General features: G+C 36.6%; 2 protein-coding genes and 3 pseudogenes across 2 annotated transcripts; 4 read left to right on the top strand and 1 right to left on the bottom strand.

Annotated features, from left to right (window-relative positions):
• Positions 1-10,767: 10,767 nt before the first annotated feature.
• On the bottom strand, positions 10,768-11,696 carry LOC147372195 (olfactory receptor 6C74-like; annotated as a pseudogene).
• A 16,481-nt stretch (positions 11,697-28,177) lies between these two features.
• Positions 28,178-29,119, top strand: LOC147372194 (olfactory receptor 6C76-like). The gene has a single exon (XM_086403626.1). The coding sequence runs from the start codon at positions 28,178-28,180 to the stop codon at positions 29,117-29,119; it is 942 nt and encodes a 313-aa protein (XP_086259752.1).
• A 15,117-nt stretch (positions 29,120-44,236) lies between these two features.
• Positions 44,237-45,195, top strand: LOC147372193 (olfactory receptor 6C74-like; annotated as a pseudogene).
• Positions 45,196-58,622: 13,427 nt separating this feature from the next.
• On the top strand, positions 58,623-59,564 carry LOC147372192 (olfactory receptor 6C74-like). Its single transcript, XM_086403977.1, has one exon. It carries the CDS (start codon positions 58,626-58,628, stop codon positions 59,562-59,564), a length of 939 nt encoding a protein of 312 aa, XP_086260103.1. The 5' UTR covers positions 58,623-58,625.
• A 10,561-nt stretch (positions 59,565-70,125) lies between these two features.
• On the top strand, positions 70,126-71,075 carry LOC147372191 (olfactory receptor 6C74-like; annotated as a pseudogene).
• The last annotated feature ends 1,014 nt before the right edge of the window (positions 71,076-72,089 follow it).

Below are 72,089 nucleotides of genomic sequence, written 5' to 3'. Positions count from 1 at the left end.
TTGTACACAAACTCTTTGAATAAACCCATGAAAGAGGTAGAAGGATATTTCCAATTTAAGCTAATCAGAAATGTCTTTATAGCAAATTTCATATAATTTAGTGTCCTGATAGTTATTGTTCTGGTTCTCATTTACAAGAATATAAACTATGTTAACATTGTCTATGATATTAGTGATTTTATAGTCTTATCTCATACTCTTTCAAAATTGCATGCTGCTGCTGTTGCTGCTAAGTCGCTTCAGTCGTGTCCGACTCTGTGTGATGCCATAGACAGCAGCCCACCAGGCTCCCCTGTCCCTGGGATTCTCCAGGCAAGAACACTGGAATGGGTTGACATTTCCTTCTCCAATGCATGAAAGTGAAAAGTGAAAGTGAAGTCGCTTGGTCCTGTCTGACTCTTAGCGACCCCATGGACTGCAGCCTACCAGGCTCCTCCATCCATGGGATTTTCCAGGCAAGAGTACTGGAGTGGGGTGCCATTGCCTTTTCCATCTAAATTGCATACTAAACTATAAATCTTGATAATCTGATATCCTTAGGCAAAGTCTCCACAAGTAAAAACTGACATTTTCTGATCACTTCTTGACCATGTTAACTTTTCAGAATGCATAGACCAGATTCATAGCATGAGTAATTTTGAAATTTAATGAAACTCCAAATACTTCTATTATAATCCCTGTAATATACAGGTGAAAAAATTGAGTCTGAGAAATATTAACAAACTTTTACTGAAGTACATAGTTACTAGTGCCAATTTTGTACTCTTGAATTCCTTATTTATCCATTTAATAATGATGAAACTACCCAGTAGGAGAGATACTAAAAGAGTGCCTTGGGAAATGATGATAGAGAAAAATGATTGAAAATGTAGAATTTGTGTTTTTATACACTTTGTCATGATTACATCAAAACGCCTAAATATCAAACACACAATTGATGTTAAGTTAGTTAGCTTTTTTCATTAGTTATTTAGATCAACAGATAATTGACTCATTAGCTGACTCATTTGTTGATTTAAACATCATCAGCAGTACATTAATCATAGTCATTCAGTATATTTGCTTACCCTGTGGTGGTTGCTTGTTTTCAGACATATATATAATGATTTGTAGCTAAACTTAGATTGACAGAGATAATTTCTTTTCAACCATGCAAATACAGACATAGATGCAAAATTTAAATAGACAATTCAGAAACCCAGCCTGGATTTTTTTTCTGGAAAAAAATTGGTAACTAACAAAAATTGCACAAAACGTGAATTAGCAAAGCAATATATCAACCTGAAATCTCTCTGAATCAAAGATTTTTAGTCTAAAAACCAGTAATATAAGTGATATTCAAAATTATATGCATATAAAATTCCAGAAAAATATAAGAATACTTATTAGAGGCTTAATGTTTAGTATATCATTTTTGCTTCTTCATGGATCACAGCTTGTCATGACAAAGGGGCTTGCGTAACTCAATGAAGCTATGAACCATGACATGCAGAACCACCCAAGACAGATGGGTCATAATGGAGAGTTCTGACAAAACATGGGCCACTGGAGGAGGGAATGGCAAGCTACTCTGGTATCCTTGCCATGAGAACCCCATAAACGGTATGAAAAGGCAAAAATACGTGACACCAGAATATGAGCCCCCTAGTCGGAAGGTGTCCAATATGCTACTGGGAAAGAGTATAGGGCAATTACTTGTAGCTCCAGAAAGAATGAAGTGGCTGGGCCAAAGCAGAAATGCCACTCAGTTGTGGATGTGGCTGGTGTTGAAAGTAACGTCCAATGCTGTAAAGAACAATATTGCAAGGAACCTGAAATGTTAGGTCCATGTATCAAGGTAAATTAGATGTGGTCAAGCAGGAGATGGTAAGACTGAACATTGACATCTTAGGAATCAGTAAACTAAAATACACTGTTCATAGAAAACACCCTTTTTCAATAATTCAAGAGATGACTTTACATGGGCATCACCAAATAGTCAATAATGAAATCAGATTGATTATATTTCTGTTCAGTCAAAGATGGAGAAGCTCTATACAAGTGCAAGTTGCTCAGTCGTGTCTGATTCTTTGGGACCCCCTGAACTATACAGTCCATGGAATTCTCCAGGCCAGAATACTGGAGAAGCTCATACAGTCAGCAAAAACAAGACGTGGAGCTGACTGTGGCTCAGATCACCAACTCCTTGTATCAAAATTCAGGCTTAAAATAAAGTGGGGAAAACCAATAGACCAGCCAGGTATGACCTAAATCAAGTCCCTTACTATTATACAGTGGAAGTGACAAATCAATTCAAGGGATTAGATCTAATAGAGTGCAGAAGAACAATGGATGGAGGTGCATAACATTGTACAGGAGGCAGTGATCAAAACCATCCCAAAGAAAAAGAAATGCAAGAAGGCAAAACAGTTGTCTGAGGAGGCCTTACAAATAGCTGATAAAAAAAAAAAAAAAAAAGAAGAAGCAAAAGACAAAGGAGAAAGGAAAAGATATACCCAACTGAATGCAGAGTTCCAAAGAATAGCAAGGAGACATAAGAAAGCTTTCTTAAGTGAACAATGAAAACAAATAGAGGAAAACAATAGAATGGGAAAGACTAGAGATTTCTTCAAGAAAATACAATATGTAAAGATATTAGCCTTCAATTAAAATAAATAAATTTATATTAAAAAATAAAGTGGAGGGGGGAAAACTGGAAATACCAAGGAAACATTTTGTGCAAAGATAGGCACAATAAAGAATAGAAACACTATGGACCTAGCAGAAGAGATTAAGAAGAGGTGGCAAGAATACCCAGAAGAACTGTACAAAAAAGCTCTTAATGACTCAGATAACCACGATGGTGTGGTCTCTAACCTAAAGCCAGACATCCTAGCCTGCGAAGTCAAGTGGGCCTTAGGAAGTAGTACTGCTAATAAAGCTACTGAAGGTGTTGGAATTCCAGCAGAACTATTTAAAATCCTAAAAGATGATGCTGTTAAAGTGCTGCACTCAATACGTCAGCAAATTTGGAAAACCCAGCAGTAGTCAAAGGACTGGGAAAGGTAAATCTTCATCCCAGTTCCCAAGAAGGGCAGTACTAAAGAATGTTCAAACTACTGGACAATGCACTCACTTCCCATGCTAGTAAGGTTATGCTCAAAATCCTTCAAGCAAAGCTTCAGCAGTAGTTGAATCAAGAATTTCCAGATGTATAAGCTCAGTTTAGAAAAGGCAAAGGAACCAGAGATCAAATTGCCAACATTCAGTGGATCATAGCAAAAGCAACAGAATTCCAGAAAAACATTTTCTTCTGTTTCAATGACTATGCTAAAGCCTTTTACTGCATGAATCATAACAAACTGTGGCTGCTGCTGCTGCACCGTTTCAGTCGTGTCTGACTCTGTGGAACCCCATAGACGGCAGCCCACCAGGCTCCCCCATCCCTGGGATTCTCCAGGCAAGAACACTGGAGTGGGTTGCCATTTCCTTCTCCAATGAATGAAAGTGAAAAGTGAAAGTGAAGTCGCTCAGTCATGTCGGACTCTAGCGACCCCATGGACTGCACCCTACCAGGCTCCTCCGTCCATGGGATTTTCTAGGCAAAAGTATTGGAGTGGGGTGCCATTGCCTTCTCCAAACAAACTGTGGAAAACTCTTAAAGATACAGAAATAAGAGATCATCTTCCCTGTCTCCTGAGAAACCTGTATGCAGGTCAAGAGGCAACAATTAGAACCTTATATGGAACAGCTGGCTGGTTAAAAATTGAGAATGGAGTGTGACAAGGCTTTATATTGCTACCCTCTTTATTTAATTTATATGGAGAGAGCATCATGAGAAATGTCAGGCTGGATGAGTTCCAAGCTGGAATCAAGGTTACTGGGAGAAATATCCACAACCTCAGATGAGCAGATGATGCCTCTCTAATGGAAGAAAGTGGAGAGGAACTAGAGAGCCTCTTGATGAGAGTGAAAGAGAATAAAAAAGCTGGATTAAAACTCAGTATTAAAAAACTAAGATCATGGCATCCAGTCCCATCACTTCATAACAAATAGAAGGGGAAAAGGTGAAAGAAGTGACAGACTTCCTCTTCTTGGGCTCTAAAGTCACTGTGGATAGTGATTGTAGCCATGAAATTAGAAGACAATTGCTTCTTGGAAGGATAGCTATGAGAAACCTATACAGAGTGTTAAAAAGCAAAGGCATCACTTTTCCAACAAAGGTCCATATATAGTCAAGGCTATTCGGAGAAGGCAATGGCACCCCACTCCAGTACTTTTGCCTGGAAAATCCCATGGATGGAGGAGCCTGGTAGGCTGCAGTCCATGGGGTCGCTAGAGTTGGACACGACTGAGTGACTTCACTTTCACTTTTCACTTTCATGCATGGGAGAAAGAAATGGCAACCCACTCCAATGTTCTTGCCTGGAGAATCCCAGGGAAGGGGAAACCTGATGGGCTGCCGTCTATGGGGTTGCACAGAGTCAGACACTACTGAAGCAACTTAGCAGTAGCAGCATGGTCTTTTCAGTAGTCAGTTACGAATATGAGAGCTGGACCAAAAAGAAGGCAGAGTGCCAAAGAATTGATGCTTTCAAACTATGGTGCTGAAGAAGACTCTTGAGAATTCCCTGGACAGAAGGGAGATCAAAGCAGTCAGTCCTAAAGGAAATCAACCCTGAATATTCATTGGAAGGACTGATGCTGTAGCTGAAGTTCCAATACTTTGGCCACCTTATGGGAAGAGCCAATTCATTGGAAAAGACCCTGATGCTGGGATATTTTGAGGGTAGGAGGAGAAGGGGACAACAGAGGATGAGATGATTGGATAACTCAATGGACATGAGTTTGAGCAAACTCCAGGAAACAGTGAAGGACAGGGAATCCTGACGTGCTGCGGTCTGTGGGGTTGCAAAGATATGGCTTGGTCGGATATGACTTGGAGATTGAACAAAAACAACCACAAAAGTGAAACATTCTATGAAGAAGTCAATAAAAGAGGATTTTAGCATCCCTCAACCAGTAATATTTTATCAGTTGACAAATATTTAAAATATTTGCCTGTAAAATAGCAGCATGTGTTAGTCACTCTGCTGCTGCTGCTGCTGCTAAGTTGCTTCAGTCGTGTCCAACTCTGTGCAACCCCATAGACGGCAGCCCACAGGTTTCCCTGTCCCTGAGATCCTCCAGGCAAGAGTACTGGAGTGGGTTACCATTTCCTTCTCACTCAGTCATGTCCAACTCTTTGCGACCCCATGGACTGTAGCCCACCAGTCTCCCCTGTCCATGGAATTCTCTAGGCAAGAATACTAGAGTGTGTTACCATTCCTTCTGCAGGGGATCTTCCTGACCCAGTGACTGAAACTGAGTCTCAGCATTGCAGGCAGATTCTGGAATATTATCTGTCTGTCTGTGCTTAGCTGTTCAGTCGTCTCTGACTCTTTACGACCTCCTGGACTGTAGCCTGCCAGACTCCTCTGTCCATGGAATTTTCCAGGCAAGAATACTGGAGTAGGTTGCCATTTCCCAGTTCAGGGGATCTTGCTGACCTAGGGATAGAACCCACGTGTCTCATGTCTCCTGACTTGGCAAGCGGGTTCTTTACCACTGTACCACGTGGGAATGGAATATTACTCAGTCATATAATAGAAAAAAACCTTTCCATTTGCGACAACATGGATGAACCTAGAGGGTATTACGTTATGTTAAATAAATCAAACAGAAAAGTGCATATGATTTTACGTATATTTGAAAATCCTTAAAATAATGAGCAAATGTAACTAAACATAAAGAATCATAGATACAAGTTGCTAGAGGAGAGCAGATAGAAGGAGCTCATTAATAAAATTAAAAGTGATCAGAATTTGAGAGCCTTAGGCTTTACTTGTATTATATTGTCTCAGCATATATCTAGCTAGCTAGATAGATATGAAAGAGTTAGTTGCTTAGAGGTGTCTGACATTTGCCACCCATGGACTGTAGTTGCCAGGCTCTTCTGTCTATGGAATTCTCCAGGCAAGAATACTGGAGTGGGTAGACATTCCCTCCTCCAGGGAATCTTCCTGACCCAGGGATCAAATTCGGGTCTCCTGCATTGCAGGCAGATTTTTTACCATCTTAGCCACCAGGGATATACATACATACATATATGGACTTCCTTGGTTATGCAGCAGTAAGTAATTTGCCTGCCAACTCAGAAAACACAAGAGATGTGAGTTTGATCCCTGGGTCAGAAAAATCCCCTGGAGAAGGAAATGGCAAACCACTCCAATATTCTTCCATGGAAAATCACATGGACAGTGGAGGCTGGCGGGCTACATAGAGTCTGTGGGGTCAAAAACAGTCGGACATGACTGAGCACACATGCACACATGCATATACATGTATATGTATGTGTGTGTATATGTGTGTGTGTGTGTGTATGCATGTGCTGTGCCTCATCTCTCAGTCGTGTCCGACTCTTTGCAACCCCATGGACTATAGCCCACCTGGCTCCTCTGTCCATGGGGATTCTCCAGACAAGAATACTGGAGTGGGCTGCCATGTCCTCCTCCAGGGGATTTTCCCAACCCAGGGATTGATCCCAAGTCTCCTGCATTGCAGCTGAACCACCAGGGAAGCCCCATATATATATACATATATATGGCTCTAGTGGTAAAGAACCTGCCTGCCAGTACAGGAGACAAAAGAGATGCAGGTTTGATCCCTGGGTCAGGAAGATCCCCTGGAGGAGGACATGGCAACCCACTCCAGTATTCTTGCCTGAAGAATCCTGTGGACAGAGAAGCCTGGTGGGTGACAGTCCATAGGGTCACAAAGAGTTGAACATGACTGAAGCAACTTAGCAGCAGCAGCAACATATGCGTGTGCAGCTAGAACAACTTAGCTGCTGCTAAGTTGTGTATAATATATATATAAAGTTCTGTACTTTAAAGATTTCTGAAAGCTAGATAATGCTTCAGGATCACTTTCTGATAATGGGGAAAAACACCTAAATTATCAGGAAAAAAAGTAATAAGTTGTTTAAATAACCATTTTTTTCTAAAATCATATTTATGAACCAAATTTGAGATACAGTAAATTCTACAAATTGTACAGGAACATGTAAAATTGTCCAATAAATTATATATTACATGTTTCTTCCTGCCTATATTTTATTCTGCTTCTTTAGATAGTTTTTTTAAAATGTACTTTATCCTAAATATTGAGTTACTATTGAAAGTAGTAAAACAGTCATATATTTTAAATAGACAGAGATTTCAAAGATATGCATCAACATTGATACTAATCTCTAAAATTTTCTTTTAATTACTTTGAGTATAATATGCCCCCAAAATTGGTAGTATGACAAATAATATAAATTAATATTAGTTTTAAGTATATTGTCACTGACCACAAATAGAATATTAACCTCTGGATTGTATGCTACTTTTGCATTCCAGTCCCCTATAGTGAAAAGGACATCTTTTTTGGGTTTTAGTTCTAAAAGGTCTTGTAGGTCTTCATAGAACCATTCAACTTCAGTTTCTTCAGCATTACTGGTTGGGGCATAGACTTGGATTACTGTGATATTGAATGGTTTGCCTTGGAAAAGAATAGAGATCATACTGTTGTTTTTGAGATTGCATTCAAGTACTGCATTACTGATTCTTTTGTGGACCATGATGGCTACTCCATTTCTTATGAGGGATTCCTGTCCGCAGTAGTAGATATAATGGTCATCTGAGTTAAATTCACCCATTCCAATCTATTTGATATCGCTAATTCCTTTTAGAACTAACACCCAAAAAAGATGTCCTTTGCATTATTGGGGACTGGAATGCAAAAGTAAGAAGTCAAGAAACACCTGGAGTAACAGGCAAATTTGGCCTTGGAATACGGAATGAAGCAGGACAAAGACTAATCGAGTTTTGCCAAGAAAATGCACTGGTCATACCAAACACCCTCTTTCAACAACACAAGAGAAGACTCTACACATGGACATCACCAGATGGTCAACAATGAAATCAGATTGATTAAGTTCTTTGCAGCCGCATATGGAGAAGCTCTATACAGTCAACAAAAACAAGACTGGGAGCTGACTGTGGCTCAGATCATGAACTCCTTATTACCAAATTCAGACTTAAATTGAAGAAAGTAGGGAAAATCACTAGACCATTCAGGTATGACCTAAATCAAATCCCTTATGATTATACAGTGGAAGTGAGAAATAGATTTAAGGGCCTAGATCTGATAGACAGAGTGCCTGATGAACTATGGAATGAGGTTCGTGACACTGTACAAGAGACTAGAATCAAGACCATACCCATGGAAAAGAAATGCAGAAAAGCAAAATGGCTGTCTGGGGAGGCCTTACAAATAACCATGAAAAGAAGAGTAGTGAAAATCAAAGGAGAAAAGGAAAGATATAAGCATCTGAATGCAGAGTTCCAAAGAATAGCAAGAAGGGATAAGAAAGCCTTCCTCAGCGATCAATGCAAAGAAATAGAGGAAAACAACAGAATGGGAAAGACTAGAGATCCTTTCAATAAAATTAGAGATACCAAGGGAATATTTCATGCAAAGATGGGCTCGATAAAGGACAGAAATGGTATGGACCTAACAGAAGCAGAAGATATCAAGAAGAGGTGGCAAGAATACACAGAAGAACTGTACAAAAAAGATCTTCACGACCCAGATCATCACGATGGTGTGATCACTGACCTAGAGCCAGACATCCTGGAATGTGAAGTCAAGTGGGCCTTAGAAGCATCACTATGAACAAAGCTAGTGGAGGTGATAGAACTCCAGTTAAGCTATTTCAAATCCTGAAAGATGATGCTGGGAAAGTGCTGCACTCAATATGCCAGCAAATTTGGAAAACTCAGCAGTGGCCACAGGACTGGAAAAGGTCAGTTTTCATTCCAATCCCAAAGAAAGGCAATGCCAAAGAATGCTCAAACAACCTCACAATTGCACTCATCTCACAAGCTAGTAAAGTAATGCTCAAAATTCTCCAAGCCAGGCTTCAGCAATATGTGAACCGTGAACTTCCTGATGCTCAGGCTGGTTTTAGAAAAGCCAGAGGAAACAGAGATCAAATTGCCAGCATCCTCTGGATCATGGAAAAAGCAAGAGAGTTTCAGAAAAACATCTATTTCTGCTTTATTGACTTATGCCAAAGCCTTTGTCTGTGTGGACCACAATAAACTGTGGGAAATTCTTCAAGAGATGGGAATACCAGACGACCTGACCTGCCTCTTGAGAAATCTGTATGCAGGTCAGGAAGCAACAGTTAGAACTGGACATGGAACAACAGACTGATTCCAAATAGGAAAAGGAGTTCATCAAGGCTGTATATTGTCACCCTGTTTATTTAACTTATATGCAGAGTACATCATGAGAAACGCTGGACTGGAAGAAGCACAAGGTGGAATCAAGATTGCCAGGAGAAATATCAGTAACCTCAGATATGCAGATGACACCACCCTTATGGCAGAAAGTGAAGAAGAACTCAAAAGCCTCTTGATGAAAGTGAAAGTGGAGAGTGAAAAAGTTGGCTTAAGCTCAACATTCATAAAACGAAGATCATGGCATCTGGTTCCATCACTTCATGGCAAATAGATGGAGAAACAGCAGAAACAGTGTCAGACTTTATTTTTGGGGGGGCTCCAAAATCACTGCAGATCATGAGTGCAGTCATGAAATTAAAAGACGCTTACTCTTTGGAAGGAAAGTTTTGACCAACCTAGATTGCATATTCAAAAGCAGAAACATTACTTTGCCAACAAAAGTCCACCTAGTCAAGACCATGGTTTTTCCTGTGGTCATGTATGGATGTGAAAGTTGGACTGTGAAGAAGGCTGAGCACTGAAGAATTGATGCTTTTGAACTGTGGTGTTGGAGAAGACTCTTGAGAGTCCCTTGGCCTGCAAGGAGATCCAACCAGTCCATTCTGAAGGAGGTCAGCCCTGGGATTTCTTTGGAAGGAATGAGCTAAAGCTGAAACTCCAGTACTTTGGCCACCTCATGCGAAGAGTTGACTCATTGGAAAAGACTCTGATGCTTGGAGGGATTGGGGGCAGGAGGAGAAGGGGACGACAGAGGATGACATAGCTGGATGGCATCACTGACTCGATGGACGTGAGTCTGAGTGAAGTCTGGGAGTCGGTGATGGACAGGGAGGCTTGGTGTGCTGCGATTCATGGGGTCGCAAAGTGTCGGACAGGACTGAGCGACTGAACTGAACTGAACTGAACGTGTATGCTACATTAAATGTAATTAAGTTAAACAATATTTTGTAGACTTGATTAATTAAAAATCAAAGATAAAAGATTGAAAAATTAGTGCAATTTGTTTTATATATTAAGAGGAAAAGGAAATGAGGTGAGGGGAAAGTCTATTGAAAAATATAAAGAAAACTAACTTCACAGAGCAAAGAGTTTTGTTAATGAGGCATGGAGGAAGTTAAGATGACTATAATAGAAATTAAAGGGGAAAATTGAGGGTAACTATGGATAGGGAGGGCTTCCCTTGTGGCTCAGCTGGTAAAGAATCTGCTTGCAATGCAGGAGACCTGAGTTCAATCCCTGGGCTGGGAAGATGCCCTGGAGAAGGGAAAGGCTACTCACTCCAATATTCTGGTCTAGAGAATTCCATGGAGTCACAGAGTCAGACAGGATTGAAGGACTTTCACTTTCACTTCAGGGATAGGGAAGCTACTATTGAAAACACTGTTATTATTGAGACACTTGTTGCTTTTCTTTATGTATAATGCAGTATACATAACTTCACTTCTTTGAGAAATATTCACTTCTTTGAGAAAGAAAGAATCCTGTGTATCATATTCACAAAGGTGTTTTTCACTTGTTAGTTCTGTAAAGTGTAGATAAAAAGGCTCAAAAGTGGTGCAACAGAGATATTGAGCACTGCAATTCCCTTGGAAAAAGATACTCTTTGCTTGACTGATGGTTTAGCATACATGAAGATGCAGCTGCCATAGTATAGAGTTATCACAACCATGTGAGAAGAACATGTTGAAAAAGCTTTTTTCCTCTGATTAGTGGGAGGGATTTTTAGAATTGTTTTTGTGATATAGGTATATGATATCATCAGTGTGACCACAAGTGTCACCAAAGCTGAGATGTATCCCATCATCTCAAAGATCTCTGTGTCTGAGCAGAAGATCTGCAGGAAGGGAGTTGTGTCACATTAGAGATGGTCAACAGTGTTGGAAGCACAGAAATCAAGATTTAGGCCTAAGAAGAGTGGTGGAAAGATGACAAAGAATCTGGCAAGCCAGCTACAGAAGACAAATTGAATGCAGATTTTATTGTTCATGATGGTTGTGTAATGCAGGTGCTTACAGATGGCACATAGTGGTCATAGGACATAGCTGCCAGCAAGTAAAACTCAGATGCTCCAATAAGGAAAGCAAAGAACACTTGAGCTGCACAGCCATTATAGTAAATGGTTTTGTCCCCACTTGCCATGGTAGCCAGCAATGTAGGGATGCATGTAGTAGTATAGGAGACTTCTAAGAAAGAAAAATTCTGGAGGAATAAATACATTGGGGTCTTGAGGTGAGGATCCACCAGGGTAAGTGTGATGATGATCAAATTGCCAGTGATACTTGGTAAGTAAGTGAGAAGTAAAAAGATGAACAATACAATTTTCAATCGTGGGTCATCAGTCAAACCTGCTAGAATAAACACTGGCACTGGTGTATGGTTTCCCATTGTTGTCCTGTACTTTTCCAGGTCTTCATAGTATAAAAGAAAGAAAGAAAATCATGATCCCAATGGAAAAGTAACAGTGATAATTAGTGTTTAAGGTAAAGTTAAGCGAAATGATGTTTCAGCTAGAAGAACACTATGCTCATTTTTGTTTTAAAGATGGTTGCATCAGGAAGAAAAACAGTTTGCATTTCCAGAGTACCTGGACAGAGAATTCAATCTTTAATTTGCAGTTCTGCTAAAAATAATCTATACAATAATTGTAATTGTTGATTTTTATGTGAAAAAATTAGAGGGATATTAGACTTTAAATCCATGGAAAAACATTTCTCTCTTGATAATCTACCAGAGTATTGATGACTTTCTTTTCTTGTTCAATTAAAGAAATATGCATACTAGAACCAAAATTTAATTTCTATGAAAAGTATATCACCTCCTTCTCAAACTCTTCCAAAAGATTGAAAAGGAAAGAAGACTCCCAGAGTCATACTATAAAGCCACCATCACCCTGATACCAAAATCAAACAAAAACACTACCAAAAAGAAATATCTTTGATGAATATAGATGCAAAAATTCTCAACAAAATATTATCAAAATGAATCCAACAACACATAAAAAGGAGTTGAGTTCATCCCTAGGTATCAAGGATGGCTCAACATATACAAATCAATCAATGTGATACATCATGTTAACAAAAGAAATAATAAAAACCACATGATCATTTTAGTAAATGCAGAGGAAACATTTGATAAAATTCAATGCCCATTTGTGATAGAAACTTGTACCAAAGTGAGTATTGAGGGTACATATCTCAACATAATAAATGCTATTTATGACAAACCTACAGCCAATACACTATAATATTGAATAGTGAAAATTTGAAAGCCTTCCTGTTAAAATTTGGAAGAAAACAAGGATGCCTACTCTCATCACTTCTATTCATTGTAGTATTGGAAGCCCAGCCAGAACACTCAGACAAGAAAAAGAAGTAACAATTATCCAAATTTGAAGGGAATGGGTAAAACTGTCATTAGATGCAGATGACATGATACTGTATACAGAAAACCCTAAACTATTAGAACTGAAGGACTTCCCTGGTAGCTCAGCAGGTAAAGAATCCGCCTGCAGTGCAGGAGACCCCATTTCAGGGGTTGGGAAGGTCCCCTGAGAAGTGGTAAGCTTTCCACTTCAGTACTCTTGGGCTTCCCTGGTGGCCCACATGGTAAAGAATCCACCTGCAATGAGGGAGACCTGGGTTTGTTCCCTGGGTTGGGAAGAGCCCTTGTAGAAGGGAATGATGATCCACTCCATTATTCTTGCCTGGAGAATCCCCATGAACAGACGGGCTACAGTCCATGGAGTTGCAGAGTCAGACATGACTGAGCAACTAAGCCCTGCACAGCATCACAGAAACTATTAGAACTGAAAAACTATTAGAACTGAAAAATGAATTCGGCAAGGTAGCAGGATACAAGATTAACATACAGAAATCAGTTGCATTTCTTTATGCCGACAGTGAAATATCAGAGAGTGTAAAAATCAATCCTTTTTAAGAAAAAGGGAGGAGGGAGGAGGGTTCAGGATGGGGAACACATGTATACCTCAGTCGGATTCATGTTGATATATGGCAAAACCAATACAATATTGTAAAGTTAAAAAATAAAATGAAAAAAATAAATAAATAAAATACATGTAAATAAAAAAATAAATAAAATGACAATTAAAAAGAAAGTGAAGATACTCAGTCATGTCCAACTTTGGCATCAGGTGGCCAAAGACCTTATAGGCTTTTGTACAGCAAAGGAGAACTCAAACAAAATGAAAAGACAACCTATTGACTGGAAGGAAATATCTGCAAATGGTGTGACTTACAAATACTTAATTACCAAAATATACAAATAGCTCATACAACTAAACAACAATAAAAAGTAACCCAATTGAAAAATAGGCAGAAGTCCTTAATAGACATTTCTGCAAGGTAGTTATACAGAGGGCCAACAGACATGAAAAGATGCTCAATATCACTAATCACCAGAGAAATGCAAATTAAAACTATAATGAGGTACCATCTCACACAGGTCTGAGTGGCCTTCATTGAAATATCCACAAATAACAAATGCTGGAGAGGATGTGGAGAAAATGGAACCCTTCTACACTGTTAGTGGGGATGTAAATTGGTACAGCCCATATGGAAAACAGTATGAATATTCCTCAGAAAACTAACATTGCCATATAATCTGGCAATCTCACTCCTGAGCATATAGATTAGCTGGGGAAAATGAAAATTCTAATTAGGGAAGATACATGCACCCTAATGTTCATAGTAGCACTGTTTGCAATAGTCAAGACATGGAAATAACCCAGGTGACAATCAACAGATGAATGGATAAAGAAGATGTAATATATATATACACACACACACATATATATAATGGAATAGTACTCAGTCATAAAAAAGAAGGAAATATTGTCATTTGCAGCAACATGATGGACCTAGAGATGATCATACTTAAATGAAATGTCAGAAATAGAAAGACAAATACCATATGGTGTCACTTATATGTGGAGTCTAAAATATGTTACTAATGAACTTATTTCCAACAGACATAGAGAACAGATTTGGGGTTGCCAAGAGTGAGAGGAAGTGAGGGTGGGATGAATCAGAAATTTGAGATTAGCAGATGCAAACTAATATACAACATACAATAAACAAGATCCTACTGTATTACACAGAGAACTGTTTTCAATATCTTGTGATAAACTATAATGGGAAATAAAAAGAATGTATATATATATTAAAATATACATTAAATTATATATATTTTATACATTCAGTTATATAACTGAATCAGTTTGCAGTACAGTGAAAATTAACATGTAACTCAACTATACTTCAATAAAATAAAATTTAAAACTAGACCTACCATAATGATCCTCAAGTCCCACTTCTGGACATATATCTGGAGAAAAATCTAATTCAAAAAGATACATGATGAACTTCAGTATTCATCACAGTGCTACTTATAATAGCCAAGACGTGGTTGTTCAGGCTTTGACAGCTAGAAAATTGGAAATCAGTATTAAGTTTGAAAACCTGTATTTTCCAAAGTTTTTCTCTTAAAAGTACAACATCTTATACAAGTAATTATAGGACAAATTATAGTGTATTTCTTTTACAAAATAAAAGATTAATGGTATCTCTAAAAACAATTTCCTGTCTCAATATGTTCACCATCAAACACATAAAATGATTAAGGTTTGTTGATGGTCACTAGATTAAGGCTTTTCTGTATTGAGGATGTCAAAGTTATTATTTCCAACCTCTAAAACACACATTATTATTTAAAAAGCATGTCTATAGATAAAAATATCATAAAAAGACAAATAAAAGCTATTTCCAATAGTAGCTAAAGGAGTTTGTGGGAAGAGTCTATAATAAAAAATATGACATGCTGCCAAAATCATGTTAATAATGTAGATTCTGCTGCTAAGTTGCTTCAGTTGTGTCCGACTCTGTGCGACCCCATAGACGGCAGCCCAACAGGCTCCCCCGTCCCTGGGATTCTCCAGGCAAGAACACTGGAATGGGTTGACATTTCCTTCTCCAATGCATGAAAGTGAAAAGTGAAAGTGAAAGTGAAGTCGTGTCCAACTCTTAGCGACCCCATGGACTGCAGGCTACCAGGCTCCTCCATCCATGGGATTTTCCAGGCAAGAATACTGGAGTGGGGTGCCATTGCCTTCTCCGAATAATGTAGATAGATATGGGTAAAAAAGATATGATTTTTTTCATAGACATTCTTTTTATATTCACGTAATTATAGAGCAAGCTACTATAAAGTTTTCTTCATTTTCAGACACAATTCAGTGGAAACAATTGTAGGCATATGTATATATAAAACACTTAACTCAGAATTTTACTGTGTCAAATCATTTCTTGTTTGAACTTCAATAATCACACACACCAACTAATCCCAATACACAGTGTAAAAGAATTACAAGGCTCACATTACAAAACCATTAGATGCTGGCCCTATGAATGCAATGATGTCTAGTTGTGTTAGATATTGTGAAGATCAGATAAATTTTAAAGGAAACATTTTTTAGTAGTAAATTACCAATACAGTGTTGTAAAGTTGCTGCTGCTGCTGCTAAATCACTTCAGTCATGTCCGACTCTGTGTGACCCCTGAGACGGCAGCCCACCAGGCTCCCCGGTCTCTGGGATTCTCCAGGCAAGAACACTGGAGTGGGTTGCCGTTTCCTTCTCCAATGCATTAAGGTGAAAAGTGAAAGTGAAGTCGCTCAGGCGTGTCTGACTCTGCACGACCCCATGGACTGCAGCCCACCAGGCTCTTCCATCCATGGGATTTTCCAGGCAAGAGTAATGGAGTGGGGTGCCATTGTCTTCTCCGATTGTAAAGTTAAAAAATAAAATTAAAAAAAAAATTACCACTCTATTCCATATGTTTTCTTTTACCATTTTCCCTAAATCAAACTGTAAGAGGTTTAGAAAAAGAAGTTAATACTTATGGCAAAAACAGACCAAAAGTAGGTTAAAATGTATCTGAAAGAAAATATAGTTTTAAAATTTTATTTGTGTGCTCAGGCGCTCAGCCATGTCCAACTCTGTGGCCTGATGAACTGTATCCCTCCACACTCCTGTCCATGGAGTTTTCCAGGCAAGAATACTGGAGCAGGTTGCCAGTTCCTACTCCAGGGGATCTTCCTGATCCACGGATCAAGCCTGCATCTCTTGCATCTCCTGCATTGGTACGTGGATTCTTTATCTCTAGTGTCACCTTTTCGGAGAAGGCAATGGCACCCCACTCCAGTACTCTTTCTTGCCTGGAAAATCCCATGGACGTAGGAGCCTGGTAGGGTGCAGTCCATGGGGTCGCTAAGAGTCGGACACGGCTGAGCGACTTCACTTTCACTTTTCACTTTCATGCATTGGAGAAGGAAATGGCAACCCACTCCAGTGTTCTTACCTGGAGAATCCCAGGGACGGGGTAGTCTGGTGGGCTGCTGTCTATGGGGTCGCACAGAGTTGGACACGACTGAAGCGACTTAGGAGCAACAGCAGCAGCAGCAGTGCCACCTTTTAGACATATCAATTCTTTTCATCTGTTTGGACTCAAGTAGTCTGCCAAAAACACTTAAAAACTCAAATATTTTTTCAGAGAAGATATATACACAGATTTATTCAGAAAAAGTCATCTCTACCTCAATATTTAATTTTTTTATCATCATACTCAACAGAGCATGCTGATATTTTATTCTTCTCTGAATCTCACTCCAGCCCTCAGTGAATGATTGTTTTTTTATAATCTATTTTTGGCAAATTTGTAAATGTAAATACTTTGTAATTAAAGCTTATTTTCAGATTTTTTGACTAGTGTATTGCATTTGCCCGTTTCAATTTGCTTATATATGCATCGAATATATTTCTAAGTATTACCTACTATGCCATATAAAATTATTCAACACTTGATCCCATGGAGTATTTATACTCCTGTGTCCCAAAGGAAAATAACTAATAATTATGAAGAAATCTTATGAGGATATGAAATCTAAGAAACCCATTCCCAAAGGATCACAAATTTATATGTTATACAAGAGTTCTCTCTATGCACTAAATATTTGAAAAGATATAATTATATATATATATATATATATATTCTTTTTTTATGTTACTTTAAACTATATCTCCAGAGAATTCAGTTTTGATTCCTCTAATATGTTTGCCCTCCCACACATTCATGTTTTGAAATCCTAAATACATAGATAATGTTTTGGAAACAGAAAAAGGAAAAAAAGAATCATTCTTATTGGTAGTAAAAAGTGACCATGTAAGTCAGTGTAAGAATGTAGCCTGTCATGGAAAAGAGTTGTGCCTCATACTGAATGAACCATTATTAATTCTCTAGACATTTCATGTTCTGTATGCAATTCCATTTCTATTCTAAAAGCTTCCTTTCATTAGTGTTTGTGTTATTTTTTATTGGGTCTTAAATTGATATTTCCTAATAAGTAAACATTCTCCACTTCTTCTGTGTTAATGAAATATTTATTTATGTCTCTCATCAGACTTTCTTGCAACTTGTGGCCCAGTGAATAAATTCTGTTCGAAGAATGTAAATCAAGATACTTTGTGCAAATTCCAGGAATTATTCTTTGATAAACAGTGTTCTCCCTTTTCCTCCACTCTAGCCTATCTCACTATTGTTATGCAGATGTGATGGCTAGCTATTTGGCACATTGCTGATGAGTAATTACAGTAGGAATGGTGAATAAACAAGATATTAATAGAACTCATCCAGCTTCCTGACAGCATTGCAGGGATATTAGCTTAAAACCTCTAAGTCTTCATTGAATATTTTCATCCTACCAGTCTGAACATTTCAAAGGAACAAAAATAAATTTTTTTGTTTGTTTAAACTGCTGTAATATTTGTCATTCTCATACCCTGCCAAGTCTCTGTTACACACTTCAGTTCTAAACCAATTTGGCATCTGTTGAAAATTCCCATACATAATTTATACTGTTGACAGCTTCTTGGAGAGCAAATGTGTTAATGGAAAATACTCTTAATTTTATTTTATCTGAAAATATCTTTATTTCTCCTTCATTTTTGAAGGGTAGTTTCACTGTACAGAATTCTGGGTTGACAATTGTTTTTTTCTTTCAGAACACTATAAAGATTGCCTTTTGTTTTCTGGCCTCCAGTGTTTATGAAGAAGTTAGAAATTTTTTATGCCATTGTTCCCCAGTGTTCATAGTTTGTAATTAGTCTTTCTTTTCTGGCCACATTAAATATTTTCTCATTATTTTTGGTGTTTAGTAGTTGGATCATGAGATACTTAGGTCTTTTATTATACTTGGAATTAGTTTGACTTTTGATTATGTAAATGTATGCTGTTCTTCAAATGCAGGAACTTTGAAGCCATTGGTTCTTCAAAATTATTAAATGTTCAAGTTACCCATTCAGTTGAGTTCAGTTCAGTCGCTCAGTCGTGTCTGACTCTTTTCAACCCCATGAATCGCAGCAGGCCAGGCCTCCCTGTCCATCACCAACTCCCGGAGTTCACTCAAACTCACGTCCATTGAGTCGATGATGCCATCCAACCATCTCATCCTCTGTGGTCTCCTTCTCCTCCTGCCCTCAATCTTTCCCAGGATAAGGGTCTTTTCCACTGAGTCAGCTCTTCTCATCAGGTGTCCAAAGTATCGGAGTTTCAGCTTTAGCATCAGTCTTTCCAATGAACACCCAGGACTGATCTCCTTTAGGATGGACTGGTTGGATCTCCTTGCAGTTCAAGGACTCTCAAGAGTCTTCTCCAACACCACAGTTCAAAAGCATCAATTCTTTGGCTCTCAGCTTTCTTTATAGAATTCTCACATCCATACTTGACCACTGGAAAAACCATAGCCTTGACTAGACAGACCTTGGTTGGCAAAGTAATGTCTCTTCTTTTTAATATGCTGTCTAGGTTGGTCATAACTTTCCTTCCAAGGAGTAATCGTCTTTTAATTTCATGGCTGCAGTCATTGTCTGCAGTGATTTTGGAGCCCAGAAAAATAAAGTCAGCCACCCTTTCCACTGTTTCCCCATCTATTTGCCATGAAGTGATGGGACCTGATGCCATGATCTTAGTTTTCTGAATGTTGAGCTTTAAGCCAACTTCAGGGAAGGCACTGTATAAATTTCTATTACTTCACTGACAATCTTGTCAGAGTTTCTCCTTAAAACTGTTGAATAAAGCAAAAAAAAAAAAATGGAAGAAGTAATAAAAGAAGGGAAAGGAAGAGGGAAAATGAAAGTAAAGACAAAAAAAAATAAGGAGTGAAGGAGGGAGAACAATGAAATAGACAGGAATTCGAAGGTAATCTTAGTTGGATCTCAGAATATTACCATTCAAACTTTTAGTATTGATGTTGGATTTGTAATTAATTTTACTAAAACTCAACTAATAGAATTGATGCTACTTATTAGCACCAATAGGTTAGCAAAATGAAAGTGAAAAGTGAAAGGATTAGTTGCTCAGGGTGTCCAACTCTTTGCTGCCCTATGTGTTGTAGCCCATCCAGGTCCTCTGTCCATGGAATTCTCCAGGCAAGAATATTGGAATAGTCAAAGGTAGTTATACCTTTATCTTATCTTCAGTAGTCTCCTTTTCTTGATGTATATCTGAGTTTCTGACCTGTATATCATTTGCCTTTTTCCTAAAGAACTTTGTTTAACAGGGCAAGTCTGTTGCAAATGGATTCTCTGTTTTTATTTCTCTTAGCCCACTTGAGCTGCTATAACAAAATATTATAAATTGAGTGGCTTGAACAGCAAACATGTATTTCTCAAAATCCCAGAGGCTGAAAAGTGTAAGATCTATGTGCTGCAGATTCAGTGTCTAAGGGGTTTCCCAGGTGGTTCAATAGGTAAAGAATCCGCCTGCTAATGCAGGAGATGCAGGAGACTCAGGTTCGATCACTGGGTCAGGAAGATCCCCTAGAGTAGGAAATGGCAGTTCACTCCTGTATTCTTGCTTGGAAAATTTCACGGATAGAGGAGCCTGGTTGGCTACAGCCCATAAGGTTGCAAAGTCCTGGACACGACTGAGCACAGCACAGGGCAAGGAGTCCCTGCTACATATTAATAGATTTAATAGTCTTTCCATCATGTCCTCACATGGCAGAAGGGATCGGGGATGCTCTCTGAGGCCTCTTTAAATGGGCACTAGTCCCATTTCTGAGGGTCTCTCCTTATAAGCATCACGTTTAAGCCCCACTTCAAATATCATTCCACTTGGTATTCAGTTTCAACATATCAATTTTGTTGTTGTTATTGTTCAGTCACTAGGTTCTGTCTGACTCTGTGACCAGATGACACAAACTTTCCAGTCTGTGGCAGTTTCTCTCAGCAAGCTATTATTTATTCTTCACCTTTGAAGGGTGTTTTATCTGAGTATTTATTTCTTTCAAAAAATTAAGTAGTTCACTCCTCTCTTCTTGCTTTCAGTTTCTGATGAGAAACTATAACTCCTATCCAATTTCTCTTTAGAGATTTTTTTTTTTCTGGATTTTTTTTTTTCAAGATTTTTATTTGTGTCCAGTTTTTTGTGGTTTGAATATGTTATGACTAAGTGTAGTTTTATTTAGTTAGTTAGTTTTGGTGGAAGGTGTTGTAAGGGGAAGCGAGAAGTGTTTATCCTGTTTGGTCTTGTCTTAAATTTCTAGATCTGAGATTTTGTGTTTGACATTAATGTTGAAAAGTTCTCAGTCATTGTCACTTCAAATATGTCTCTGGCTCTGTTTTTCCTTTGTTCTCCTAGTTTTCCAATCAAACATGTGTTGCATGTTTTGAAATTGTCCATTACTTCTTAGATGCTGGGCTTTTTTTTTTTTTTTCCTTTTTGCTTGATTGTTTTTATCCTTTTTCTCTTTGTATATCAGTTTGGGGATTTTCTATTGATCTGTCTTCAAGCTTGCTAAATTTTTCTTTGGCTATGTGTAGGAGACAGGAAGAATAAAAGAAAAGCAGGCCCCGGCAAGGGCCGCAAAATAAATGTATAATTATTGATAAACTGGATGCTATAAAGCATGAGACTCTTGGAACAAGTCCAGAGGGAACAGTTCATAATCTTGAAAACCAGATATGATCCTGGGGTCGGAAATCTGACCCCAGACTGTTTCTCAACTGGTGTCACGGAGTAACATGTTTTACATATCTGGTGGAAAATCTATAGATAAGAATATTAGTCTTAGTTACTGATGTGTTATTGATTACTGTTCCCTAATTACTCAATGGTTAATGATCATTTTGTTCTTTGGCCCTGAAGGCCACATGAGTTATAGTTTAACTCCCCGCATATTCTTTCCTTCACGGCTGAAAGTATAATGAAGCTGGCTTGGATTCAGTTTCGGGACCTTCACCTTGGAGCGGTGTTGGTCCCCTGATCCTACTTTTCTCTGGATTCTTGTGTTTCATTTCTCATTCTCTTGCCGTATCGCACTTTCGGAAACCCTGCTTGTCTAGCTAGTCTCGACAGCTATGTTCAGTCTACTAATGAGTTCATAAAAGGCATTCTTTATTTTCACTATGTGTGTATGTGTTTGTTAAGTTACTTCCTTCGTGTCTGATTCTTTGCAACACTTTGGACCATAGTCTTCCAGGTTCCTCTAATCCAGGCAAGAATACTGGCGTGGGTTGCTATGCCCTTCTCCAGGTGATCTCGACCCAGGGATTGAACCCATGTCTCTTATGTCTCCTGCATTGGCAGGTGGGGTCTTTACCATTAGTGTCACCTGGGAAGCCCTCTTTTCACTCTACTTTTTTCAATACTGACATTTTATTTTGATTCTTTCTTAGAGTTTTCTTCGCTCTAGTTATATTTTCATGGAGTTCTTTGTGTTTATCTAGATATTCCATTATAGCCTTTAACATATTAATTTTGACATCGGTTCTGTGATTCTGTTTTTGGTGATTGCCTTCCCACTTCCGTCTGTAGTTTTTTTCTTCTTTTGGCGTGATTTGTAATTTTGTGTTGAAGGCAGGAAATGATCTGTCTAGTAACAGGAACTAAGGTAAATAGGCCTTTAATGTGAGGTATTCTACTGATCTTGATAGACGTAGGTTTTATTTAGTGGTTGCTATAGCAATTGGTGCTAGCAGGGTCGAATTCCTCTAGCATTCTTTATTGTGAATCTCTTGTTGATTTGGGGTTTTCTTAAGCACTCCTCTTCAGAAAGTGTCTGCATCTTGCACTGTTTCCGCTATAATTCAGTTGTACCAGAGCTCTGTTGATGTTGTGTCAAGCTGTGGGAGAGGGTAAGCATTCTATAATTTTATAATGAAATCTGATTTTATTAGGCTATCATCATCACAGTGTCTCTGGTGATCCAACTTTTTTCCACTTTTAGGCAGGACAAGTGTGTTGGGGGCTAGAGTGTGAGAAATGCCCTTTCATCAGGTGTGATAGTTTTCTGGTAAAGTCTTGTGCTGTGGAAAGTAGGCCTTTATATATGGAAATGCTCTGGTAACATTTCATGATAACTCATCTCTGTTCCATTCTAGAGTCAAAAGGGGATCTTCCCTGGCTGTTCACTCTGAGAATTTGGTGGAGTCCTAGAAGGTAAAACCCACAGCAATCCTGCTCTGCTGCCTAAGAATACAGCTTCTAGGAGTTTCTCACTTTCACACTACCCCACAGGCATTTCCCTGTAGACATTCAGCATGTATAAATTTATCAATTTGAAGAATTGAAGCATTCCTGTCAGCTTATGGCTTTGTCTCCAGATAAGCAGGTCTTGGCTTCCTCTCTCTGGGTAGGCCTGTTTCTCCTGATTTTGTTGTGGTGGTTTGCCTTGCTACCTCAGTTCTCTAATAGGTACAAGAAAGCCATTGATCTTCAATTTTTTCTGCTTTTTCTGGTAATAGAGACATGAGTGATGACTTCTCAGATCTTTACGTGTTGAATTAAAACTGGAAATCCTCCAGGTGTGCTCTGAACCTAATTCTTAACCCTTCATATACTCACATTTATATTAATGTATCTTGATTATAGTTTTATGCCCATTACATAAAAGCATGCTTGACACATTTCAAGCACATGAAAAATATGTATTCAAGGAAGGAATGAATAAATTTCTAAATAAATGAAGGTAAAAAGATTGCATGGTGACTTCAATATAGTGTATTTTGTTGAAAAACTCCTGAGAGTGTAGTTAAAGGAGATAGGAAAAAAGTCTGTATCCATATTGACATGTCTTTGGTTTATTGTTTACTAACAAACCAAAGATCCAAAGGGAAACTCTGCCTTTGAATCTGAATGTCTTGGAGAAATTTGTTTACTCTTTAGGATATTTCCTGGAAATAAACAACCCTAATCACTTGCTAGGATAAACAGTTGTTTAATTTTAGTGCTATGCTGTATTATTATTAAATTAAATATTGTGAATATAAAGAATAAAGGAGATATTTGGATAGTCTATAAATTGCTGATCTGAGCTACAAATGGATAATCACAAAGTGTCTACATGTGTTAAATTTATTGGTTTTGCCATATATCAACATGAATCCGCCACAGATATACACGTGTTCCCCATCCTGAACCCTCCTCCCTCCTCCCTCCCCATACCATCCCTCTGAGTCCTCCCAGTGCACCAGCCCCAAGCATCCAGTATCATGCATCAACTCTGGACTAGGGACTCGTTTCACATATGATATTATACATGTTTCAATGCCATTCTCCCAAATCATCCCACCCTCTCCCTCTCCCACAGAGTCCAAAAGACTGTTATATACATCAGTGTCTCTTTTGCTGTCTCATATACAGGGTTATTGTTACCATCTTTCTAAATTCCATATATATGCATTAGTATACGGTATTGGTGTTTTTCTTTCTGGCTTACTTCACTCTGTATAATCAGCTCCAGCTTCATCCACCTCATTAGAACTGGTTCAAATATATTCTTTTTAATGGCTGAGTAATACTCCATTGTGTATATGTACCACCACTTTCTTATCCATTCATCTGCTGATGGACAACTAGGTGGCTTCCATGTCCTGGTTATTATAAACAGTGATGTGATGAACATTGGGGTACACGTGTCTCTTTCAATTCTGGTTTCCTCAGTGTGTATGCCCAGCAGTGGGATTGCTGGGTCATATGGCAGTTCTAGTTCCAGTTTTTTAAGGAATCTCCACACTGTTCTCCATAGTGGCTGTACTAGTTTGCATTCCCACCAACAGTGTAAGAGGGTTCCCTTTTCTCCACACCCTCTCCAGCATTTATTGCTTGTAGACTTTTGGATCACAGCCATTCTGACTGGCGTGAAATGGCACCTCACTGTGGTTTTGATTTGCATTTCTCTGATAATGAGTGATATTAAACATATTTTCATGTGTTTGATAGCCATCTGTATGTCTTTCAAGAAATGTCTGTTTAGTTCTTTGGCCCATTTTTTAATTGGGTCATTTATTTTTCTGGAATTGAGCTGCAGGGGTTGCTTGTATATTTTTGAGATTAGTTGTTTGTTGCTTCATTTGCTATTATTTTCTCCCATTTTGAATTTTAAAAATTACCTATTTCACTGTGACTCCATGGAAGGAAAAAAAAAAAATCTGAGTGCTTTATTCTTCAACAGAAATATAAGGAATGTGAACATTAACAGAATATTTTTTTTACCTAAGTAATTCTATTTATTTACCTTTATGAGAAACGCTGGGCTAGAAGAAGCACAAGCTGGAATCAAGATTGCTGCGAGAAATATCAATAACCTCAGATATGCAGATGACACCACCCTTATGGCAGAAAATGAAGAGGAACTAAAGAGCCTCTTGATGAAAGTGAAAGAGGAGAGTGAAAAAGTTGGCTTAAAGCTCAACATTCAAAAACTAAGATCATGGCATCTGGTTCCATCATTTCATGGCAAATAGATGGGGAAACAGTGGAAACAGTGTCAGACTTTATTTTTTTGGGCTCCAAAATCTCTGAAGATGGTGATTGCAGCCATGAAATTAAAAGATGCTTACTCCTTGGAAGGAAAGTTATGACCAACCTAGATAGCATATGAAAAAGCAGAGATATTACTTTGCCAACAAAGGTCCGTCTAGTCAAGGCTATATGGATGTGAGAGTTGGACTGTGAAGAAAGCTGAGGACTAAAGAATTGATGCTTTTGAACTGTGGTGCTGGGGAAGGCTCTTGAGAGTCCCTTGGGCTGCAAGGAGATCCAACCAGTCCATCCTAAAGGAGACCAGTCCTGGGTATTCATTGGAAGGACTGATGCTGAGACTGAAACTCCAATACTTCGGCCACCTCATGTGAAGAGTTGACTCATTGGAAAAGACCCTGATGCTGGGAGGGATTTGGGAGGCAGGAGGAGAAGGAGACGACAGAGGATGAGATGGCTGGATGGCATTATCGACTCAATGCACATGAGTTTGGATGGACTCTGGGAGTTGGTGATGGACAGGGAGGCCTGGTGTTCTGTAATTAATGGGGTCGCAAAGAGTCGGACACGACTGAGTGACTGAACTGAACTGAACTGGAAAGTAACAGTTTGTAAGTTTCAGCGTATTTTGCAAACTGATATATAAATCCACATATTATTGAAAATAAATAAAAAATTCTAAGCTTGCTTAATGTTAATAGATTTAAATTTAATTCTTCAGATTTTATTTTAATTGTAGGTGGTCTGAAATTGATTTATTAAATGTCACCATTTTTAAATAAGTTTTATCATGCTTTTTAAAGGAGGGAATTTCCTTTCAGTTTTTAATGTAAATACAAATAAGATTAATAAACTTTCTATATATATTATACATATAAGATATATAAACACTGTTCCAGTGTATATCGAGTATTATGGAGCAATAGGAAAGCTAGGTCCAATTTAATTCTGACTTGGGATGATAGATCTGTTTCTGACTCAAGTAACTATTTCCATTACAATACAGTTAGTTTCCTCAGAAATTATCCTTTAGATTTGGGAAAATGTGTACAAATACTATGAAGATGTTATTATATTTTGATACTAAAAGACAGAATTTTCAGAGCCTTAAATATTCCCTGGATAAAACTTTATATTTCATAATGCCTCTGGTAAATTTTTATTAATTCATGAGTTTTCATTCTTATGTAGCTTTGTTGACACTATTTATCCTACATAAAAGTCTTTATTCTACTTCCTACTCTGTCTCCAATGCCCAACTGAGGATCCATCCTCTCTTTAAACATTCTCTCTTGTTTATCTCCCCAACAGTCCCAAGCCCCAGAGAAATCTTCTCTCCTAGTCTCTAATGCCATATAGTAAACTTGAGTCTTATTTGCCCTTAAGTTCATGGGGCATTGTACACTGCTACATGCACACATGCATCCTGTCTCCTCAAAACATTCAGTTCAGTTCAGTCTCTCATTCGTGTCTGACTCTTTGCGACCCAATGAATTGCAGCATGCCAGGCCTCCCTGTCTATCACCAACTCCCAGAGTTCACTCAAACTCACGTCGGTTGAGTTGGTGATGCCATCCAGCCATCTCATCCACTGTCGTCTTCATTTCTCCTCCTGCCCCCAATCCCTCCCAGCATCCCTCAAAACACTGGTAAACTGCAATTCTCTTAGACAGTGTCATATACCTTTACAGTGTACAACAGTGCATTCTCCATAGACCTATAAAAATTGGTTAATTAATGTCTGTTATAAATGGTGAAGTCACCAAAGAAGCATAACTGATAATGAAGTCATCAAAGCAGAGGCTTCCTCTCAAGGGATGACATGTTTATACCTAGGAGGATCCATGACATTTAACTTAGTATGAGCTTATAAAATTCTCAGTCACATAATCAACTTCATTTTATGTGGCTTGACTTTTGATTTACCATATTTTCAGGGCAGTCAGTATTACCTGTAAGTGTCTGAAACCTTGCTCAGACACAGATCATTAGAGTAAAATTTACTAGAGCTTCTCTTTTTTATTCACCTCAGTAAAGATAAATTACATATTTGCTGCCTTGATCTATAGATCAGTTTAAAAGCCAAGAGGTAAATAGAATTCTTATCGTAAGAGAAATTCAAACTTAATGGTAAGTCTTTGTCTTTACTATCTTCCCTTTCTGCTTTGCCTCTATTCTCCCTTTTCTCTTCCTTTTATTCTTCTACCCTATTTCATTTTCCCTCATGCTGAACCCTTACTAATTTTGCATATTGCTTTATTATTCTCTTCCCATTTTCAAAACTATAATCTGAAGAAACATTAAATCTGATTAATTTTGTTCAAGTCAGGTTCTCTATGTAATCAGATAAGTTTAATATTGGAATAGGCCATGGTAAAAGAGAAGAGTGACAGAAAAAGAGAGGTGGTGGAAATAGGGACAAAATATATTACACTAATTTACAAAACAAATCAAAAAGAACTGTAGGAAATAGCTTTAGTTAGTTGAGTAGATTGGTAAAAGGCCAAACCGAAGAGATATGAACATTATTATACTGAATTATTTCCACTATGTATCTTAAGCCTAAAGCTGGGTTTCTGTTTTCAACCATCACACACTTTTATATACCATTTGTTTCTTGCTTCTCTGTTGCCCCCACTGTCAGCTTCTTGAGGCAATGCTATTTATGTAATCATTAGCAAGACTGAGTGTAAGTAATATGATGCGTTCATACCTACATATTAAGAAAAAATCAAATTTTTTCACCTACATATTCATCTCTTCATTTCATTATCATAAATATAACTAAACCAGAATATAAAAGTGACATAAGGTACTTTTTTATTTCATCAAATTTGTACAACATATTTGCTTTTACTCAAAAGAAAAGTAACAGCTTTCGCTAGTTTGCCTTATCCAAAGTAATCATATCCAAAAAGTACTCCTTTAGCAATTACTAATGTTTTGACATTGTCATCTTCATGTTTTCTGGTCCTTTTGCATAATTTTTTTCTCAATATTTTCACCGGACCAGAAGCAGATCAGGAGGCAATAATGGAAAACCGTACATCAGTGACAGTGTTTATCTTAGTAGGATTGACAGAGGACCCCAAATTGAAGATTGTGCTATTTATCTTCCTGCTTCCTGCTTCCTGCTATTTGTTAAGCATCTCAGGCAACTTGACTATCATTACCCTCACTTTGCTTGATTCTCATCTCAAGACTCCTATGTATTTCTTCCTTCGAAATTTTTCCTTCTTAGAAATTTCCTATACAACAGTCTGTATTCCCAAATTGCTTGCTAGCATGGCAACTGGTGACAAAACCATTACCTATAACTGTTGTGCAGCTCAGTTATTTTTTGTTTTCCTTCTTGGTGCATCTGAATTTTATCTCCTGGCTGCCATGTCCTATGATCATTATGTTGCCATCTGTAAACCCTTGCATTATACAACCATCATGAGCAACAAAATCTGTATCCAGCTGGTCCTTAGCTCTTGGATGGCTGGTTTCCTCATCATTTTTCCAGGACTCATTTTAGGCTTAACCTTGGATTTCTGTAACTCCAATGTCATTGATCATTTCTACTGTGACACTGCTCCTCTCCTGCAAATCTCCTGCACAGATACACATTTGTTTGAAATGCTAAGTTTCATCCTAGCCCTGATGACTCTACTGATCACTTTGGTATTAGTGATTCTATCATACACATATATTGCCCTGACAATAATAAAAATTCCTTCTGCCAACCAGAGAAAAAAGGCTTTTTCCACTTGTTCTTCTCACATGATTGTCATCTCCCTCTCATATGACAGCTGCATCTTTATGTACGTGAAACCCTCAGCCAAACAGAGGATCTCCTTAGTGAAGGGAGTCGCGGTTCTCAATATCTCTGTTGCCCCAATTTTGAACCCCTTTATTTATACTCTACGGAACCAGCAGGTGAAGCAAGCATTTAAAAACTTGCTACAAAGACTTCTGTCTTTATTCAAGTAAAATCATAGTGAGTTATATGAGGGAAATTAATAATTAGGGAAATTAATAAAGGAGGAACTTGGATTTGTTCCCAGCTTCCTTATTCTACTACTTATTATTTGTCCTTTCACTTCTTTCTGAAGTGTCATGGTGTTTACATTTAGCTGTTTTATGTCAATCATGTTTTCCATTTAAAAATATCAAAACTTTCTTTTTCTGTTCCATTATAAGCATTCTCAAATTTGATCCCTTCAACTCCTCTTCTTTCACTTAAGTGTAACACTATTTGAAAGGTTATTTCAATAAAATATATGTATTTCTCATGGAGACTATAAAGTATTTCTATATATGTTCAGAAAATTTTGTTCTCATATTTGAGTTTCTGTAAAAGCTTAATACGTTCAAAACAATGGTATGATATGGCTTCTTGAAACTGTTTATTTATGTCCTGGCTTTATGTCCTTTGCACATTTTCTATTGTTTTTAAAGAAATGTATGAAAAGAGGGATGTTGAGATTAAACTATTTCTTTTTGTCTTTAGACAAATAAAATGTTATTTTCTTGTCTTTATATTTTAAAAAAATCACTCACACTATGCTTGGCTAATAAAAAAATCTTATGGCATATTTCTGTTACATTTTATTCTATGTAGTTAATAAATATTGAGTCATATATGTGTACTGTATCTAGGTAACTTTGATTAAGAATAAAATGCAGCCCAGTGAGATCACATTTAGTACTTTATCAGCTATTCTCTGTTCATTTTGGAACTATGTTCCTTAGATTCTAAGTAATAGCATAAGTATGTAACTAAAAATAATAATGTAATGATAACCAGCTTATTTTGAGATATTATAATGTCTAATTGAAAGTATAACTATTGAGTGCAAAGAGTAATGTTAATTATTAATTAATTTATATTATTGCATATATTCACATACACTGTTGGGAAAACAAAAACAAAGCAGAGCACAGGAGGTTTTTTTTTTTTTTTTTAAAGAATCATATAATTCATTTGTAAATAAGATTAATCATAACAGAAACAAAAAAAATCAAATAAATTTATTTAATTGTACTAAGGAATAAGCAACAGTTAGAACTGTACATGGAACAACAGACTGGTTCCAAATTGGGAAAGGAGTACATCAAGGCTGTATATTGTCACCATGCTTATTTAACTTATATGAAGAGTGCACGTGAGAAATGCCAGGCTGGATGAAGCACAAACTAAAATCAAGATTGCCGGGAGATCTTTTGGACTCTGGGAAGGGGTGAGGGTGGGGTGATTTGGGAGAATGGCATTGAAACATGTATAATATCATGTGTGAGATGAATCGCCAGTCCAGAGTTGATGCATGATACTGGATGCTTGGGGCTGGTGTGCTGGGATGACCTAGAGGGATGGTATGGGGAGGGAGGAGGGAGGGGAGTTCAGGATGGGGAACACGTGTATACCTGTGGTGGATTCATGTTGACGTATGGCATGTAAAGTAATTAACATCCAATTTAAATAAATAAATTAAAAAAAGATTACTGGGAGAAAATCAATAACCTCAGATATTCAGATGACACCATACATATGGCAGAAAGCGAAGAACTAAAGCACCTCTTGATGAAAGTGAAAGAGCAGAGTGACAGAGTTGGCTTAAAACTCAACATTCAGAGAACTAAGATCATAGCATCTGGTCCCATTACTTAATGGAAAACAGATGGGGACGCAATGGCACCAGTGATAGACTTTATTTTTTGGTGGCTCCAAAATCATTGCAGATGCTAACTGTAGCCATGAAATTAAAAGATGCTTGCTCCTTGGAAGAAAAGTTATTACCAAACTAGATAGCATATTTAAAAGAAGAGACAAGATTTTGCCAAAGGTCTATCCAGTCAAAGCTATGGATTTTCCAGTAGTCATATATGGATATGAGAGTTGGACTATAAAGAAAGCTGTGTGCTGAAGATTTGATGCTTTTGAACTGTGGTGTTGGAGAAGACTCTTGAGAGTCCCTTGGACTGCAGGGAGATCTAACGAGTTCATCCTAAAGGAAATCAGTCCTGAATATTCATTGGAAGGACTGATGCTGAAGCTGAAACTCCAATATTTTGACCACGTGATGAGAAGAACTGACTCATTTGAAAAGACCCTGATGCTGGGGAAGAGTGAAGGCAGGAGGAGAAGGGGGCAGCAGAGGATGAGATGGTTGAATGGCATCACCGACTCAATGGACATGAGTTTGAGTTAGCTCCGGAAGTTGATGATGGACAGGAAAACCTGGTGTGCTAAAGTCCATGGGGTCTCAAAGAGTCGGACATGACTGAGCGACTGAACTGAACTGAGGAATAGAGTGTGATTATAAGCATGTAAAGTGTAATTTAAAAAGATTTCTGGTAAAATTCAAGTTGTATGTTTTAAAACTATTTAAAAGTCAGATGTCTATACATAAACTACCGTTTTATAGGAAATATAGGACTCAGAGGATCCCGTTAAATAACATCATAAGGATCCAGCTGTTCAATTTAGAAAATGACATATTGTGTATTAAAATAATCTAATTATTTCAGCATACCAAAAGCATAGAAAAAAGGAATGCTTGGGAATATTATTCTAGATTAAAATAATGTAAGATACATATCCATCAACTGAACATGTAGATCTCAGAGTCATAGTAACCTAACCAAGAAAACTGCAAAGTGGCATTTTTTAAGTGCCTGGTTAATTTTAAAATATGCAAAATGTGATAATGTCATTAGAATTATGTCTTTAAATTCCTTCTCTGTTAAACAATGGAGTACATAGTGTTGCCATAGAGTAGTCTGTTGTTTGTTTCAAAATTGTGCACTAAAAAATATTACAGTGATATCAACTAAACAAAAATACTATAATGTTTATAATAGTTGAAGCTGAAAGATGGGTTCATTGGCATTATTTATACTATGCTCTCAATAGTGTACATTTATAAATTTTCATTATACATATTTTATAATAAAATCAGCTTAGAAAAATATGGTGTATGACATGGTTAATGTTCCAATTTACATAATTTTTTTCAACTATCTCCCAATTTATTTGACACATTTGATTAACTTATATATGCCCTTTTCTTACATTTTCAAATACAAAAACAATAAAGAAAACACATTTTAGTGGATAAATGAAAAGGGGAAAACTAAAAATGCATTAATTATATGAAAATTCTTATTCCATTACATAATGTTTACTGTAACCAGTACCTTAAAGTCCATAAAATTCTAAACACAAAACACCCCAACTTCTTCAACTATTGCAGGTGATATTAAGGACAGTTACACAGGGATAGTTATCACAGGCACTTTTTATTTGTAAGACTTTCCTTCCAGATACCTAAAGCAGCCTGCTGTAGTAAGGTAGGCAAAAAAATATGTATCATTTAATATCATTTAGATAATTAATAAGAACCACCATTTCTGTTCCAGGCATCATCCTAGGGGTCTACATATACTATTTGAATGTTCAAAATCAAAAGAAAACAGAACAAACTATCCTCTATCATTAATTATTTTATCTTGTGAGAAAGGTGAACTTCAATGAGCTACAGTAAAATTTCCAGAATCCCATTTGTTATTAAGACAGACAGAGGAGGCGGTTGTAAGATGGCAGAGGAATAGGATGGGGAGACCACTTTCTCCCCCACAAATTAATCAAAAGAACATTTAAACACTGAGTAAATTCCACCAAACAATTTCTGAATGCCAGCAGAGGATATCAGCCACCCAGAAAAGCGGCCCATTGTCTTCGAAAGGAGATGTTTTATCAACGGTGCTGTATAGAAGGAAAAGTCTTGAGACAATTGTAAAAATAAGACTGAAAACCAGAAGCAGGAAGATTAAGTCCAAACCCTGAGAACACCAGAGAACTCCTGACTCCAGGGAACATTATTTGACAGGAGCTCATCAAACGCCTCCATACCTACACTGAAACAAAGCACCACACAAGGGCCAAGAAGTTCCGGAGCAAGACATACCATGCAAATTCTCCAGTAACACAGGAACACAGCCCTGAGCTCCAATATACAGGCTGCCCAAAGTTACTTCAAAACCACTGACATCTCATAACTCATTACTGGACACTTCATTGCACTCCATAGAGAAGAAATCTAGCTCCAACCACCAGAACACTGACACAAGCTTCCCTATCCAAGAAACCTTGACAAGCCGCCTATACAACCCCACCCACAGCAAGGAAACTACACAATAAAGAGAACTCCACAAACTGCCAGAATACAGAAAGGACAACCCAAATTCAGCAATATAAACAAAATGAAGAGACAGAGGAATACCCAGCAGGTTAAGGAACAGGATAAATGCCCACTAAACGAAACAAAAGAGGAAAAGATAGGTAATCTACCTGATAAAGAATTCTGAATAATGATAGTGAAAATGATCCCAAATCTTGAAATCAAAATGGAATCACAGATAAATAGTCTGGAGACAAGGATTGAAAAGATGTAAGAAAGGTTTAACAAGGACCTAGAAGAAATAAACAAGAAAGGTTTAACAAGGACCTAGAAGAAATAAAAAAGGGTCAATATATAATGAATAATGCAATAAATGAAATTAAAAACATTCTGGAGGCAACAAATAGTAGAATAACAGAGGCAGAAGATAGGATTAGTGAATTAGAAGATAGAATGGTAGAAATAAATGAATCAGAGAGGAAAAAAGAAAAACGAATTAAAAGAAATGAGGGCAATCTCAGAGACCTCCAGGACAATATTAAACACTACAACATTTGAATCATAGGAGTCCCAGAAGAAAAACACACACACAAAAAAAGACCACGAGAAAATATTTTTGGAGATAATAGTTGAAAACTTCCCTAAAATGGGGAAGGAAATAATCACCCAAGTCCAAGAAACCTAGAGAGTCCCAAACAGGATAACCCCAAGTCAAAACACATATTGATCAAATTAACAAAGATAAAACACAAAGAACAAATATTAAAAGCAGCAAGGGAAAAACAACATATAAAACATAAGGGGATCCCCAAAAGGATAACAGCTGATCTTTCAATAGAAACTCTTCAGGCCAGGAGGGAATGGCAAGACATACTTAAAGTGATGAAAGAAAATAACCTACAGCCCAGTTTACTGTACCCAGCAAGGATCTCATTCAAATATGAAGGAGAAATCAAAAGCTTTACAGACAAGCAAAAGCTGAGAGAATTCAGCACCACCAAGCCAGCTCTCCAACAAATGCTAAGGGAGATTCTCTAGACAGGAAACACAAAAAGGATGTATAAACTCGAACCCAAAACAATAAAGCAAATGGCAATGGGATCATACTTATCAATAATTACCTTAAAAGTAAATGGGTTGAATGCCCCAACCAAAAGACAAAGACTGGCTGAATGGATACAAAAACAAGACCCCTATATATGTTGTCCACAAGAGACCCACCTCAAAACAGGGGACACGTACAGACTGAAAGTTAAGGGCTGGAAAAAGATTTTCCATGCCAATAGAGACCAAAAGAAAGCAGGAGTAGCAATACTCATACCAGATAAAATAGACTTTAAAACAAAGACTGTGAAAAGAGAAAAAGAAGGATACTACATAATGATCAAAGGATCAATCCAAGAAGAAGATATAACAATTATAAATATATATGCAGCCAACATAGGAGCACTGCAATATGTAAGACATATGCTAACAAGTATGAAAGGGGAAATTAACAATAACAAAATAATAGTGGGAGACTTTAATACCCTACTCACACCTATGGATAGATCAACTAAACAGAAAATTAACAAGGAAACACAAACTTTAAACAATACAATAGACCAGTTAGACCTAATTGATATCTATAGGACATTTCAACCCCCAAAAATGAATTTCACCTTTTTCTCAAGTGCACACGGAACCTTCTCCAGGGTAGATCACATTCCGGGCCATAAATCTAGCCTTGGTAAATTCAGAAAAATTGAAATTCTTCCAAGCATGTTTTCTGACCACAATGCAGTAAGATTAGATCTCAATTACAGGAGAAAAACTATTAAAAATTCCAACATATGGAGGCTGAACAACACGCTGCTGAATAACCAACAAATCACAGAAGATATCAAAAAAGAAATCAAAATTTGCATAGAAATGAATGAAAATGAAAACACAACAACCCAAAACCTATGGGACACTGTAAAAGCAGTGCTAAGGGGAAAGTTCATAGCAATACAGGCATACCTCAAGAAACAAGAAAAAAGTCAAATAAATAATCTAACTCTACACCTAAAGCAACTAGAAAAGGAAGAAATGAAGAACTCCAGGGTTAGTAGAAGGGAAGAAATCTTAAAAATTAGGGCAGAAATAAATGCAAAAGAAACAAAAGAGACCATAGAAAAATCAACAAAGCCAAAAGCTGGTTCTTTGAAAAGATAAATAAAATTGACAAACTATTAGCCAGACTCATCAAGAAACAAAGGGAGAAAAATCAAATCAATAAAATTAGAAATGAAAATGGAGAGATCACAACAGACAACACAGAAATACTAAGGATCATGAGACTACTATCAGCAACTATATGCCAATAAAATGGACAACGTGGAAGAAACGGATAAATTCTTAGAAAGGTACAACTTTACAAAACTGGACCAGGAAGAAATAGAAAATCTTAATAGACTCTTCACAAGCACATAAATTGAAACTATAATCAGAAATCTTCCAGCAAACAAAAGCCCAGTTCCAGATGGCTTCACAGCTGAATTCTACCAAAAATTTAGAGAAGAGCTAACACCTATCCTACTCAAATTCTTCCAGAAAATTGCAGAGGAAGGTAAACTTCCAAACTCATTCTATGAGGCCACTATCACCCTAATACCAAAACCTGACAAAGATCCCACAAAAAAAGAAAACTACAGGCCAATATCACGGATGAACATAAATAAAAAATCCTTAACAAAATTCTAGCAAATAGAATCCAACAACACATTAAAGAGATCATACACCATGACCAAGTGGGCTTTATCCCAGGGATGCAAGGATTCTTCAATATCCACAAATCAATCAATGTAATACATCACTTTAAAAAATTGAAAAATAAAAGCCATATGATTATCTCAATAGATGCAGAGAAAGCTTTTGACACAATTCAACATCTATTTATGATAAAAACTCTTCAGAAAGCAGGAATAGAAGGAACATACCTCAACATAATAAAAGCTATATATGACAAACACACAGCAAACATTATCCTCAATGGTGAAAAATTGAAAGCATTTCTCTAAAGTCAGGAACAAGACAAGGGTGCCCACTTCTACCATTACTATACAACATAGTTCTGGAAGTTTTGGGCACAGCAATCAGAGCAGAAAAAGAAATAAAAGGAATCCAAACTGGAAAAGAAAAGACTCTTACTGTTTGCAGATGACATGATCCTCTACATAGAAAACCCTAAACAATCCACCAGAAAATTACTAGAGCTAATCAATGAATATAGTAAAGTTGCAGGATATAAAATCAACACACAGAAATCCCTTGAATTCCTATACACTAAAAATGAGAAAATAGAAAGAGAAATTAAGGAAACAATTCCATTCACCATTGCAACGAAAAGAATAAAATACTTAGGAATGTATCTACCTAAATAAACTAAAGACCTATATATAGAAAACTATAAAAGACTGGTGAAAGAAATCAAAGAGGACACTAATAGATGGAGAAATATACCATGTTCATGGATCAGAAGAATCCACATAGTGAAAATGAGTATACTACCCAAAGCAATTTATAGATTCAATGCAATCCCTATCAAGCTACCAATGGTATTCTTCACAGAGCTAGAACAAATAATTTCACAATTTGTATGGAAATACAAAAAACCTCGAATAGACAAAGCTATCTTGAGAAAGAAGAATGGAACTGGAAAAATCAACCTGCCTGATTTCAGGCTCTTCTACAAAGCCACAGTCATCAAGACAGTATGGTACTGGCAAAAAAACAGAAATATAGATCGATGGAACAAAATAGAAAGCCCAGAGATAAATCCATGCACATATGGACACCTTATCTTTGACAAAGGAGGCAAGAATATACAATGGATTAAAGACAATCTCTTTAACAAGTGGTACTGGGAAAACTGGTCAACCACTTGGAAAAAATTAAACTAGAACACTTTCTATCACCATACACAAAAATAAACTCAAAATGAATTAAAGATCTAAACATAAGACCAGAAACTATAAAACTCTTAGAGGAGAACACAGGAAAAACACTCTCCGACATACATCACAGCAGGATCCTCTATGACCCACCTCCCAGAATATTGGAAATAAAAGCAAAAAGAAACAAATGGGACATAATTAAACTTAAAAGCCTCTGCACCAGAAAGGAAACTATAAGCAAGGTGAAAAGACAGCCTTCAGAATGGGAGAAAATAATAGCAAATGAAGCAACTGACAAACAACTAATCTCAAAAATATACAAGCAACCCCTGCAGCTCAATTCCAGAAAAATAAACGACCCAATCAAAAAATGGGCCAAAGATTTAAACAGACATTTCTCCAAAAAAGACATACAGATGGCTAACAAACACATGAACAGATGCTCAACATCACTCATTATCAGAGAAATGCAAATCAAAACCACAATGAGGTACCATTTCAGGCCAGTCAGAATGGCTGCGATCCAAAAGCCTACAAGCAATAAATGCTGGAGAGAGTGTGGAGAAAAGGGAACCCTCTTACACTTTTGGTGGGAATGCAAACTAGTACAGAAACTATGGAAAACAGTGTGGAGATTCCTTAAAAAACTGGAAATAGAACTGCCTTATGATCCAGCAATCCCACTGCTGGGCATACACACTGAGGAAACCAGAATTGAAAGAGACACATGTATCCCAATTGTCATCTCAGGACTGTTTATAATAGCCAGGACATGGAAGCAACCTAGATGTCCATCAGCAGATGAATGGATAAGAAAGCCATGGTACATATACACGATGGAATATTACTCAGCCATTAAAAAGAGTACATTTGAGTCAGTTCTAATGAGGTGGATTTAACAGGAGCCTATTATACAGAGTGAAGTAAGCCAGAAAGAAAAACACCAATACCGTATACTAACTCATATATATGGAATTTAGAATGATGGCAATGATAAACCTGTATGCGAGACAGCAAAAGAGACACAGATATATAGAACAGTCTTTTGGGCTCTGTGGGAGAGGGAGAGGGTGGGATGGTTTGGGAGAATGGCATTGAAACATGTATAATATCATATATGAAAAAAATTGCCAGTCCAGGTTCAATGCATGATACTGGATGCTTGGGGCTGGTGCACTGAGATGACCCAGAGGGATTATATGGACAGGGAGGAGGGAGGCGGGTTCAGGATGGGGAATACGTGTATACCTGTGGCAGATTCATGTTGATGTATGGCAAAACCAATACAATATTGTAAAGTAATTAACATCCAGTTAAAATAAATAAATTTATATTAAAAAATAAAATAAAAAAATAAGATAAAAAAAAAAGAGACAGAACTCAAATTCATTTATGTTTGATTCCATAGGCTTGTTCTATTCAGTTTCAACATTTCTCAGTAAGTTTGTGACCAAGAGTGGTTTACAGACATGCCAAGATAGTGATAAGTACTTTTTAGTGATTGTGTTTGAAGTTGCAAAAAGGAGTCTTTCAGGCTTTCAGACACTTAGAAACAAAAAGGCACTTTTAGTAACCTGATGCAGTACCAGGTTATATCAGACTGGTATTATAATTTGCAAGTAGTAGCTTGTCATTAATACGTGTGCCAATCCATTTAAAAAGCTGGAAAGGTCTGTAACATCGCAGGGCAAATATATATTAATACTTGGAGGATGCTCCTTATACATTTACCATATGGCATATTATCAACATGAATTGTCTTGAATGATATAGACAATTTGTCAGATAAATTGTCTGACAGGCTAATCTCACAATCTCTCTCTCTGTTTCTCTCTCTCACACACACATACATCTTTAGCTCTACTCCAATCATTTTATTTATTTCTTTTTTCAGGTATAAAATCATCCATAAATCATAGTTTGGCATGAGGCCAAAATCAGTTCAGTAAAACTCAATTTAATAAAGTTTTCTAAATGTTTGAGAAAATATTCTTTTCTGTTACAGTTAGAGCTATGAAAAAATAAACCTGGGTCTTTGGAAGCCACTAAATATAGTATGTTTACATGACTATGAAAATAGTATAAAGAAAATCAGAAAATAATTGGGGAAGATAAATACCAATCACTTGTCTTGATTTCCTGTAGCCACCCTTAGCAAAAGCTAGATTCCCTTGAAATTTCAGGCTGGATTTTCTACACTCATGGTCAAAAGAAGTGTATGTAGTTGTTCTGCCTAATAAATGTTATCTCTGTATCACTATGTACTTCTCAGCCCATGGCAGCTTTTCAAACTTCTCTTGTCCTAGGAAAAATAATGAAATACAAACTCATTCAGGATTTTAATTAATAGCAGTGTGCCAATGCTTGTGTCTTTGATATATGTTTTAATTTTGACAGTAGTATCATGAATTTGTGAAAAAGCAACTGATGACTAACAAGCCTGAAATTTTTCAGTGTTTTTCCTTGAACACATTTGATCAGTCTTAATCCTTAAGTAATGGGAACCTGGGGGCTTCCCTAGTAGCTCAGACGGTAAAGCATCCGCCTGCAATGCATGAGACCCGAGTTTGATCCCTGGGTCCCCTGGAGAAGGAAATGGCAACCCACTCCAGAATCCTTGGCTGGAAAATCCTATGGACAGAAGAGCCTGGTGGGCTGTATGGACCGTGGGGTCACAAAGAGTCGGACATGACAGAGGGACTAACACAACAGAAACCTGAGCCTGCGTGCATAAAACAACAGCTAACAGATTAAACCTCTGAGAAGAAATTCTTTCTGTCTACTAGTCATTGAAGGCAAAATTTTGACAGTTACAGTTTATGAAGATTCAAGAGCGTGGGTAAAAATGTAGGCTTTTAGTTCAGAGTGCTGAAATTTTATACCCTAGGAATAAATATAATGAATTCATTATTTCTCAAAAATGATGAAAAACAGATTTGAATAATCTTACTATTTGTTGTGATCAAGGTCATCAGACTTTACCTGTGTGCTGTGATATAATAAATTCTATTTGTAGGCATAACTTGTCATCCAGAGCCTTTAACATTTGCAGATAGTTTTGAGTATAGATTAAAAAATTTGCAGGTATACCAGAGGGAGATAAAATGACCAAAAATAATGGAAATGACACCAATAGAGAGACCCAAGATGATCTAACCATATTTAAAACAGTCTGTAAATAGTTAATATTTCTTTAAATAACTAAGAAATTTGTAACTTAATTGATGTTTGGACAGTAATCAACAAATATCAGAGCTCTTTGAACAAAAAATTATTTTAATCTGGCTTGGTATGTGAAACTCTTCCTTAAAATCAATGTGTTTTTATGCTGGTATGACCTACAAATGTATCAGGATCCTGGATGTGTTCTATCTTGTGTATTCACCATTCCTTGTGCACTTTCTCATGATAATGACTGCAAATGACTCACCATCATATCAGTATTTCAGTAGTGAGAGGCAGTAAAGAGGAAGAGGAGGAATAACTACTTATACCAGAAGATAATCCATGGAACTGAATAAGATATCTTCTTTTAATATATCCTTTGGACAGAATTTAGTTATATGGCCACAATAAGTTGCAAGAAGGCTAACTATATACATGGAAAAATATTCATTCCACATAAGAAAGGTAGAGACTGCTTAGTTATTAAAGATCAGTCTCAAATCCAATAAAAAACATCACAAAAATATTTGGAGAAAAGAAACTGAGGTCATATATGACATGAAGTGGAAGCTATGTCTGGAAAATTAACACTGGTACTTTATTTTCCACAAACTGTGGACAGTTCCTACAGAGATGGGAATACCAGACCACCTGACCTGCCTCTAGAGAAACCTATATGCAGGTCAGGAAGCAACAGTTAGAACTGGACATGGAACAACAGGCTGGTTCCAAATAGGGAAAGGAGTACGTCAAGGCTGTATATTGTCACCCTGCTTATTTAACTTATATTCAGAGTACATCATGAGAAATGCTGGGCTGGAAGAAGCACAAGCTGGAATCAAGATTGCTGGGAGAAATATCAATAACCTCAGATATGCAGATAACACCACCCTTATGGCAGAAAGCAAAAAACTAAAGAGCCTCTTGATGAAAGTGAAAGAGGAGAGTGAAAAAGTTGGCTTAAAGCTCAACATTCAGAAAACGAAGATCATGGCAACTGGTCCCAACACTTCATGGGAAATAGATGGGGAAACAGTGGAAACAGTGTCAGAGTTTATTTTTTGGGGCTCCAAAATCACTGCAGATGGTGATGGCAGCCATGAAATTAAAAGACATTTATTCCTTGGAAGGAAAGTTATGACTAACCTAGACAGCATATTGAAAAGCAGAGACATTACTTTGCCAACAAAGGTCCATCTAGTCAAGGCTATGGTTTTTCCAGTGGTCATGTATGGATGGAAGAGTTGGACTGTGAAGAAAGCTGAGCGCTGAAGAATTGATGATTTTGAACTGTGGTGTTGGAGAAGACTCTTGAGAGTCCCTTGGACTGCAAGGAGATCCAACAAGTCCATTCTAAGGACATCAGTCCTGGGTGTTCTTTGGAAGGACTGATGCTGAGGCTAAAACTCCAATACTTTGGCCACCTCATGTGAAGATTTGACTCATTGGAAAAGACTCTGATCCTGGGAGGGACTGGGTGCAGGAGGAGAAGGGGATGACAGAGGATGAGATGGCTGGATGGCATCACCAACTCGATGGACATGGGTTTGGGTGAACTCCGGGAGTTGGTGATAGACAGGGATGCCTGGTGTGCTTCAATTCATGGGGTCGCAAAGAGTTGGACATGAGTGAACAACTGAACTTAACTGAACTTAACTGAAAGATTGTCCAGGAATATGAATAGTCACTTCTTTTTGAATTTGTCTACAATGTTAAGATGATTATGACAGCAGATTTCATTTTTTTTTTTTCTTAGAATTCTACTGAAACTTCTCCAGATGTTTTGGAATAACTTTTATTTGTCCTTTTGTGCATATATGTATATATGTGTATATACATGTATATACGGCTTCCTTATATGAAGGGAAAGAGTCGAATATGACTGAGCGACTGAACCGAACTGACTGATGGCTTCCCTGGTGGCTCAGAGGATTAAGCGTCTGCCTGCAATGCAGGAGACCTGGGTTTGATCCCTGGGTTGGGAAGATTGCCTGGAGAAGGAAATGGCAACCCACTCCAGTATTCTTGCCTGGAGAATCCCATGGACAGAGGAGCCTGGTAGGTTATAGTTCACGGGATTGCAAAGAGTCAGACACGAATGAGCGACTTCACACACACATATATGTGTATAATATATATAAATGTATGTATACTTCTTTAATAATAATAATGTGTATTTTAGAAGTTGGAAATAATAATCTCGATATTTTCAATGCAGTAAGCATTGTTTTATCTAGTACTTCTCACAAAACCTTAATCACTTTATATGCTTCCTGTTGAAGATACCAAGGAAGTAATAGTTCCTTAGAGATGTCATTAATCTTTTTTATTAAAAAAAATGAAGTATATCTGCTATAAAATTATTTGTACAAAATGTACTCTTAAGAGGAGAGTTTTGAAAAATATAACTCTTTCAACTTGATCCTGACCTTCAAATTTTTATCTGTGCAAACCTGAACAATAGGACTGTCCCACTTCATGTATGTTCATTGATGAGAATAGATATCTATAGTTAATATTTCTGGAATTACATGTTACTCATATATTTGAATACCCTTATAATAAGGAAACATATGCCTCCTAAACTTTGTCAGTAAGTCTAAGATTCAGTATGCGTTTGAAATGTACCAACTGGTGACTCATCTCTCAGGCTATGCTGAACTCAAATTTGTTCTTATTTTTATCTCTATGACAAAAGAATAAAGTGGTAAGTGTAAATAATAAGAGCAGATGGAGAAAAATTTCAAATGGTCAAAATTTTCTCCTTATAATTTTTATTTCCTAATTTTTACTAAGCTAATAATTTTCACTTACTAATTTATGTATTTTAATTTGAAAATAACTTGCATATTTTCAGTCTTTTTTCAAATTTTTCCTTAGTTTAACTCTATCTCTAAAAACCCTTCTTAATGTTCTACTTTTGCATAATGCTTTGCTTTTCCTCTTTTTTCTACTTCTTAAGCCTTCTACAGTTTCCTGAACACATATTTGCATATTTCTATCTGATCCTATATCCTGCATTCTTATTTTTACTTTTTCTTACATGGACTCTCAGATTTGTAACACAGAAGAAAACATTAGTTTCTTATAACATATACTGAAAATTTCATACTATTTCTGCTAATTTTGTTTCAGGATTCCAAAAGGAGAATTTTGAGAATGGTAACAGAAATAGAGAAAGTACATGACAATAAGTGCAGCAAATAAGTACATTCCCAATTTACCATACTGACTTATCAGAACTGGATCCCATTAGCCATGCAAGTAAAGCAAATGAGTATCAGGCATTTGACTTGATTAATTAGTAAAATGGTATAGATATGTTAGTCCTGTTCATTGATGGTGGCTAGGACTGTGTGTGTGAATGTGTGCATGTGTGTATGTATGTTAAATGCATAAGGGCTGATATACATGTAATGACAGGTATCATTTTGCTTTAATAATGCAAAGCGTTCAATTAAACAGGTACTGGCATTCATCCCAACCCTTGCAATAAAATCAACAGAGGAAAAAGCATTTTTGTATGCTTAAAATGTTTATTTAAGTTCCCTTCAACTTATTCACGTATTATCAATCAACATTTATTTCCATCATCTAGGATTTTCCATCATCATCACAATTTTACAATTGTGAATTAAGACTGAATCATCTGTTATATATGCTGGAAATGCAAACTACCATTCCTCCTGGCATAACCATTTTTAAAACACAAGTGTGAATTGTGTTACTCTATCTGAAACATAATTTTGCTAAATTTTCTTTGAACATTAGTTACCAATATTATTTTTTTCACTAAAACCATTTTCTTTTTTTCCTACATAGAACTGGAAAAGTAGAGGATATTAATGGAAAATTATACAAGAGTGACTGTTTATTTTAGCAGGTTTGACTGATGACCCATGATTGAAAGTCATATTATTTATCTTTCTACTTATCACCTACTTGCTGAGCATCACTGGCAACATGATCATCATCATATTCATCCTAGTGGATCCTCACCTCAAGATACCCATGTATTTTTTGCTTCGGAATTTTTCCTTCTTAGAAATTTCCTATACTACTGCATGCATCCCTAATTTTCGAGTTATGATGGCAACTGGGGACAAAAACATTTCCTATAGTAGATGTGTTTCTCAAGTATTCTTTGTCTTCCTTCCTGGAGCTTCTGAGTTTTACTTGCTAGCAGCTATGTTCTATGACCACTATGTAGCCATCTGTAAGCCCCTGCATTACACAACCATCATAAACAGTAAAATCTGCATTCAGCTTGTCTTCTGTTGTTGGACTGCTGGCTGCTTTATCACCTTTGTGCCTTTCCTCTTAGGTCTAAAACTATTTTTGTGTCTCCAATGTTGTTGAGTATTTCTACTGTGACACAACTGCCCTCATGCAGATCTCCTGCTCAGACACACATATAATTGAGACAGTGGGATTCATTTCTGATGCAATGACTCTTGTGGTCACATTAGTAATGGTGATAATATCATATACCTATATTGCAAGAGCAAGTCTAAAAATTCCTTCATTGAACCAGAGGGAAAAAGCTTTTACAACATGTTCTGCTCACATGATTGTGATATCTCTTTCCTATGGCAGCTACATTTTCATATATGTAAAACCTTCAGTCCAAGAAAGACTATCTTTTTCCAAGGGAATTGCAGTGCTCAATACCTTTGTTGCCCCACTTTTGAATCCTTTCATCTACAGCTTACAGAACCAAGTGAAAATGGCCTTCATGAATACGATACAAAGGGTTGTTTCTTTCTTATACAAACGAATATTATATTTCACTTTATATAAATGAAATAAAGAGTGGGGTCTATAGTAATAACATTGTATCCAATTATAGCTTCTGATACATGTTTTCTCTTTTATTTCCATTCATCTTTGTACCTTTCAAGCTTTATTTTTTCAAAAATCTTTGTTACAACACAGCTTTTTCCTATGTTCTTCAATAGATATTTTTTTTTAAAAAATCACTTTCTTTTCTTTTATAAGCTGGAAGAAGTATACCTAAGTTTTCAAACCATCTACTTGTCTATGAATTCTATTTAGTCAAGAATACAATACTTTTTATTTAAATTATATTTAATGTAGCATGCAATGTAAATGTTATTGCTATCCTTTATTTGTACTTAGTTATAACCTACTTAAGCTAATATTTCTTTATGTTCCTTTGTAATACTACCAATATATTTGTACATAGTCCTTTTGATTTAATGAAAGAAAATTGTTGCAGAGATTAACCCTTAGTGTTGATGGTCAAACTAGAGGTGTTTATTTTTTTTTAATGATTGTTATTTTAAAATAATTTTCATAGAAACTAGTTGCTTAGTTTGTATTTGAGAATTGGTAGCAGGCAATGGCACCCCACTTCAGTACTCTTGCCTGGAAAATCCCATGGATGGAGGAGCCTGGTGCGCTGCAGTCCATGGGGTCGCTAGGAGTCGGACACGACTGAGTGACTTCACTTTCACTTTTCACTTTCATGCATTGGAGAAGGAAATGGCAACCTACTCCAGTGTTCTTGCCTGGAGAATCCCAGGGACAGGGGAGCCTGTGGGCCGCCGTCTATGGGGTCACGCAGAGTCGGACGCGACTGACGCAACTTAGCAGTAGCAGCAGCATTTACAAGTACTTAAATTGCAGATGAAAATGTATTATTTTACTAGCCTATTTTAAAAGTTAATAATAAAACATAATGAATATAACATATTAATATTATAATAATATATAAAATAAATATAAATAATAATATTAAATAATAAAATATTAATAAAACATAATAAAACATATTTGGTGTTTCCATATATAAAAACACACCTTTCAGTAACTTGGGATACTTCTGAAACTTATTGAGAGGTGCATGTAAATAACTGTTAAATAAAGAAAACAATGCTAGTCAATATATTATTTTCAGATTATTGTAAGTGTCAATGTATAGTTACATAGCTATGTCTCCTCCCAGGGAAACCAAGATGACAGAATAAACTAATGTTTTTTTAAGGATTTTTGAATTCTTAGTCATAAAGTGAGTGGAATTTGGGGAACTCAAATCAATTTGTGTGTCATGACCAAAGTTTGAAAATATTAAATAGAGTAAAAAAGGTTTTCCCAGGTACACATCATTTTCATGATTTTTTTCTAGAAATGTTTGTGCATTTGACTATAATATCTTTTTCATTTCCTTTTAGTATTTTGATTTTGAATTTGAATAAAAGTTTTTGATTTGAATAAAATATGTTTGAAAAATGCTGTCTTATTACAGACCAGAAAAATATATAGCCAGGGAGAAAAATACATATAGTATATAAGTGATAGGACAATTTTACATGTTTTGGTACAACCAGTTAATGAATTATATCTTAGAAGATATGTGTCAGGTATATGATTTCAGGAATAACATTTTAAACATTGGTTATCATTTTATTTCATCATTATTTCATTTTGAGAAAATATATCTAATGATCTTGGAACACTATTTAACTTTTAGAAATTTTAAGAGCACAGAATATGAAAAAACATGTAACATATTGGGACAATCTTATACAAGTAAAACCTAAGGCTCTCTCACTGTTCTTTTTAGTTTTGATTCTGTTATGTGTGAGTCAGGAAGAATTTGCTTAAAAAACACTATCCAAGTTAAACCAATAACTTATCATGGAGCTATTCTGAAATGTTTAACTCATATATTTTTAAATGTCTGTCATTTACTACTCATATTGCATAGATGCTCTACAATTCAGGGTCTAGCACTTCTAGAATACAACTTACCCATTCCTATTCTGCCCACTCCCAGGAAGATTAAAGTTATGTTATCTGTCTTCTCTGCCATTTTGCTTAGTCTGTATCATATCACATTTCTTTATATCTAATAGACCCACAACTGTTAGCATCTGAATTTGAATCTCCAGATAGTTTAATAGTGCTTTTTTTTAAAAAAAAAATCTGTTCTTGAACAAGTAACACAGTTTCTTCAATACAAGGTCAGCTGAGCTTCTACCTGAAGTACTGAAATGCTTTACCTTGAAAATGCGTTCAGCTTTTCTGCTGGACAGCAAACATGATATTAAAATAAGATCTCTGTTTTTTTTTTTTTTTTTTTTTTTGAGAACTCAATAAAGTCACTGGTAGGGGTTTTATATATGAGCAAAATGATAGTTCAGTAAGTATAAGATAAAATCATTTTGAAGGGGACAGAGCTAAAAAAGAGAATCACACATGTCAATGTATGGGAAAACCTACCACAATATTGTAAAGTAATTAGCCTCCAATTTCAATAAATAAATTAGTTTAAAAAATAAAATAAAAGGTGTTGATGATGGAAAAAAATAGAATCATGAAAACAAATTTAGACAGATTTTAGTTTTCAGTACTCCTTTAGAGGAGTACTAAATTATGTAATGATTAGTAAGTGATTACTAGTAATAATGATTAGAAGTAGTGATTAGGGAAAGTTACTCAGTAATATCTGACTCTTTGGGATCCCATGGACCATACTCCACGGAATTCTCCAGGCCAGAATACTGGACTGATTGAGCCACCAGGCAGGTCCAGTGATTAGTAAGAGGAGAAATATAATACATGGAGGTGGACCAAGAAAAGTGGGAAAATATTACTAAAATTATTTTCCACAGATGCTTAAATTCAGACCTTAGAGAAAACAATTAAAAAAGTAATGGCTTCCCAGATGGCCCAGTGGTAAAAGAATCCACTTGCTAAAAAGGAGATGTGGGTTTGAACCCTGGGTTGGGAAGATCCCCAGGAGAAAGAAATGGCAATCCACTCCAGTATTATTGCCTGGTAAATCCCATGGACTGAGGAGCTGGGTGGGCTACCACTACATGGGATCACAAAGAGTTGGACACGACTTAGAGACTATACAAGTGCATCATAGAAATACTGGATATAGAGTATCTGTAATAGAAAATCAAACTGTTAAAAATAATGTGCAAGTATTCAGTTCAGTTCAGTTGATCAGTCGAGTCCGATTCTTTGCGACCCCATGAATCGCAGCACGCCAGGCCTCCCTGTCCATCACCAACTCCCTGAGTTCACTCAAACACGTCCATCAAGTCGGTGATGCTATCCAGCCATCTCATCCTCTGTTGTCCCCTTCTCCTCCTGACCCCAATCCCTCCCAGCATCAGAGTCTTTTCCAGTGAATCAACTCTTCGCATGAGGTGGCCAGAGTACTGGAGTTTCAGCTTTAGACTCATTCCTTCCAAAGAACACCCAGGGCTGATCTCCTGTAGAATGGACTGGAAAGTATTAGGTCTAAGTAAAATAGATAACTCAACAGTTTTCAACCATTTTAACTTCCAGGATTTCTCAGTTAAAATATTTGAGAAATGTCTGTGTGAATAAATCTAACCAGTTTATAAATGGCAAAATACTCAAGTGTACAAAAACAGTAGAACTAAAGAGTTAAAGGAAATGTAGATATTTCCAAAAATAATACAATAAGGGCCATAAGAAGTTATAGAAGACTGCTGCCTCTTGGGGAAATGACCAACATATTAATGACAAAACATACCTAACCCAGGTTTTGAAAATCACGTGGATATACAAGCCTACTTCCTATGGTTTGTACAACAATAAATGAGTTGAAGGAATTACAAATTATAAATAGTACACATATTTTCCCATGTATCATAAGGAAGATGATAAAGGAAAGCATTTTTGGTTTCTGTTTCACTCAGCTTTCTTAAAGTTCTGTCCTTTTATATGATACAGATTTTGAAAGCATAAACTCATTACTTGGATTAAAGATAAAACAATAAAATAAATATATCTGCAGGTTAATACATTTAGCAAAAAATAAGATACTTATTAAAAAATAATAAATGAGATTTTCTGTGTTAAATGAACACTGGTGGTTATAAGGGCTGTAAGTTAAATTCAGATACTGATGGAAAAATAAAATGTGAAAAGTATGAAGTGAAGTGAAAGTCACTTGGCCGTTTCCTACTCTTTGGGACCCCATGAACTATGCAGTCCATGGAATTCTCCAGGCCAGAATACTGGAGTTAGTAGCCATTCCCTTCTCCAGGGGATCTACCCAACCCAGGACTCGAACCTAGGTTTCCCTCATTGCAGGCGAATTCTTTACCAACTGAGCCACCAGGGAAGCCCATGAAAAGTATAAATAACTTTGTGTAGAAATATGTGTAGAAATAACATGTATTCCATGGGTAGAAATAACATGGACTTAAAAGTCTATTATTGAGAGGAGCCCTTAGGACCATAGATTATAATTGACTTTAATATTTCAAATGTGCTTCAGTAATTTTTTCTTAGATATCACTATAAGTGACTAACATGTTCTTTAAAATAACTCTTTAAAATATTCACAGAGTAAGGAATCAAATTGTAAACAATAAGGTAATTTATGTATTGGCAACTAGAGCTATACAAGTTCTTAAAGAGGTGAATATCTGTTAGAATATAGCGATCTCTAGGTCTGTCTGTTATAAGACTTCAGCTCTTATGTGACATTTTATGCAGGGAAAAATACTTCCTCATGGTTAAGATTCTGCAAATGCCTTTCTTGGTTGTCAACCGCAAAACAAAACAAAACAAAACACTTCTATTGCCACTTTAATTATCTTTATTGTGTAGTTTTGTTAAGATTCACAAAAGGGAAATAAGAATCAATCATGGAAATAGAGTTCATTTGACTTGGACTGATAGCTTAAACTTTACTGAAAATTGTTATTTTCCTGTTTATGTTTCACAAATAGGTGGTTGAGTATAAATTCTTGAGATAAATCAAAAATTTATAGTCTTTACAATGTTGAATCCCTACCTAAAATGTTTAATGTAATTTTTAGTCCAAAATTTCTCTTTTTGAAATATATATTCCTAAAGTTTTTTTTTTTAGTATTTATTTATTTTTCCCCTTTTTTATTATTATTATTTTTTTACTTTACAATATTGTATTGGTTTTGCCATACAATTTGGAAGATTCCCAAAAGTGGGAAAAAATAATTAGCTACACAATGGCACCCCACTCCAGTACTCTTGCCTGGAAAATCCCATGGACAGAGGAGCCTGGTAGGCCGCAGTCCATGGGGTCGCTAAGCTGAAGACTGAGCGACTTCACTTTCACTTTTCACTTTCATAGATTGGAGAAGGAAATGGCAACCCACTCCAGTGTTCTTGCAGGAGAATCCCAGGGAAGGTGGAGCCTGATGGCCTGTCGTCTTTGGGGTCGCACAGAGTCGGACACGACTGAAGCAACTCAGCAGCAGCAGCAGGAAATTGTTTAGTCTTACATCACAGTTAACTACTACTACAGTTAACTACTGTGATGAAAGACTAAAACTGTGATGAAAGACTAAAAAATTTCCTCAGTTCAGTTTAGTTCAGTCGCTCAGTCGTGTCTGACTCTTTGCAACCCCATGAATCACAGCATGCCAAGCCTCCCTGTCCATCACCAACTCCCGGAGTTCACTCAAACTCATGTCCATCAAGTCAGTGATGCCATCCAGCTGTCTCATCCTCTGTCATCCCCTTCTCATGCCCTCAATCCCTCCCAGCATCAGAGTCTTTTCCAATGAGTCAACTCTTCGCATGAGGTAGACAAAGTACTGGAGTTTCAGCTTTCGCATCATTCCTTCCAAAGAAATCCCAGGGCTGATCTCCTTCCGAATGGACTGGTTGGATCTCCTTGAAGTCCAAGGGACTCTCAAGACTCTTCTCCAACACCACAGTTCAAAAGTATCAATTCTTTGGTGCTCAGCCTTCTTCACAGTCCAACTCTCACATCCATACATGACCACAGGAAAAACCATAGCCTTGACTAGATGGACCTTTGTTGGCAAAGTAATGTCTCTGTTTTTTAATATGCTATCTAGGTTGGTCAAAACTTTTCTACCAAAGACAAAGCGTCTTTTAATTTCACGGCTGCAGTCACCATCTGCAGTGATTTTGGAACCCCCAAAAATACAATGTCTGATGAACAAAGATAGTGGAGGTGATGGAATTCCAGTTGAGCTATTTCAAATCCTGAAAGATGATGCTGTGAAAATGCTGCAATCAATATGCCAGCAAATTTGGAAAACTCAGCAGGGGCCACAGGACTGGAAAAGGTCAGTTTTCATTCTAATCCCAAAGAAAGGCAATGTCAAAGAATGCTCAAACTACCGTACAATTGCACTCATCTCACACGCTAGTAAAGTAATGCTCAAAATTCTCCAAGCCAGGCTTCAGCAATACGTGAACCGTGAACTTCCTGATGTTCAAGCTGGTTTTAGAAAAGGCAGAGCAACAAGAGATCAAATTGCCAACATCTGTTGGATCATGGAAAAAGCAAGAGAGTTCCAGAAAAACATCTATTTCTGCTTTATTGACTATGCCAAAGCCTTTGACTGTGTGGATCACAATAAACTGTGGCAAATTCTTCAAGAGATGGGAATACCAGACCACCTGACCTGCCTCTTGAGAAATCTGTATGCAGGTCAGGAAGCAACAGTTAGAACTGGACATGGAACAATAGACTGGTTCCAAATAGGAAAAGGGGTACGTCAAGGCTGTATATTGTCCCCTGCTTATTTAACTTATATGCAGAGTACATCATGAGAAACGCTGGACTGCAAGAAACACAAGCTGGAATCAAGACTGCTGGGAGAAATATCAATAACCTCAGATATGGAGATGACACTTATGGCAGAAAGTGAAGAGGAACTAAAAAGCCTCTTGATGAAAGCAAAAATGGAGAGTGAAAGGTCTGGCTTAAAGCTCAGCTTTCAGAAAATGAAGATCATGGCATCCGGTCCCACCACTTCATGGGAAATATATAGGGAAACAGTGGAAACAGAGTGTAGCTAATTAATTTCTCCACTTTTGGGAATCTTCCACATTTTATATTCCTATGTTCTATGACTACATTGTTGTGATTCAGACTCTTTCATTACCTGATCAATATGTACAGCAAATGTGCTCTCAGCTTGTACTTGGCTCCTGGGAACTGGATTACTAAATTAATCTTTTGATAATTTGAGCACAGATCATAATTATTTTGATGGTATTTGGGTATCCAGTTTTTCCTGTAGTATTGGGTTGGCCAAACATTTCATTCAGATTTTCCTACTGGATATAACATCACAGAAATACAGACATATCGAGCCAAAATTTCAGAATCAATTATTCTGGAACTCTGGACACAAGCAAATGTTTACAACAACCAAGTGAGTGCTGAATAAAGAAAAATCGACTGAAAACCATAGGAGAGGTTTGCAGCATTTTTATTTTCCCTTGTCCAGCCCCCTCACTGGGTTTGCATTGGTCCTGATGGTGGCAACCCCATGTTCACTGTATGGGAACTTGTTTACTAAGTTCAAGTAAAGTAGAACAGACCTTATTCTCACTTCTGCATTTTATGATTTTAATAGCTTAATTAATGTGTGGCTTGCTGTGATTTTCCTTATTCTAAATAACATTCATGTATGTTTCTAATTCCATATTTATAAATTTTGCTCTCAGAATTTTGTTATTGCTACCTTAAAGAATGGCACTCTAATATTAGGAAGTTCAAATATTCCCCATACATGTAACTACGTTTGGAAGGAGGAGAAAGGTAAAAGTACTCTTCATGTATATGGGAAACAGGCATTTCAACAAGAGTTGTACATCGAACCTAGAAACAATCCATACTGACATGGCTGCGAGCAAAAAGTGTTCCAGAACAGATGATGCTGAGGAAAGAGAAAATGAAGATGGAAGCTTGCCTAATGTATTTGTTATTTTTGAGGATATAGCTGCACTTCTGGATTCTGGCCTGAGTTGGGAATACTGAAAAATATGTAAATACTTATGCAATTATTTTAATGTAAATTGATCCCTGTGGATACAAAATATTGTTAAATAGAGAAAAAGCATGTAGACAAAGATGTTGCTCAGCTTGAAAAAAATTTAATTGTCAAAATTGTGTAAATTAAGATAAAACTGATGATCATTATAAAAGTATGAAAATATAATAAAAATGAAAAATATTAATATAAATTATTTTTGTGGTGGTGATTTAGTCTCTACATTGTCTCAGACTCTTTGCAACCCCATGGGCTGTAGCCTGCCAGGCTCCTCTGTCTATGGGATTACCCAGGCAAGAATACTGGGAAGTCTCCTCTGTCTCCTGCATTGCAAGTAGATTATTTACCCACTGAGCCACTGGGGAAGCCAACAAGAATACTGGAGTGAGTTTCCATTTCCTTCTCCAGGGCATGTTCCCAACCCAGGGGAGAATTAAGTATATAAGAAAATGAATAACTTATTTTTCATACTAGAAATCCAATAGCATAAACGGAAAATGTCATTTAAGAAATAGTAATAAATATCAAAGGGGACAAAAACTGACACTGGAAGTCTCCAGAGAATAAGAGTTAATGATAGGTGAGGGATGAAGCAGGAGGCTACTAATTTTCATTGGCAGAGTTCCAGAATTTTTCACTTTTTGAACTTTGCATATATATCTTTAATTTTTTTTAAAAAAAAGCAATTTTATTAAAGTGGTACTTCAGGTTGAAAAATAACACAATAATTAAACCACTTTTTAAATATTTTTAAATTTTTATTTATTTATTTGGCTGTAGCAAGTCTTAGTTATGGCACGTGGGATCTTTGATTTTTGTTGCGGCATGCAAACACTTGGTTGTACCATGTGAACTTAATTTTTTTTTTTTTTTTTGGAAGCATAGGTCATTACAGAGTATTGAGTAGAATTCCGTGTGCCATCTCCTCTAAATTCTCTCCATTCTTACTGCCCAGACTTCCTGTTGCTATGCTTGGTCATATTTAGTGAATTTGCCTTATTTCTTGTTCTGTTCTATCTTCATCAAAATTTTGGAATAAACTTCATCAGCTCTCCTATCAAGATAATTCCATTTTTAATTCATCACATATATTTATTCAGTTAGTACTTAGTACCAGGGTTCTTCCAGATCCTAAAATTATATGGATGAAAAATATAATAGACAAGGTTCTACTATGATGCAACTGGAATTTTGTAGGAGAACCAGATTTAAAAAGTGAAGAAATGACATGTAGAAATAAATATTGATAGAATTATAAACAATAAAAGTCTATACATAAAATCCATGAGAAGAGAAATGTCTCCTCACAAATGGTCACTTAGCAAATTGACTTTTTTATGGAGATATATTGGGTTGCCCAAAAAGTTAATTCAGGCTTTTCCATGAAAATGTTAAGGAAAAATCTGAATGAACTTTTTGGCCAACCCAAGATAATCTGAGGTCTTGAGTTTGGTGATGGAGTGAGAGCAGAGATGGGGGGAGAGGTGACAAAGAGCTCGAGAATGAAATATCAAAAGAAAAGAGTGGAAGAACGTGAAGATAGGACAGGAAGGAAGTGAGGAGTTATACCAAGGATTCTTTGCTGGTCCCTGGTACCTTGCCATTCAATTAGGTTTCAGGACATAATTTTAGCACAGATGTGGGATAATATGAATTAAATTTTAGAGAACATATTTTTATTTTCTCTGTAGAAAATGGATTGGATGAGGGAAGGAAGCAAAGATTATTTAGACATCTCCTACAGGCTATTATTAAGACTAGGTGGAAGGTAATGGTTTATTGGATTAGAATGGTGGCAGTTGTAGCAGACACCATCTTCTAATTACAAAATGTTTCCTGCTGGACTGAAAAATAGATAGGTGCCTTTCACTTTTCTTTTCTTCTTCTTTTGTTTTTAATGTATATTTGTCATGGACATGTAGGGTAACTTAGTATTTTTTTTTTAATTCCTATGGTTTGCAACTTATGAAAATGAGAAGTGAACGTGTAGTCCCTCAGTTGTGTCCAACTCTTTGTGACCCCATGGGCTGTAGCCCACCAGGCTCCTCTGTCCATGGGTTTCTTCAGGCAAGAATACTGGAGTGGGTTGCCATTCCCTTCTCCAGGAGATCTTCCCAATCCAAGGACTGAACCCTTGTCTTCCACATTGCAAGTAGATTCTTTACCATCTGAGCCACCAGGGAAGCCCTCATACAACTTAGAGCTGCCTTAAAAAAAAAAAAAAAGTGTTTTTGTCTTGTTCTATATTGATCTGATCTGATCTGATATGGAGCTTATGGATTATAATTTCTCCATTCAGTCATTTTTCAGATAGTCTTAACATCTTGTGCAATATTCTCCAGGGAAAACTTTCCTTTAAAAAAAATGTTTTAAATCAGTTAATCCTCTTGAGACACATGACATACTGCTTAAAAAAGGATGATACCTATAATCTTAAAGCTACAAAATAAACAACTGGGCTTTCCAAGTAAGACAGAACCGTTTCAAAATAAAAAGGAGCCTGAAATCTTCACCTTTTATTTATTTTTTCTTAACTGCTTAAAAAAAGAAAAAAACTATTTGTTTTGCTCTAATCTTGAAAAATATGCTCCAAGTTAAATAAAACATAAATTGGAGAATATTTCCTATCTTGAAAAAATGAGAAGAAATGAAACTGAGTTTCTTACTGTGACAGAATCCTTGAATTTACACATTTGAGTGTGTATTACTGAAGCTAAGGTTGTTTGGATAAGAATGCAAAATAAAAGGATGGGTTAAAGCAAAATATAAAAACATGGTGGATAAGCAACATTAGAAATTGCCTCTATCCTGGAACTCAGGTCAAAAGAAGAAAGTCAACAATGAAATTGCTACTAAAGACATTAAGGTTTGGGGGAAAAGTCTGTTTTTGTTTTAATTATAATAACTTTATTGCATGAAACTGGGAGAAATATTCAATCCCTGTTTATCAGTTGAAATAGGATGGCATGCAATAAGAAATATTCTTCTTTCACAAATAAGCATTAAATTAACTTTTAAAAGTTACATTGAAGGAATCAATTGTTCTACTGTAATAAATCTTTGAAACTTTCATTTCCTAGAATCTGGCTTTCAATATATGTTCTTCTCAGCATTAAACAGAATCTCAGAAATTCTCTTTATTAAATGAATGCTGTTTACCTCAGATAATTGTAAATGAGTGTTCCTTTAGTGCACAGAGTCAGTGTAAATAATGTGGATTATGACACTGGACTGAACTTGGGGAATTATTTTTGTATTTATCAAGCAGTCATATTGAATTTAATAGAATTTAAGCCTTTCAAGAGCTGTCTAATTTTAATATTATAAGAGAATCTCTTATCTTGTACCTGTAAATTGTCAAAGCAGTTACGGAAGCCCTTGGGACTGTGTGCTTGTGCTTAGTCGCTCAGTAGTGTCTGACTCTTTGCAAACTCTTGGTTGGTAGCCCACCAGGCTTCTCTGACCGTAGGGATTCTCCAGGCAAGAATACCAGAGTGGGTTGCCATGCCCTCCTCCAGAGGATCTTCCCAACCCAGGGACTGAACCAAGGTCTCCTGCATTGCAGGCCGATTCTTTACCAGCTGAGCTACCAGGGAAGTCTCCCTGGGACTGTAACAGTAGTTAAACAATGACTATTTTACTTTTACCCAGCAAGAATTTATTTGAGGTATTAGGAAGAAAATACTGTTGTCAAGGAGTTTAGAATACTTGTTTAGAATGTTTAATTTAGGGTTAGGCTAGTGTGTATGCCTAGTTGCTTAGCTGTGTCAACTCTTTGTGACTCCATGGACTGCAGCCTGCCAGGCTCCTCTATACATGGAATTCCCCAGGAAGGATACTGGAGTGGGTTGCCATTTCCTTCTCCAGAAGATCTTCCTGACCCAGACATGGAAGCTGGGTCTCCTGCATTGCAGGAAGTTTCTATACCATTTGAGCCACCAGGGAAGCCCCTACAAAATAAAGTAACCATTTATTAATCTACCTCTGACAAAATACTCTGGCAGTTTATATAGCTCATCACAATTTATTGATATTTGCCTATACATTTCACCTTTAAAATAGACTAACTTTATATTTCTAAAATCTCACTGAGTATAAATTTTACTTAGAATATAAACACATTTAGAAAAAAGGATCCATTGAAGAGGATAGAAAACAAAGGAGGTAAAAGAAGGAAGACAAAAATTTTAGTTGCATTGTATTCATTTATAATCATTTAAGATGTTTACATATTAAGTCCAGAGTTGGAATATAGAAATATAAGAGGGATAAAATCATTTCAGATATGACATCATATTATTCTTAAGGAAAATATTTTCATTCTCTAGAAACAATTGATGATACACTTTTGTGGTGATGAATGTAAGATGTAAGGATGATTTTGAAGAAGACAAAAAAATAAGAAAACAAGATGGAGAACAGAATTTCGAATTGTCATGTATTGAACCAGAAAGAAATGAGGTTAGAGGTGAATAAATAAGAAGCGGCGCCCATGGTGACAGGGGGAGACGCATGAGGCAGTGATGCACCAGGCATGTCTAGATAATCTTTTATTGTTTTAAATACCTTATTCTAGAACCTTGCTCATTACTGCAGATATTTAGTAAAGTGTGCTATATAACACACTCCATGCAGGATGATATACTTTGTATCTGCTTGAGTGAATATCGGAAAAAAGAGCACAACTGGAGTGAGTAAGATGAAAGTAAATTCAAATCTTCAGGTAGAGTGGGAAAAGCAGAACTAAAAGTAGTCATGAGGATTTAAATATTGAAGTTTATAGAAGTTTGGTAAAAGTAATTCTCACTTTATATAGGCTAGGGATATTTAGGTCAAGTTACGTTAATTTTTAAAGGTGAAAATTTCACCTCAGGTGAAATCTGACTTTCAGAATTATAAAGTTTACCTTAAACTGTAATAAACACAAAAAGAGATGTTTGGCAGAGTAGAATTAATCATCTTTCTGTAAAATGAAGATAATGACATTTAACCTTTCTTAAGGAAATGGCTTTCTGAAGATCTTTGGAGGCTCTGTGTAGCTTTAGAATCTGTGACCCAAGAAAATAGTTCCATCACTTTGTATTTTCATCTGTATAAAAATAAATGATTCTTTTAATAAACAAAGGAGAAGAAAGTTATGTAAATAATTTAATGTATACTAAATAGATTGGAAACTTTCAAAATACAGAAAATACAAGTTAAGATACTATTTTTTTCTCTTTGTTTCTATTTTTATAAGATTATCAATGTACTATGTTTTCCTTTGGGAACACATGAATTTATGACACTTGAGAAAACAAACAAAAAAACCTCATGAATTGCACTCAGTGAAATTTTGAATAAAGATTATATGAGTACATTTTTATAGGCTGTTATTCCTTTCTGATTCTTCTTTCTTTCTTTTTTTAAATAGAAGTCAGCAATGAAAAACCACACAACAGTAACAACCTTTATTCTTCTTGGACTAAGCAATGATCCACAATTACAGGTGGTTATTTTTCTTCTCCTTTTTTTCACTTACTTATTGAGCGTCACTGGAAATCTAATCATCATCACCCTTACCCTGCTAGATTCACACCTCAAGACACCCATGTATTTCTTTCTTCGAAATTTCTCATTTTTAGAAATCTCATTCACAACTGTCTGCATCCCCAAATTTCTTGTCAGTATGGCAACAGGTGATAAGACCATTTCTTACAACAATTGTGCAGCACAGCTGTTTTTTACTATTCTCTTGGGTGCAACCGAATTTTTTCTTCTGGCTGCCATGTCCTGTGACCGCTACGTGGCCATCTGCAAACCCCTGCATTACACGACCATCATGAGTGACAGAGTGTGCAACTTACTGGTCTTTGCGTCATGGTTGGCTGGTTTCATAATAATTTTTCCACCACTCCTCGTGGGTCTCCAGCTTGATTTCTGTGCAGCCAATACTGTAGATCATTTCTTCTGTGATGTATCTCCTATATTACAACTCTCCTGCACAGACACAGAAAAAGTAGAAATAATGATGCTTCTCTCAGCCATTTTAACTCTCCTGGTTACTCTGGTGTTAGTGATCTTCTCCTACACAAACATCATTAGGACTATTCTGAAGATATCTTCTTTTCAAAAGAGGAGGAAAGCCTTTTCTACATGTTCTTCTCACATGGTGGTTGTGTCCATTTCTTATGGAAGTTGCATCTTCATGTATGTGAAACCCTCTGCCAAGCAAAGAGTGTCTTTAAATAAAGGGATAGCTCTGCTCAGTACTTCTGTTGCCCCCATGTTGAATCCCTTTATTTATACACTGAGAAACAGACAAGTGAAATATGCTTTTAAGCTCATGATCAAAAATATTGAGGCTTTCTTAATAAAGTGAACAACATTAGTAACATTCTTGAGTATATAAGTAAAATAAATCAAGAAGTGTGAAGTGTGTTGTACATCTCTTCTATGTTTGTGTTTTACATAATATTACTATCTTCCATGACTTACAATATTCATTGTGACTTGCCTAAAAATCCCAGTCTAACTTTCACTTCTATTTTCTCCTCATGCTCAGATCACATATACATTTCTTAATATGATCATATTCATTTGCCTTTTGATTTGGTGACTCTGTTGATTTCCTTTAAAAATTCCCTCAGAGGAAGATAAAGTGAGACTTCAATTATCCATGTACCTTTCCACCATTCAGAAATTTAGATTTCAGTTTGGTGCATATTCTATGCAGAGTTTAGTACCCCACCTAGATTTGATCACCTAATCAGCTTTTCTGTACTGGATTCCAAGTTTGAATTCTGAATAGAAATTTGGAACAAACCAATTTGATGCATTTCTTAAACTACACACATTGATAGTTTCAAATTTTCAACCAGGCTTGGACTACTGGTATATGTTTAGAAACAGATTGAAGAAAATCTAGAGATGTTAAGGCAATACTGCCTTGCAATAACCAGATAAATTATTGCTAACATTAACTAATTATTTACAATGGCCAGGTTTGTGAAATGTACTAGCCTGCATCTTGAAAACAGCATAAGACATGTATTATCATGCTCACTTATGAATAACAATCTGTAGCCTATTTAAAGCTTAAGTAACTCGCTGGATTAGAATAATTAATATTGTGAAAGTGACCATAGTACCCAGATTCAGTGATTCCCTATTAAAAAAGATCAGTTTTCATTCCAGTCCCAAAAAAAGGCAATGCCAAAGAGTGTTTAAACTAGTACACAATCGCACTCATTTCACATCCTAGCATGTAATGCTCAAAACCCTTCAAGCTAGGTTTCAACAGTAGGTGAACTGAGAAGTTCCATATGTACAGGCTGGATTTAGAAAAGGCAGAGGAACCAGGGATCAAATTACCAACAGCCGTTGGATCATAGAAAAAGGAATGGAATTTAAGAAAAACATCTGCTTCATTGAATATGCTAAAGCCTTTGACTGTGTGGATCACAACAAACTGTGGAACATTCTGAAAAGAGATGGGAATAGCAGACCACCTTACCTGTCTCCTGAAAAACCTGTACTCAGGTCAAGAAGCAATAGTTAGAACTAGGCATGGAGCAACCAACTGGTTCAAAATTGGGAAAGGAGTACATCAAAGCTGTATATTGTCACCCTGCTTATTTAACTATTATGCAGAGTTCACCATGCGAATGATGGGCTGAATGAATCACAAGCTGGAATCAAGATTGCCAGGAGAAATAACAATAACCTCAGATATGCAGATAACATCACCCTTATGGCAGAAAGTGAAGAAGAACTAAAGAACCTCTTGATGAAGGTGAAAAAAGAGAGTGAAAAAGCTGGCTTAAAGCTCAACATTCATAACACTAATATGATGTCATTGGGTCCCATCACTTCACGGCAAACAGATGAGGAAAACAGTGGAAAGAGTGAGAGACTTTATTTTCTTGCACTCCAAAATCATTGAGGATGGTGACTGCAGCCATCAAATTAAAAGACATTTCTTCCTTGGAAGAAAAGCTATGAAAACCCAGACAGTGTATTAAAATGCAAAGACATCACTTTGCTGACAAAGGTCCATCTAGTCAAAGCTATGGTTTTTCCAGTAGCATGTACGGATGTGAGAGTTGGACCATAAAGAATGCTGAGCACTAAAGAACTGATGTTTTCAAACTGTGTAGTGGAGAAGACTCTTGAAAGTCCCTCAGACAGCAACATCAAACCAGTCAATCTTAAAGGAAGTCAACCCTGAATATTCTTTGGAAGGACTGATGCTGAAGCTGAAGTTCCAATACTTTGGCCACTTGATGCCAAGCATTGGAAAAGACCCTGATTCTGGGAAAGACTGAGGGCACAGGGAGAAAGGGGTGGCAGAGGATGAGTTGGTTGGATGGCATCATCAACTCAATGGACATGAATTTCAGCAAACTCCGGGAGATAGTGAAGGACACAGAACCCTGGCATGCCCCTGGAGGAGGGCATGACAACCCACTCCAGTATTCTTGCCTGGAGAATTCCATGGACAGAGGAGCCTGGTGGACTACAGTCCGTGGAGTCACAAAGAGTTGGATGTGACTGAAGTGACTTAGACTGCAGGCATGCATGCACAAAGGAAGGAAGAAGGTACAGTGGAGAAATGACCATCTCTTAGTTAAGTTTTTAATATCCATTCATCCATGATGGTCATACCTTGGTGGTGGCAAATTATGCTATAGTTAACATGGGGGCCCTTATATCTTTTTGAATAAGAGTTAATTTTCTTCAGATAAACGCCAAGAAGTGGAATTTCTAGATCATATAGTAGTTCCATTTTTAATTTCTTTGTGAACTTTATAGTATTTCCTATAGTGGCTACATCATTTACATTCCCACCAATAATTCACAATTGTTCTTTCTCTACATCACTTGTTATTTGATGTCTTTTTATAATAGTCACTCTAAAATGTGTGAATTGATATCTCATTGCAGTATTAGTTTGCATTTCTCCAATTATTACAATTTTGAGTTATCTTTTCATGTGTTAGTTGTCCATCTGTATGCCTTTGTTAAAAAATGTCTATTCAGCATTTCCACATATTTTGCCAATATTTCAAGTTAGGGATCAGCTGGTTGCATCTACACTATTTTGGTTCTAGATACTAATCTCTATCAAGTATTCAGCTCTTCAGAGAAACTGCAATTTGACCATATTTATTGGGCAAACTGATGAGTAAAAGTGAGATTTCATCTCTCTCATCTCTTCCTGATCCCTGGGACCTAGTTAAAGGATGTAGTCACTGAATCCAACTGTTCCCAGAAAGGAGTTATCTCCTTTCATTTCTTCTTGGTAGTCATCAGAATAAGGAGTTTGGGGATAAAGAGATACACATATCTACTTGGAAAACCCAAGATTCCATCTAGATTATTCTTGGGAATGATATTTTACTTTCCCCTAACTACATCCCCTAGTCAGTCTGGTTGGCACAACTTCCAGGTGGCAACATCTTCACAGGGGAGGACCTTATGGATTTGCACTTAATTCTGGTCCAGTTCAGTTCAGTTCAGTCACTCAGTCATGTCTGACTGTTTGCAACCCCATGGACTACAGCACGCCAGACCTCCCTGTCCATCACCAACTCCCAGAGTTTACTCAAACTCATGTGCATTTAGTCAGTAATGCCATCCAACCATCTCTTCCTTTGTCGTCCCCTTCTTCTCCTGCCTTCAGTCTTTCCCAGCACCAGGGTCTTTTCAAATGAGTCAGTTCTTCAGATCAGATGGCCAAAGTATTGGAGTTTCAGTTTCAGCATCAGTCCTTCCAATGAATATTCAGGACTGATTTCCTTTACGATGAACTAGTTGGATCTCCTTGTAGTCAAAGGGATTCTCAAGAGTCTTCTCCAACACCACAGTTCAAAAACATCAATTCTTCAGTGCTCAGCTTTCTTTATAGTCCAACTCTCACATCCATACATGACTACTTGAAAAACCATAACTTTGACTGGACAGACTTTGTTGGCAAAGTAATGTCTCTGCTTTTTGATATACTGTCTAGGTTGGTCATAACTTTTCCAAGGATCAAGCATCTTAATTTCACGACTGCAGTCACCATCTGCAGTGATTTTGGAGTCCCCAAAAATAAAGTCTGTCACTGTTTCCACTGTTTCCCCATCTATTTTCCATGAAGTGATGGGACCAGATGCCATGATCTTAGTTTTCTGAATGTTGAGTTTTAAGCCAGTTTTTTCAGTCTTCTATTTCACTTTCATCAAGAGGCTCTTTAGTTCTTCACTTTCTGCCATTAGGGTGGTGTCATCTGCATATCTGAGGTTATTGATATTTCTCCTGCAATCTTGATTCCAGCTTGTGATTCATCCAGCCCAGTGTGTCTCATGATGTACTCTGCATTTAAGTTGAATAACAGGGTGACAATATACAGCCTTGACATGCTCCTATCCCTATTTGGAACCAGTCTGTTGTTGCATGTTCAATTCTGCCTGTTGCTTCCTGACCTGCATCAGATTTCTCAAGAGGCAGGTCACGTGGTCTGGTATTCCCATCTCTTTCAGAATTTTCCACAGTTTGTTGTGATCCACACAATCAAAAGCTTTGGCATAGTCAATAAAGCAGAAGTAGATGCTTTTCTGGAACTCTCTTTTTCCATGATCCAGTGGATGTTTGTAATTTGATCTCTAGTTCCTCTGCCTTTTCTAAATCCAGCTTGAACATCTGGAAGTGCAGTTTTCATATTGCTGAAGCCTGGTTTGGAGAATTTTGAGCATTAATTTACTAATGTATGAGATCAGTGCAATTTTGTGGTAGTTGGAGCATTCTTTGGCATTGCCTTTCTTTGGGATTGAAATGCAAAGTGACCTTTTCCAATTCTGGTTAAGTTTCATTAACAGGAGTTTGTCATTCAGTCACTTGACTCTTCTGAAAAAAAGTCTGAGTGTGAGTAGGTGAGGTTGGAAACACTGATGAAATTATACTAACTGAAAAGGAGCACCAATTTTTCTGGAAGTGCAGGGACAGAATAACCTAGCATTTAGTGAGAAAATACCTTCAGTTCAGTTCAGTCACACATGACTATGTGCGAATCTGCGACCCCATGAATTGCAGCACGCCAGGCCTCCCTGTCCATCATCAACTACCGGAGTTCACTCAAACTCACGTCCAACGAGTTGGTGATGCCATCCAGACATCTCATCCTCTGCTGTCCCCTTCTCCTCCTGCCCCCAATCCCTCCCAACATCAGAGTCTTTTCCAATGAGTCAACTCTTCGCATGAGGTGGCCCAAGTACTAGAGTTTCAGCTTTAGTATGATTTCTTCCACAGAAATCCCAGGGCTGATCTCCTTCAGAATGGACTGGTTGGATCTCCTTGCAGTCCAAGGGATTCACAAGAGTCTTCTCCAACACACATAGTTCAAAAGCATCAATTCTTCAGCGCTCAGCTTTCTTCACAGCCCAGCTCTCACATCCATTCATGACTACTGGAAAAACCATAGCCTTGAATAGACAGATCTTTTTTGGCAAAGTAATGTCTCTGCTTTTGAATACCTTAGACCTTAGCAAACATGAGTTGGGACAAACATTTATGATCTTTGTCAGTAAGAACTATCCCTGGAGCCTCTCTCCAGAAGAAAAACACTCCATTGAAGATCTCTTGAACAGTTGCAAACAACTTAGGTTTACATGACAGTTGATTCTGCAATCCTCACTCAGAAAGGTTATCAAGATAAAAGACACAATAAAGGAGGTCACTAGCAGCACCCTGCCACCATCCTAAGGCAAAATATTTCTTGATGCTTTTCCCACCCCTACTCTCAGGCCAGTGAGTAAGGGTGAAGAATACCACATGTCCAATGGCATGAACAAATAGGACAGATTGGATTGATTTAGGATTAAATTGGATTAAATTAAATAGGACAGACTGAATTAAAACATTCCATCTAAAACCAAGTTACATGATGGGAACCCTTGAGGCCTACCAGCCAAGTGGAAGGCTATGCTGGTAAAATAAGATTTTAATCTGGGTGCCTCTTGCAGCAAAATTGTAAACACTTTCTTTCTAAGAAACCTCATGCACACTTAGGTTTGTATTTCTTGTGTGAAGACTGAGCATTTGGCTGACTCTTCTGAAATATTTGTGACTTGCACCTTAGGAGTGAGAGAAAAGTCCTCCAGTTTAATTAGAGAGCTCACCAGAATGATGTACTTAGGAGAAATTTCAACAGAAGTCAAAATGCTTTAGAAATGAGGGGTGGCTTTATTTGTATATATGTCTGTACCTCTTGTGGTCAGTCTTGTCCTGGACTGCCTTCTCAAGAATGTTTTACAGCTTTGGCAGATTTTTCATTTCCTTCAGAAAATTAAAAACATTGTCTTCTAATTGGACAAGTTTAGGCAGATTTTCCCTTTAAAAAGTTGAGAATTAACTAACCTTGGGGTTCCTCTGAGGTTATTGTTGATAGAGGAGCATATTGTAAACAATATCCACTAGGGGTTCTCATGGAATTTATAGGAAAAGGGGAAATGTGAGAACATGAAGCTCATGCTTTCACCTATGTAGTGAATAATAAGATTTCCGTCTCTGTGGCAGTAGGCTGTGTTCTTTTGTCAATATTTGTGAAGTGGTGATGGGCTAACCTGTTTGCCTCTTAAGTGGAATAAAACTTCATATTGTTCTTAGATTTGCATAATATCCTGTATTTGGTAGAGTATGAGAAAGATAAATGTCACAGTTGTTTAAAAATTGTTTATTTTTATCTCATTTAAATATTCAGGCTGGTATGCTAAAAACTCTTCATTAAGTCATTGTGTTTCTATGCTGATGTAGGCTATGATTGGTTCAGGGACCTGGGTGTGTTCTGTCTTGTTGATTCACCATTCCCACTGAGATTTTGAATACTCATTGCTCAGAATACTTCCATCCCAACTGCATTAGAACAGTGGGGGTGGGGGGAGAGAAAGAGAAGAACAAACCCCTTCTATCAAAGAATATGCCAAAAAGTTGCACAAAGTATCTCCATTTACATCTTCTGAATAGAATTTAGTCAAATAACCACAACAAGTTGCAAGAAAGGCTAGCTACATGTACACGTAGATGAATATTCTATTTATAGTGAAGAAATGGAGAATGCTCAGTTATTGTGAACTATTAATTTGCGTTCTACTAGACAATACCACAGACACTATTTGGAAAACAAAAAAGAACAACTTTTCTTTGGGCATGCCTGAATTGTTAATAATTATGCATTTAGCCTAAGTTACAAATTTATCTTGTTTTCTATAACAAGCTATGTTCCCCATCTAATGTTCTTACTATTTATTACTAATTAAAATAAAATAATCTCTTTTCTTTTTCCTTTCAAATCTTTATCTTTGTATCTGGGATTTCAAAACATGAATGTGTGGAAGGGCAATAATATATTAGACAAATTATACTTAATTCTTTGGAAATACATTAAAAGCAGTTATATCTATATAGACATTAAATTATTTAGTGCCTAGAGAGAACACTTTATAATATACAAATTTGTTGTCCATTGGGAAATAGTGTTCATGAATCTCATCCTCCTGAGAATTCTCCATCATCTTTAGATATTTTCCTTCGGGGCACAGAAGGCATAAACACTACAAGAGTTTACTAATTTGTTTGGCACTCTGGGTAGTACATAGAAAAGTATTCAGTTTATAATGGGGACTTTAAAGTAGTAGCCTAAAAACTGTGTTAAAAGATCTAATCAAATTGTTTCAAACTTTGCAATATATGTAACAAACTATAATCACAGATTATGAAGTGGAGTGAAATGCATTTGGAGAGGGATGAAATATCAGTACACTGTTCAGCATGATGATGAAAACTAAATATTGAGGCAAAGATATGTCAGATGAATCAATATGTATATATGTCTTCTGTAAAGAAGGTGTTGGATTTTTAAATGTTTCTGGCAGACTGATTTAGGACTCAACATATGAAAAGAATTGGTATGTTTTAAAATGTAAAGATAATATTTTCTTTTATATACATATGTGTGTATGTATGTATATACACATTAGTTCTATTTTACCTTATTTTTGTTAACCTTTTAAATTTTGATTTAGGGGAAAACAGTGAAAGAAGTGTAATGCAACATAACAAAAATTTACTCTTGAAATTCTTTCTTTTGTGTGTGTGTGTAATTTAGCTGGTATTCACAATATCTAACACAACTAACCCTAACTGTGTTCATAGACCTTCTTTTTAATGGTTTGTAATGTAAAATTTTATAGTGTCTGTTGGGGAATCATTGCTGTGATATGATTGGTGAACCTGGACAAAGGAATGATGTAACATGATAAAATTCTTATAAGATTATTTAGATATATGCATTCTACAATCATTGCCATTATGATAAGTTGTGTAAATGAGAAAAAAATTATAACAGATTGATGCACAGTTTTCTGAATGTTCAAATAATGTCCAAGAAAAATGTCATCTCTTTTCATTCGTAAATTTCTATATATTAATATGTATGGGTTTGATACATGAATTTGAGCAAATACACTATATTCTGGCTTCTAATTATTCATAAAAATGTTTTACTACTAAGAGGACAGCTTTAGAGAGAACACATTTTCAATTAATCTTCATGTCCACTTTTACTGGCTGTGCAAACCTAAATAATCTGTCTCACTCAATATATGCCAGTGAGGGGAATAGTTGTAAATAGACAATATTTCTTTAATTGCACATTACCCAGACACTTAATATCCTTACAATAGGGACATATGTGTCTCTTAATATTTGTATCACCCTATTATGTGATTCATTATGTATTTAAATTTACCAATCATCTTTTTTAGACTATGCTGCTCTCAAAATTGTTCATGTCTGTATTTTAGATAGAGAACAAAAAGGTAAGTATAAGGAATATAGCAGATGGAGAGAAATTTCATTCATAAAAATTTCCTCCTTTAATATTTACATATTTTAACCTTACTTTAATTTTTCCTTCAAACTCACTACCCTATCCTTGAAAACCTTTTCTTACCTCTCTTGATTTACATAGAGCTTTACCATTATGTTTATATTTCTCTTATCTTAACTTCCTCCACTTCATACAATCTCATGATGCCATATTTATATTTCTGTCTTTGCCTCTATATCACTTATCCTTATTTTTCACTTTATTCTACCACATCCATTCTCAGAATCATAACCTGCAGAGGAAAACTGCAATTTCTCAATACACGCATTGACTTTATAGACTGTACTTGCAGATGTTGTTTTAGCATATAAAATGGAAAGGATAGGTTACATCAGAGACTAAGGAGATGGAAATACTATAAAGAACAAAAAATAAGACTTAAAAAATTCTATTTATTTAGCTGGTTATTTTTGGCTGGGCTTTCCCGGTGGCTTATATGGTAATGCAGTAGACCTGGGTTGGATCACTGGGTTGGGAAGATCCCCTGGAGAAAGGAATGGCAATCCACTCCAGTATTCTTGCCTGGAGAATCCCATGGTCAGAGGAACCTGGCAGCCAGTCCATGGGGTCCCAAAGAGTCGGACACAACTGAGCGACTAACAGGTACACATTTTTAACTATTCTGGGTCTTTGTTGCTGTGTGGGGGAGTGTGGTCTACTCTGTATAGTTGTAGTGTATGGGCTTTTCATTGGGGTGGCTTCTCTTGTTGCAGAGCACAGGCTCTAGAGTTCAGGCTCAGTAGTTGTGATGCAAGAGCCTACTCACTGTGCAGCATATGAGATTCTCTTGAACCTGAAGTTGATCTGGTGTCCCCTTCATTGCATGGTGAACTCTCAACCACTGGGCCACCAGGAAAACCCAAGAACAGAAAATAAGACTATTTCCAATGCCCCATATTAATTTATATGAAATCCAATCAGGATAGCTATGAAGATAAATGAGTCTAAAATCAGGCATTTGAGTTTGGTTAATTGAGTAAAATGGAAAAGATGTACTGCTGCTGCTGCCGCTAAGTCACTTCAGTCGTGTCTGAATCTGGGTGACCCCACAGACGGCAACCTACCAGGCTTCTCTGTCCCTGGGATTCTCCAGGCAACAACACTGTAGTGGGTTGCCATTTCCTTCTCTAATGCACGAAAATTCAAAGTGAAAGTGAAGTCGCTCAGTCGTGTCCGACTCTTCGAGATCTCATGGACTGTAGCCCACCAGGCTTCTCCATCCATGGGATTTACCAGGCAAGAGTACTGCAGTGGGGTGCCATTGTCTTCTCCTAGCTCTGTTTATTGAGGATGAATAGTGTGTGTGTGTATGAAACCTGGGCTTCAATGATAGATATAATTTTGGTTCTAGTCTGAGAACTTAACAGAACCGGAAATGGCATATATCCAAACTCATGGATGATATAAAGAAAAACAAAGCATTTATTATACTTTAAAAGTTCTTTATATCCCTGATTGACTTATGTAAAAACTATAAACAATTACTAGTTATATAGATGATTCTCTAAAAGAACTGCAAGCTGAACTTTTAATTAATCTATCCAGATATTTTGCACATGCATCTATAACTATATCTGAAAAAAAAAAACAAAACACTTTTAAAACATGAATGGGCATTGTTTTGCTATGATGAAAAATTGCTTTGCTGCTGCTGCTGCTAAGTCAATTCAGTCGTGTCAGACTCTGTGCGACCCTATAGACAGCAGCACACCAGGCTTCTCCATCCCTGGGATTCTCCAGGCAAGAACACTGGAGTAGGTTGCCATTCCCTTCTCCAATGCATGAAAGTGAAAAGTGAAAGTGAAGTCGCTCGGTCGTGTCCCACTCTTAGTGACCCCATGGACTGCAGCCTACCAGGCTCCTCCGTCCATGGGATTCTCCAGCAAGAGTACCAGAGTGGGTTGCCATTACCTAACTTTACCTTAAATAGTGATTATTCCTGTTATGTCTCCATTGGGTTCATATTTTTTTTCTTTTTCTTCTATTCAGACAGAGCAATTGTCAGAAAACTGGAATGGGAAATCATACAAGGGTGGTAGTGTTTATTCTAGCAGGTTTAACAAGTGACCCACAAATGAAAATTGTTTTATTTATCTTCCTCCTACTCACCTACTTGCTTAGCATCACTTGCAATCTGATTATCATCACACTCACCCTGGTAGATACTCACCTGAAGACCCCCATGTACTTTTTCCTTCAAAATTTTTCCTTTTTAGAAATTTCATATACTACTACATGCATTCCTAAATTACTGGTTATGATGGCAACAGGAGACAAAACCATTTCCTATAACAGTTGTGTGAGTCAAGTGTTTTTTGCCATTCTTCTTGGAGCATCTGAATGTTACTTACTGGCAGCAATGTCCTATGACCGCTATGTTGCCATCTGTAAGCCCTTGCATTACACAACCATCATGAACAGTAAAATCTGCATGCAGCTTGTCCTCAGTTGTTGGTTTGCTGGATTCTTTGTCATCTTTCCACCACTCCTCTATGGCCTAAACCTTGACTTCTGTGCCTCCAACGTTGTTGATCATTTCTATCGCGACTCCACTCCCCTCCTACAAATCTCCTGCTCAGATACAAAGTTAATCGAGATGATGGGATTCATCTCAGCTGTGGTGACACTGGTGATCACACTGGTAATGGTGATTATATCATATACCTGTATTGCCTTGACCATTCTAAGAATTCCCTCAGCTAGTCATAGGCTTTTTCAACATGTTCTTCTCACATGATTGTGATATCCCTTACTTTCGGCAGTGGCATCTTTATGTATGTTAAACCTTCAGTAAAACAAAGAATATCATTTTCCAAAGGAATTTCAGTGCTCAACACCTCTGTTGTTCCACTTTTGAATCCTTTCATTTATACCTTAAGGAACCAACAAGTGAAGAAAGCCTTCATGAATATGATACATAGAGTTGTTTCTTTCTCAAAGGAATGAATATGATTTGCACTATACATAAAGAAGATAAACAAAAGGGCATCAGTCAACAACAGCATATCCAATGTAGTTCTAATACACATTTCCTCTGCTTTTCCTCTCATTTCTACAACATTAATCTTTATCTAAAGCTTTATTTTTATACAAATTTTGTGCTAGAATTTTAATTTTATTTATAGTCTTCTATAGAGATTTATTTTGAATCTCACCTTCTTTGTACATGTGAAAGAAATTTAGACACATTTTTAATTTTTCTTTATCTCTTAGTTCTAGTTAGTCAAGCCTAAAAGTATCCTTACATTTGAAGTATATTTAAAGCAGCTTGTGATGCCATGTTATTACTATCTTTTAGTTGTTATCACTTAATACCTACTTAAATCTAATATCCATTTTTATTTTTCATACTACTCATTTATTAATGCATATTCTATTTAAATAATAGAAAATTAAAACATAAATTAATATAATGTTCATATTCATATTTTAAATGTTTATTAAAATATTATTGTTTTAATACATTCTTTAGAAATTGGTTCTTTATAAGAAAGTGTATTTGAACATTATCTTTTGAGCAAAATAAATGATAGGCAGGAAGAAAACTACATATAATATGTAATTGACCAGACAATTTTATATGTTTATTTAAAAACCATAAAATGAACTATACTTTAAAAGCTATTTGGGTCTTAAACATAATTTTAGGGAAAATGTGTATTTAAACCAGTTGTTACATTTTTGGTGATAACTCAAGTATCATTTTTATCCATTTTGTGAAAGTCGAGCTAATGACTCTGAAGCATTATTAAACTTTTAGAAATTTTAAGAACACAAAAGTTGAAGAACATACATATATACATTTTGAGACAATCAAATTTAAATAAGACTTAAGGCTCTCTAAATTCCTGACTAATTTTATTCTGTTATGTGCTAATTGGGAGGAATGTCCTTTGAAAACATAAGTTCAAGTTATACCACTACTTTATCATTGAGCTATTCTGAAATATTATATATATTTTAAAGTTCTATCATCTA

Source organism: Bos grunniens, chromosome 5 (genome assembly GCF_055505025.1).
Source record: "Bos grunniens cultivar Pamir isolate PY7600 chromosome 5, Bosgru_T2T1.0, whole genome shotgun sequence".
Classification (NCBI taxonomy): domain Eukaryota; kingdom Metazoa; phylum Chordata; class Mammalia; order Artiodactyla; family Bovidae; genus Bos; species Bos grunniens.
This window is presented reverse-complemented; position numbering and strand designations above follow the sequence as displayed.

Excerpts from the sequence above, each read along its gene's own strand:
- LOC147372194 (XM_086403626.1), top strand. The coding sequence starts at position 28,178 with ATGGAAAACCGTACATCAGTGACAGTGTTTATCTTAGTAGGATTGACA.
- LOC147372192 (XM_086403977.1), top strand. The coding sequence starts at position 58,626 with ATGAAAAACCACACAACAGTAACAACCTTTATTCTTCTTGGACTAAGC.